This window comes from Pristis pectinata, chromosome 9 (assembly GCF_009764475.1).
Source record: "Pristis pectinata isolate sPriPec2 chromosome 9, sPriPec2.1.pri, whole genome shotgun sequence".
In the NCBI taxonomy this organism is placed as follows: domain Eukaryota; kingdom Metazoa; phylum Chordata; class Chondrichthyes; order Rhinopristiformes; family Pristidae; genus Pristis; species Pristis pectinata.
The window spans coordinates 83,613,992-83,686,080 of record NC_067413.1 but is presented as its reverse complement, the minus strand read 5'-3'; the positions used below and the strand labels follow the sequence as shown (position 1 = coordinate 83,686,080).

At 40.8% G+C, this 72,089-nt stretch overlaps 1 protein-coding gene and 1 pseudogene across 1 annotated transcript; both read right to left on the bottom strand.

Moving 5' to 3' along the window:
• Positions 1–16,584: 16,584 nt before the first annotated feature.
• LOC127574146 (cysteine-rich secretory protein LCCL domain-containing 1-like) lies at positions 16,585–60,810 on the bottom strand. The gene is made up of 15 exons (XM_052022894.1): positions 60,625–60,810; positions 59,550–59,953; positions 43,997–44,115; positions 43,757–43,889; positions 41,353–41,468; positions 39,845–39,945; positions 37,121–37,291; positions 35,922–35,982; positions 35,606–35,672; positions 31,370–31,500; positions 30,418–30,461; positions 30,263–30,335; positions 29,422–29,497; positions 19,837–19,970; positions 16,585–18,612 (listed from the first exon to the last, which is right to left on the bottom strand). The coding sequence occupies exons 2-15, from the start codon at positions 59,886–59,888 to the stop codon at positions 18,561–18,563; spliced, it is 1,617 nt and encodes a 538-aa protein (XP_051878854.1). The 5' UTR covers positions 59,889–59,953; positions 60,625–60,810; the 3' UTR covers positions 16,585–18,560.
• LOC127574414 (40S ribosomal protein S15-like) lies at positions 20,846–21,345 on the bottom strand (annotated as a pseudogene).
• Positions 60,811–72,089: the final 11,279 nt, after the last annotated feature.

Here is a 72,089-nt window from a genome sequence, read left to right as displayed (position 1 = left end):
AAGACCTGGTCTTCAATGTTAAATAAAGACAGAAAATGCTGGGGATATGCTGAGGCAGGCACGGTAGTGTAGTGGTTAGCGTAATGCTATTACAGTGCCAGTGACCCGGGTTCAATTCCGGCCACTGTCTGTGAAGAGTTTGTACGTTCTCCCCGTGTCTGCGTGGGTTTCCTCCCAGTGCTCCGGTTTCCTCCCACATTCCAAAGACATACGGGTTAGGAAGCTGTGGGCATGCTATGTTGGCGTTGGAAGTGTGGCGACACTTGTGGGCTGCCCCCAGAACACTCTACGCAAAAGATGTATTTCACTGCATGTTTCGATGTACATATGACTAATAAAGATATCTGATCTTATATTCAGCTGATCAGTCAGCATCTGCAAAGAGAGGAGGAGTTAATATTTTCATCAGACTGTTCATCAACCTAAAATGGTTCCCTCTCTACTGTTTTTCAAGCAGTTTCCAGTTTTATTTCAGCTTTCAAGCATCTGGATTTTGTTTTTGTTTTTCAATTACTGTTCTTGGTTGTTGCTGGAGAACAGGAGAAGCAGCTTTGGAGCCCATATTATGTGGAAATGAACATCCTGTTACTCACAGGCTTGTGTTGACCATTACATCAGAGAGTAACTGGTCACTGAAGTTACTCCCCCACTTAACATTGTCTATCTTTATCTTTATTGTCTTAACTTCTTCATAGATGTTCTGAAACATTTGAACACATTAGGCCATGCATCAAAATGACCATAGTTCCTGCAGGACAATATTGATAGAAAAGCAGAACGTTAGCATACACTTAAATTTCAATACACCAAATTCCATAATGAACAAACAGCAACCAATTTTTTCATCAAGAAAAAGTCTTGCCTGCCTGGCTAACTATGCTTCTCTTTCTCCTATTTTAGTACTTCCTACAGCTGCTTTTTTACATTGGTGTCACAAGAAGTATTCAACTGCATGTGTCCTGTCAAAGGTTGTGGACAGAGATGACCTTTGTGTCACTGCAACTTGCCCAGGGAAGGGGGATGCAGCTGGCTGCATCTTGAGCATTTCAGCTGAGGTCTTCTCCCTTGTGCCACTGAATTAATGCCCTGAAGGAGCAGGCACAAGGCCTGATACCCAGAGCTGTATGTCAGGCACGATCTGGCAGTGGACCATCACATCATTCTGTTTCCACATTGATCAGTAGAAGGAGTCCATTCAGCCCATCAGGTCTATGCCAGCTGCCTGCACATCAACCCCATCAATCCCACTGATGCTCTCCTTATTGTCCTGCAGCTTTGCACATATTTTCTCTCTCACATATGTCCATCGACACCCTTTTGATTATTTTGCAACTTACCTGCACTAAAAGGTAATTTACAGAAGCCATTGAACCTACCAGTACATCTTTGGAAAGTGAGAGGAAACCAGAATACGCAGTGAAAACCCACGCAGTAGCAGGAAGAGTGTGGAAGTTCCGCACAGACAGCGCAGGAGGTCGGAATCGAACCTGGGTCTCTGGAGCTGTGAGGCGGCAGCAGTAACAACTGCTCCACCATGCTAATCTAATGGTAACTATGAGCTCTTGATAGAAACTACAGCCCACAACATGTGCATGTATTCATGGGAATGCTTTCTTTTGGCAACTAGCAAGGTCAACAGCAGGCAGGACCACTGTTCAGAAGGGTGCTTCGGCTACTACCAAATAGTATAGGTATTGGTATTGGTTTATTATTGTCACTTGTACTGAGGTACAGTGAAAAGCTTGTCTTACAAACCGATCGTACAGGTGAATTCATTACACAGTGCAGTTACATTGAGTTAGTACAGACTCAAGTTAGTCTGGCCATTTGTGGAGTTGGAGCCATTGAGTGGTCACTGTCTGCTCCTTGGGTGCAAGTCTAGTCCAGGTTCCTGTGGAGCAACCACATGCTCTATTGGAACTGCACGGAAATAAAAATGGTCCTCTGTTGTCACTAGCTGGAGACTGAAGTGGTCAGATCTACCAGTGACCAGAACCTGCGGGTAGGGGTATCATTTCTCAAATATCTTTCTTTCGAGATGACTATCAATGCATTTTCCATCCTGCAATTTGAAAGTCATAGGCAGCCTTTTTTTAGACCCCATACAAAATGTGACACGTTCACACCCATTCCTCTGGTGTCACATCCAAACACCAGTACATCCCAGGTGAAAGTGCCCAGGCTGATGTATGGCACTGAATCTCCAGGTGATGCAGGCATTAATCTTGAAGACGTTTTTGCAGAGAAGCACTCAGAAGACCGGAAGACTTAGAGGGGTTTTAGCTTGACCTCTCCCCCCCTTCAATATCACATAACTCGTGTTCATCCTCTCACCGTCATTGTCTTCCTCCATTCCTGATTGTCTTGTTAGATCTGCAGGAAATGTGAGTGAGGCAAGGAAGATGGTTAAATACAACTCGCTTGGGGATTAAAGAAGTGGAAAGCAAAAGATTGTGGCATGCTGCTTCATGATTAATCATTTGGAAATGCAGTCACTAAATAATATCCTCATCCTCTGGATATCCAACAGTCAGGATAGAGCACCTCCCTGTTAGCTTCACTTATTAAAGGTTTCTTGATTCCTCCACTTAAAGAGAAAAGCAACTGATTAAATGTCATGGGCTCAAGATTGTTCGGCTTTCCCAGTTGATTCCCATCAAGACTATGGTGGGAGTAGTAATAATAGACGTCTGTGTTTTACTACCTTATTGTGATCATTATCTGGGAAGATTTCACTTAAGGTGATATTTCCTAAGAAGCAAACTTGCACTACCAGCAAACCCTGGCACTTTAACAAAATCTGTTAGACGGTTCCACAACATGCAGCACAGTTTGAAAATGGCAACAGCTTTACAGCAACACAACCACAAGTCCAAGTGCCAAGTCTGCCTGACCCTTGAAATTTCCTGATATGGTTATAATGAGGTTCAATTGTTTTTGGCCATGGTACTAGTCAAGCACCCAATGAAAATAGAGCATATTGCCTGGCTGGGAAAACAATGACAGCCTCCTGACAGTCAGACACAGACTTGAGCCAGCTGAAACCGCAGAAGGTGAAAAAAACATTTATAACCTGCTGAATTACACTGCAGTGTGTCCAAATACTGAAGCTTATAGCAGTAAGCTTGTGCTGTTGAATGAAGAGGAGTTAAGCAGGTGGGGATATGCTGAATTCTATTGAGCTTGAATTCTGCAGCTCTATTATCAGTATCAGGAAAACTAATTTACGTGAGCTGCCGGTTTTGGGCAGGGATCAACATTAGCTTAAAACAAATATTCAGATTCAAATATCCAGTTGTCTGACCCATCAGCCAATTTAAATGCTTCATTTGTGTGTAATGCAGAACCTTCAAATCAGGTTTTAACTGGTGTTCAGATACAAGGAATAGGTGTTTTGGTAAAATTATCATGATATATCAGTAACCTCTCCAATATAGAAATCAAAACAGCACCATGTACTGTGGTTTAAGATATACAGTAACATTGCCCACATATTGTCAACAATACTTCCTTAGCATGCTGTAAGTGCATGAGGTTAGATCACTGATTGTGGCCTTCCCAAATGGTGGAACCAGCTCAAGTGGCTAAATGGTCATCTCCTCCTAAGTTCTCATATCTCACATTGCTCACCTTATTGATATCGCTATGGAAGTGAAGTTCAAAGTCATCAAGATTGGTGTCACCATTTCCCAATCTATCTCATAATTTTCAACCTTCCTAGTACCCTGTAATTCAGAAGCAGACTCTTCATTTAGGGTTAACAACTCTGTTTGTATGAAATGTTGTTAATGCCATATTGCTCAAATCCTTTTTAAGTTGTTTTAAAGGAAGTATCATGGATTTCACATGAACTAGGACCTGAGCGGCATGGAATTGTGATGTTGAGTGACCAAAATTACAAATGATTGTTCAACAATATGGACAGATACATAAATGATCTAGACATCTGGCTGACATCGAATGATTATCTTAATGAGAGTGAAGAAGCAAGAAATTCTGCAGATGCTGGAATCTGGAGCAATACACAAAAAGTGCTGGAGGAACTCAGCAAGTCAGGCAGCATCTATGGAGGGAAATAAACAGTCGACATTTCGGGCTGAGACCCTTCGTCAGGAATGGAAAGGAAGAGGGCAGAAGCCAGAATAAGAAGGTGGGGGGAGGGGGAGGAGCACACGCAGGCAGGGGACAGGTGAGTTCAGGTGATAGATGAGTCCAGGTGAGAGGGAGAAGGTAGGTGGATGGGGGAGGAGGAGAAGATGTAATAAGCTGAGAGGTGAGAGGTAGAAGAGGCAAAGGGCTGAAGAAGAAGGAATCCGGTCGGAGAGGGCAGTGGACCATGGAACAAAGGATGGGGGAGGGGAGGAGAGGAGATGGACAGGTCATCAAGATGGGGGAAGAGAGCCACAGGAATAAAGGAAGACAAAGGAGTGGGAGGAAAGAAAAAGAAGGGGTGGGGTTACCAGAAGTTAGAGAAATCGATGCTGAGGCCATCAGGTTGGAGACTCCCAAGGCGGAATATGAGGTGCTGTTCTTCCTTCATGAGAGTGAAGTTATTTTTTATCCCTAGTTAGATAAAAATCAGATGCAATTTTTCTCTCCACCCAAACTCCTAAAATGTCTTTCACTGTCGTCAAATATTCATAGTAATAATGATCCAAGAGAAAAGATTCTGCACACCATGGATGAAAATGTTCCCTGCAGCAGATTCCAAACCCCATTTCTTAAAAACAAATTTATTACTTTACATCATAAAAATCACAAAGGAAGCCTTCCACCATGAGTCGTATTTTCCTACAACATTTACACTGCTCAGTATAAGTTGTTAAATATCATGATGTTAATATAAATCACAGCAAGTTATACTGTACAAATAAATACTTAACAGGTCTACGGAAATGACTGCTGTTCTGTTGGTTCAGAGTCATCTGTGGATTCATTTGCCTAGAAATGCTATTACGTACCACTTATTTTTAAGTGCTCTAGTACTGTGAGCCTCACTATATGCCAATGCATTGTGCAACACTGGCAAAATAGTTCTCTCCTTGGACCACACAAAATAGTTATCAGCATTTTCATGCATGTCATGCGCCAACACACAAGGATTGTTAGAAATGCATTGTGACAACAAATGCCCAACAACACTCATTTCTAAGCTTGCCCAAAAACCATGGAGGGAACATTCAAGTTGTTTTTTCTTTCTCTAACTTTACTCAGTTTTGATGGTGTCACATTTACCAGGCAGTGCATCTTCACACTTGTTTCATGCTTCTCCTGTGATGACAGATAAAAGAGGGCATCTGCTGGTAACATGTTTTTTCCTGGTTCATGTTTTGGAATGAACTCAGAACTCTGAAGCCTCAGAAGGAATCATTGCTGCTGCTCTACATTTGTTTTTCTTGAATATTTCCTCTCAGGCTCAGTGCTCCATTTCTACTACAAATTTCCAGCCATACAGATAGAAGTGGAACTTGTCACATCCATATGCTACTGCTAAAAGCTGTCTTTCCATGTTGGTGTACCCTGTTTAAGTTTATTGTACTTCAGATACAAACTTGCCACGTTGTTCCTCACAACTTCTCAGATCCAGCATGGTGGCTCTTCCTATTTCTGTAACATAAAACGTAGTTAACTTCTTTCTTTGTTTTTTCTCCCCCTCTGATTTGTCTTTACAAGTTGTGGAATTTTACCTCCTCATTTGCAGTCAGCTTGTCATTGCTTTGTTTCCAGACCTGTTCCTTTGGATCCCATCCCCTTTCAGGTTTTTAGGGATGATTCTTTGGGAGAAGCCGAGTGGTATAATGTTACTTTGTGATTCCATATCCAATTTCAGCTTGAGGTTGATGGATATGACTTAATTTCTCAGCCTTTTTCTGATCTGGAGGGTTGTGTGGATTGCATTGTTTTGGAAACTGCTACATTCAGTCACTCCAAGCAGGTATATGGCTCCATTAACTTGAGTGCTCTCCTAACTCTTTGTCATGTTCCACTTGTAGGGATTTGGGCATTACTAACAAGGTCAGCACTTATTGATTTTGTTTCTTTAATATAGCTCCCTTCATTCTTCCTTTGAAATCCTCTCTACATGTTTCCACTTTCAATTTGCACATCTTCTCCCACTGATTGAGCTTGCCACGTGATCTGCAATTTGATCAAGATACAAAGTATTCTCCTATCCATGAGCTCATGTGGTCATTTGCAACTCATGCAAAGCCTTCCTTCAATTGTTTTTCATTATTTCATTTCTGTTGTCTAATTGCATCAACCCTGCTTCCTTTCCCAGGATCAAGCTAGAGGTTGGCAGTTTGAATGGAATCTTCAACTGTCTCCTCTTGTGGCTTCCTGTGCTCCAGCTGTATCTATAGCCTTTCCAATCAAAGCTTTCTGCATGTCTGGGTTTGCTGAGCTCCAAATGAGTTGGTCCACTATTCTTGCATCCATTTCTTTGAACTTGGATTTACTTATTGTGATTTTAAATCTTGTAAGGAAATCTTCAAAAGGCTCCCTTGGTTCTTGCCTCAGGCTTTGGAAGAAATATCTGTGAATCTAGTTGGCTTGAGGCATGTGCTGAATTTTTTTAAAGACCTTGTCAGGTGCTTTATTGTTCGACTTATTTCCCAGCTGTTGTAAAGATCCATTCCGCACGCTCCCTCCCACAATAGAATGTAGTTGACCATTTTTTTCACCACTCGTGCCTTTCAGAAAACTATTTAATGCCAGTTTAATTTTACTTAAATTTCCATGTGCTCCCACAAAGTTACTGACATCCCAATTCCTCAATGGCTGTCATTGCAACCATTCTTCATACACACTATATGCAAACACCTCAGGTTAGTGTTGATTTCCTTTTCACATCAAATTTAACATTCACATTGTGCATGTGTTAGGGAATTCTATTCACAGAATTGCTGTTGCATGTTAAGTCTTGATCCCAGAGTAAGTCTTGTTGTTAAGCTCTGTTTCTTAATTATACTTTATGACTCAGATCTGTGGCTTACATTATTTTCACATTACAGGTCAGGTGCCACCAGGAGGTTGTGTGTATTCAACATAGAATATGGTGCACTAATGAGTGATGCAGTAAAGTAAGTACAAATAGCATATTAGCACCTGAAAAAATATGGACCCCAATTCATTCTTACAATAACATAATACGCTTAGTTTTCAAAACCTATCACCATCATCCTTAAATATACCCAACAACCGATCGTCCACATCCATAGGAAGTAGAGGACTCAAAAGATCCATCATCCTCTGTGTAAAGAAATTTCTCATCTCCATCCAAAACGTTTGAACCCTTATCCTGAGACTTTGCCCATAATTCTAGATGTTCCGCTACAGGAACTAATCTATCAATAGCTCTCAGTATTTTATATGTTCAAAGAGATCATCTATCAGTCTTTTAAACTTCAGTGAGTATTGGCCACATTTAGGACTGAAGAAAGTGGCAGACCGCCATCTGATCAAGGGCAAGTGGGGATGAGCAATAAACCTAACACTTGTAGCAATACTCACATCCTAAAAAATGAACAGGAAATAAATTTGCTCCATTTATCCTCAAAGGACATGGCCCTCACTCCAGGAATCAATCTAGTGAATCTGTACTGCACTGACTCCAAAGTAAGTCCAACCTTCTTTAGAGACAGAGATCAAAATTGCACCGTGCTCCAAATGAGGCTTCAGCACACAGCCCTGAACAACCTCATCAAGGTTTCCTTATTCTCAAAATTTCCTCCAGCCACATTTCAATAAAGGCCAACTTGCTGTTTGTTTTCATCATTGATTGCTGAGCCTGCATGATTACTGCCTGCATCTTGTGAGCCACACAAGATCCATCTGCACACTAGATTTACTGAATTCTCGCCATTTAAGAAGTTTGGTATACTCTAGCATTACGGGAGAGTTTGCATTCCTACAAAACCATCCCTATCGCAACTTTCAGTAAAATGAATCCTTTTTTTCCATTGAACCCCACCATGTCAGCAGTGGAAGTGCTTTCCAATGAAAAGTTTTCCTCCCAACAGTAATGCCCCCGCGGGTGTGTGGTCTACAGGCAAGGGAATTCTGGTAGTATTGTGGTCAGAAGAGAAAGGGTTGTTGTTTTAATTAACTAGAGATGGATGTTAAATTTTTCGATAAAGTATCATTGTACAAGTATCAACAGAAGAAGTTGCCTAGTCAGTTTCCAAAGCAAATCTCTTAAGTGGCCTCCTGCTGAGACCCAGCAGCCTGTGACCGTTGTCCTTGGTAAACTAGTTCATTTCTCTGTATAGATTTTGAGTTTATTTATTTATTTTTTCACATAAATGTTTATTCCTTATCTCAACATTTTTAGTAGTGATTTGTGAATTCTGTAAGGGTGAATTTCTCTTACCTGAACTGCCATAACGTGGGGGTGCACTGTATTCTGTTTCCCATCAAAGTGCATAGCCTCACATTTTCCAAGTACATTGAACTTCACCTACCATCTCCATGTCCACTCACTTAACATACCTTGTCCCCTATATAGAATTTACATATCCAACTCAGCTCACTTTCATTCTTAGCTTTGTGTTAGCAGCATTCTTGGATATAATACACTCTGCCCCCTCCTGCCTCACATCCCCTAAAACAACTAGTGTCTGAAAATCTGGGGGGGGGGGGGGGGGGGGGGGGGGGTCTCACCAGCAGCTCTTCTGCCTCATTTTTCAAGTATGCTATCTGCTCATTATTGCAAAGACCAAGTTTTGAAAGGATACAGATTATCTTCAATAACATCAAAGAAGCCCACTTGAACAATGGCCTAGAATTTGTATTCAGTGGTGGAGTGATGACATATCCCACTAACTGCACTAAAGATTCCCCACACACACCAAGCCATCTCTATGGCTAGAACTTACCGTTCTAGGGTGCCTGCTGCTGTCAGCCTGTGTTCAGGCCACGTTCAGCTGTGATATCATCAAGTTGGTTGAGCAACCAATCACAATAAAGAGTTCTGACTGACTTGCAATTTTTAAACCCACTTGTTAAATATTAAACAAGTGCTGATGAAATATTGGAGTGTGTATTTATGAATATATTGAAATATCATAAATATATCTTTTAAGATATTTTAATTACCCTTATATGTTTAAATATTAATTTAGGGAACGTACTTGAAATTAGATTAAAGGTCTTATATTTTGCTAATCAGTACTTTGTTTAATGCTAATAAAACTCATTTAGACGTTTTGTCACTAAGCTTAAGATTTTCTGTGTATTTGACAGTTGGACTGGTTTGTAAGAAAGTCAAAAGTTGAGTTACTTACAGTAGCATCACAGGCACATAGCATCACATAAGCAGCATTCACAAGAAAAAACATAAATTAATTATAAATTACATACAATTTTTACAACAAACTCAATTAGAACAAACAAAAACAAAGTCTTTTAGTGCAAAATGGTCATAGTGTTGCTAAACTGTAGTGATTAAGGTTTTGCTGGTTGGTTCAAAATGCTTAAATTCATGTAAGTTCAAGAGGTTTTAGTTGGGTTGTACTAATGAAGGCTGCAAACATTGCAGACTTTGAAGATGTGCTGTATCACTGACAGAAACTTCAGGATTTGCATGTTAAACTCTGTACATGCAAAAAAACCCAGTGTTGCTGTCAGTCACACTGAGCAATGACGGTGACCACTGGTAATTTTGCCATCATCACTGCTGCAAATTCCAGGCCAATAAATCACACTCATGTTAAATGTGTGGAGATCTAACAACCAGCCTTCAGTAAAAAAAGATTGCACACAACTGACTCCATAAAATGATTCAAGTTATATAAAATGTCATGTTGGTTGAGGTTTTGTAAATGATAATTCACAGATGTGAATCTGACAACCAAGCAAACATAGATAGTTCTCATGATAGCTTTTTTCTCTAATTCACAGCAATATTTCTTTCCCTCCTTTGCTCTGCATAGCATTGACTCTTTGCTTGTGTGTCCCATCGTGGCTGCAAGTAGCTGCCATGAACATTAAATGCAACTGTCAGAGCTGCTTAGCTAAGTGACAGATTACAGCCATGGACAACCTACTGACAAGGCAGCTTTGCAACTGTACGTAAAAGAAAGGCTAAAAAACTCTGGGAATGGGCCAGTCATCAACTGTTCCATTTTCTTATGGCATTAGAAGTCATAATAAGACATCAAAACTGATTTGGATTCACGGCTACTTGCCCTGGGGAGTGTGCAGTCAGCATTCTAAACAATACCTCCCCACCAATGGTCATGGTTCTAATCCTTCGCTGATATTTTACTCTATGAAAGCTTGGTTAGCTATGCCTGTGTTGTTGCCATGTCCTTGCACAGTAAAGTCAATGGGAAAATAAAAAGAGGGGGATGCGAGATCAATTGCCAATCTGCCTCCATATTTTACCTAATTAGACAGAATCAAAGGCTTTCTTCCACTACTCCAGCCTGGATTTGAATCAGAATCAGAATCAGGTTTATTGTCACTGACATATGTCATGAAATTTGTTATTTTGCAGCAGAGTACAGTGGAAAGACATAAAAATTACCATAAGTTACAAAATAAATAAACTGTGCAAAAGAAGAATAACGAGGTACTGTTCATGGGTTCCTAGACCGTTCAGAAATCTGATGGCGGAGGAAAAGAAGCTGTTCCTAAAATGTTGGGTGTGGGTCTTCAGGCTCCTGTACCTCCTCCCCGATGGTAGTAATGAGAAGAAGGCATGTCCTGGATGGTGAGGGTCCTTAATGATGGATGCCGCCTTCTTGAGGCACCGCCTCAATGCATAGGACCCAATACTCAGTACACAGAGGTGAAGGGCCACTGTTCCACTCAATCTCACAATTTTAAATTGTATCTTAATTGAAGCTGCCATTTTTTTACATATGGGTCAGATAATGCAGAATTTAGCTTAGCACCACAAATAATTCAGCCATTTCCCACTGTATTTAATGGGAGGTAATAAGGATTTTTGAGACACAGTTTGGCAAGGATATTTCTAAATGAAGAATTAATATTCTTACATCACAATTTCCTACGCTTCTCTGCCAAAAGCTGTGGCTCATTATGGAGAGCAATTCTAATGCTTCCATTGCTGCTTCTCTTCAACCATTGTTGACACACTATTCAGCTGGATGGCATCATAGATGTTGATTTCATTCATGCCCTCCCATGGTGACCACACACAGAGTTTCTAGTATACGATTGAAGCCAACCTTACTAACTTCTGCATCCTCTCTTCAAGTTGACTAATGGTTACATGAGATCAGTTTATTTAACTCAGATTTAAAATCAATGGAAGAGACGATCATACGAGCTGTAAAACAGGCAAACAATCCACTATCAGAAATTTTCACTAATAATAAAGTTAAATTGAATGCAGCAGCTATAATATTTTTAAACGATCTCAAAAGAGGTAAAATGAATGAGATTTTGAGGAGCTCAGTTTCAAAACAAAATTATCAGCAACACAGAAACATGCATACTGAAAGGCCTGGATAGAGTGGGCGTGGCGAGGATGTTTCCAGTACTGGGAGAATCTAGGACCAGAGGGCACAGTCTCAGAATAAAGGGGCGTCCCTTTAAAACTGAGATGAAGAGGAATTTCTTCAGCCAGAGAGTGGTGAATCTGTGGAATTAATTGCTACAGAGGTCAAGTCGTTAGTTAAAGGTTCTTTAATGGTAACGGTGTTAAGGGTTACGGGGCGAAGGCTGGAGAATGGGGTTGAAAAAAAACAACCATTCAACAGGCTGAATGGCCTAATTTTGCTCATATATCTAACACAGCAAATTCTTTCCTTTTCAATCTTTTTATTAAATTTCAAATTAATTTCAAATTAATATACATAACATTAGTAATTATACATATGGTGCAAGGAGATTGGGATAACAATAATAACAGTTAATATATACACTCACAAGGAGCAAAATATATAATCTGAACCTCCCAATCTCTTACTAAGTAAACATGATACAAAAGAGTTTGAAAAGAAATTTGATTATATGAAAAGAGAACCCCAAAATTAAAAAAAAAATAAACAAAAGCAAACCAAAAAGTTTAAAAAATGCTGGACTGTTATTTCTTCGGTTAAAGAAACATCATTATGCCGTTAGCTCCGCTCCTCTATATTCAAATAAAAGGTTATTAAAAGGGATTCGGAAAAGGTCTGCTTACATCATATGGAAATACTGAATAAATGGACTCCAAATTTCCTCAAATTTAAGCGAAGGATCAACAGTACCACTCCTAATTTTTTCTAAGTTTAAACATGTTATGGTTTGAGAAAACCATTGAAATGTGGTAGGAGGTATAGGATCCTTCCATTTAAATAGAATGGATCTCTTGGTCATTAATGTAACAAAAGCAATCATACGATAAGCAGAAGCGGATAAATGGCCAGAATCCATCAGTGGTAACCTAAAAATTGCAGTAATAGGATGAGGTTGTAAATCAATATTCAATACAGTTGAAATAATATTAAAAATGTCTTTCCAATATTTTTCCCAAAGAGGGCAGAACCAAAACATATGTGTCAGGGAAGACCTCCAAATTATATCTGTCACATATAGGATTTATATGGTGATAAAAACGGGCTAACTTGTCCTTAGACATATGGGTCCTGTGAACCACCTTAAACTGTATCAGAGAGTGTCTGGCACACATTGAAGATGTATTAACTAATTGGAGAATTTTCTTCCATGTCTCTACAGGTAAAAGTATCTGGAGTTCTCTTTCCCATTCATTCTTAATTTTATCAAGTGCCTCTAGATGTACTATCATAATCAGATCATAAATTATTGCTATCAGGCCCTTCTGATAAGGATTAAAACCTAAAATTTTTTCCGTAATTTCAATTTTATGTGGTATCGGAAAAGTAGGTAAAATAACTTTAAAAAAATTTCTAATCGGTAAAGATCGAAAAAAATGCGATCTAGGCAAATTGTATTTATTAGACAACTGCTCAAAAGACAAAAAACAGTTATCAATGAATAGATCATGAAAGCATGTTATTCCCTTCATTTTCCATAAAGAAAAAGCTAAATCAATTCTGGATGGTTGAAAGAAAAAATTGGATTGGATAGGACTTGATAAAAGGAATTTATTCAATCCAAAAACTTTATGAAATTGAAACCATATTCATATTGTATGTTTAATTATTGGGTTAAGCATTTGTTTACCTAATTTAGTAAGTGCAAAAGGGAGTGAGGCTCCTAAAATAGAAGCTAATGAAAATCCTTGCACAGATTTATACTCAAGAAAAGCCCATCGGGGACATTGAATTACATCTAAATCTTGTGTCCAAAAAAATTAAGTATCTAATATTAATTGCCCAGTAGTAAAATCTAAAGTTGGACAAAGTCATACCATCATCCTTTTTTAATTTTTGTAGATCTTTCTTACTTAACCTTGGGTTTTTATTCTGCCATATATATGAAAGAAATTTACAATCAATAGTATTGAAAAAGGATTTCAAGATGAAGGTTAGAACTGCCTGAAATAAATACAAAAATTTTGGTAAAATATTCATCTTAACCACATTAATTCGACCAATCAATGATAGAGACAATGGAGACCATTTAGTAGCGTAGCGGTTAGCTTGACGCTATTACAGCGCCAGTGATCGGGGTTCGATTCCCGTCGCTGTCTGTAACGAGTTTGTACATTCTCCCGTGTCTGCGTGGGTTTCCTCCGGGTGCTCCGGTTTCCTCCCACATTGCAAAGACTGTTAATTTGGGTTTAAAATGGGTGGCACGGACTCGTTGAGCTGAAAGGGCCTGTTACCATGCTGTAAGTAAAATCTTATGATCGATTAAAGGTAAAAACTTAACTTTGAATAAATCCTTGTGCTTCTTGGTAATTTTATCACCCAAATACATAAAATAATCAGTCACTAATCTAAATGGTAATTGCCTATAAATTGGGACATGCATATTTAATGAGAAAAGCTCACTCTTATTAAGATTAATCTATAACCAGAGAAAACACTAAGCTGAGCAAGCAGTGATGATGCTGCAGGGATGGATTTCTCAGGGGTAGAGATATAAAGTAACAGGTCATCTGCATATGGTGATATCTTATGGGTCCCCTTTCCATGGGTGATACCAAATATGTTAGAAGAATCCCGAAAGGCAATTGCCAAGGGTTCCAAGGCAATATCAAATAATAAAGGACTTAAAGGGCAGCCCTGTCTAGTGCCTCGAAAAAACCTGAAAAAGGTGGATCTCTGATTATTAGTAAGTATTGAAGCCAAAGGTGTATAGTATATCAATTTAATCGCAGATATAAAATTTGGGCTAAAATTAAATTTCTCAAGCGTGTTGAATAAATATTCCCATTCAACTCTTTCAAACGCCTTCTCGGCATCTAGTGAGATAACACACTCTGGAATTGTAGATGAAGGGGTATATACAATATTCATTAACCTCCTAATATTAAAATGAAAATAGCGATTCTTAACAAATCCTGTCTGGTCCTCAGAAATAATTTGTGGAAGGAGCTTTTCCAGTCTAGAAGCCAATATTTTGGAAAAAATTTTGGAGTCCACATTCAATAAAATAAGACTGTAAGATGCACATTCAGTAGGATCTTTAACCTTTTTAAGAATTAAAGCGATAGTTGCTTCATAAAAGGATTGTGGTAATTTACCTGCTGATAGGGCATCTTTAAAAATTTTACCTAACCAGGGAGAGAGAAGATCAGAAAAGGATTTTAAAAAATTCAACTGTATACCCATTGGGACCAGGTGTTTTACCCAAATTCATTGAAGAAATTGCTTTCTTTATTTCTTCTTCTGAAATGGGTGCATCTAATATTAAACATTCATTAAGTGATAATTTCAGAATCTTCAAATTCCTTAAAAATTCATGCATTGATGTAGAACCCTCAGGAAATTCTGATTGATATAAAGAAGTATAAAATTCTTGAAAAGATTTATTAATTTGATCATGGTCCACCGTGTAGTTACCATATCGTTTACGGACTTTAATAATCTTACGTTTAGTGGAAGCAGCTTTCAGTTGGTTGGCCAACAATTTACCAGATTTATCACTATGTATGTAAAACTGACTCCTAGTTTTGAGTAATTGATTTTCAATTGGAAGTGTTAAAAGTAAACTGTGTTACAGTTGAAGTTCAGTTCTCTTTTTATGGAGCTCCAAATTAGGAGCATCAGAGTATTTTTTAATCAATTTCTTTAATCTTATCAACCAATATGCGTAATTCATTATTAGTTCGTTTTTTCAATCCAGCAGAGTCCTAATACAGCAAATTCAATTGCATAATGCTGTTCTGGTGCTACACAATTGAAGGTGCACTTACCATGGAGTGAAATGCAATAATGACCAATTCCAAGTCATTTTGTGACACTTAGATATTTGACCATACACATCCTGGTATACGTTGTACCTTTGCATCCATTGTAATTTCCCTGTGAAGCATACTTCATTCCATATACAATGCTCCTTTTGGAGCAAAAGAACCAAGTTAACCTGGGCCCATCCAATTTTGGGCACACCTGTAATAACTAGCTCTTCGCAATTCAGAACAGGGAACTCACAGAGTCTCATAATTATCATTTCTCCTTCAGCTGGCCCTTAATAGTACCCTTCTCAGACTCCTGACCCACTCGAAGGAGATTCCAGTTCCACCTACACATCCCACACTCTGCCCCCTACCAATCCAACATCAACTCTAGGCTCCAAGCAGCTGACACTCAAAGTCAAAGTCGAGTTTATTGTCATATGCACAAGTACATGTATGTACAGGTGCAATGAAAAACTTACTTGCAGCAGCATCACAGGCACATAGCATCATATAAGCAACATAAACTCCATACCCAGGCTTAGCACTATGGTAGACATTTTTGTCTCCTAATAAAAAAAGTGCAACATTCAGACAATGGCAGCCAAGACCTTGGAAATTCCCAGCCATTGAAAAACCTCTTTGAAATACCACCAGGCACAATATCACTTCGATCTCAAAAGCAAAATACTACCAATGCTGGAAATCTAAAATAATAACATAGCACTGGAAATTTTAAAGAAGGTCGGGCATCATCTGTGGAAAGAGAAACAAATTCTGATGCAAGATTATTGACTGAAACATTAAAGCTATTTCACACTCCTCAGATGTTTTACTGGCCGAGTATTTGCAGCGTTCTGTTTTTACTTAAGCATTCAGATCCCTGCGATTAAGAGTCCCTTCACGTTGTGCATCCAGTCAGTCAGTCGTTGAATTCATCTTGTAGTTTTACTCAGCTGTGGGCCACTGGGAAGGGCTTTTGACCCACCAATTATATTTCTATTGGTGTCCCAATTACCGCATTGGTTTTTAAATGTTCCTGAGTCACCTGGCTGCTTTCTGTGATGCCTACCCTCCCACTGAAGCCAGCAGTTAAACGGGCAAGTAGAAGATAAATAAATTCTTCAGATTTTAAAAGTCTCCCATGCTTGTTCCTGCTGGGCAGGACCAGGTGAAAATCTATCCAATTTTCCTTATTGGCATTATGTTAGAAATTAAAACCAACTTTTGCCTCAATAATTGATGTTTATTATTAGAATAGTACAAATAGCTCAATAAATATTTCCAATAATCCCAAGCTGCTGTAAATTTCATAACTTTAATAAAGATTGTTAATAAATTGGGTACAAGATTCAGATACAACTGGTTGTCAGTTTTCAAACCAGCTACTACAAGCCATAGAAAAGCACAAATAGGCATATTGACATATAGTTTTAAAGGTTCCAACATCAGATGCATCTACACAGAAATTTGAATGTTTCATACAATCTTTCACACTCTGTATTGATGTAAAAAAGATGTCACAATTGTTCTCCAACAGTTACAGAATGACAAGGTGGTACACAGATAATCCTTTCAGTTTTGATCACGCCAAATAATTTAAAATCAGAGAAGTTTAAAAAGGTATTTTTAAGCTGCATTTTTCATAGATTTACTAAAATAGCTTGTTTAAAATAATTTAAAAACCTTAATTCATTTTATTTTTCAAAAATATATGGATATGGTAAAAGAGATCTTTCTGGAATGTAAAAAAATCCTCTCCCGTGTACAAATTATGGAAAACAGATGAAACAACAGCAGTGCAATATTTACTGTTTACAGGGTCTTTAATTCAAAATGAGAAAATAAACTTGCAGATTCTACTAAAACAAATGTGTGTAAGCACATACACTAAAAATAAGTCTAGTATCTGAGGTAGTAAAGATACATAATGGCAGACAGTTTTGTTTGAAAGGCAGATTTCATAAAATGTTTAAAAGTTACAAGTACAAAAGGCAATTTTATCATGATAACAAAATAACATAAATAACTTTCAACAGCTTGTGGTTTGTAAGCAATATAGTTTTTTTAATAAAATCAAACATCAACTTTATATTATGTTTCACATATCAAAAAATGGAATGTAAATTTGCTAGCTTATTTTCGAAAGGCGCACGTCACAATCTATGTTGTATGTCCCATCTATCCATAGAGTATGCTAATTTTACTTGGAAATTTATTCAATTACTTTAAAACATGTGTGAAATTGCGACTTACACATTCTAATTTGCCATTTTGGGCAAGTGATTGGAATTGTGCTAAAGACCGGTATGAAATGGTGTCACTAAATGAACACAACCCCTAGGACACTCAAAACTGTGCCTCTGGCCTTCTGCTGCAGATATCAATCAAGCATTCCAATGCAGCTCAAAAAATGAGTTGATTCTGACACTGAGACAAGCTGCAGGTAGGCGTCAAGGAGAGGCAGGTAAAATGCAAGGGGGGAATGAAGGGGCAGACTTGAGCTTTCAATGACCCACAATACTTTTGCAAACACAAGAAGAAAACTCCTAATCCCCTTGATTCAACAGGTATGCATGTAGTAAGGGATCTCCAATACTCTAATTAAAAAGGCTACTAGTTATGCAGCTGAAGACCCAAAGTCAACTGGACAGAGCATGCAAGGGGCAAGCTCTGTTCAGCAGATGATAAAATTATTAAGGGCCCAAAATAAATATTAGGACACCTATTCAAGGCTTGTTTTAGTTGGACACTGAAACTTAGAAGCCACTGGTTTCTACTTCTGGGAGAAATAAGCTGGGAGATATCACCCTAAAAAAATGTGCCTTTCTCTGCTCCCCCATGGATTGTACAAGCTGATCACTCTACCAAAAATACAATATTATCAGCGATTTATTTCCTGGCCTGCAGGAATAACTGCCAGATTCTCAAAGCACTAGATTAGTTCAACCTAATCATGGTTTTCAATCCGAACCTTAGTGTTCATTTATTGGTTGTGTCATTGAGTTAGCAGCATTCTGTTAGACAACAGCAATTTTAAATTGTAAATTTATTTTGCTTATGGGGCAGTTCCATTATTAATATAATTACTGTTTATGTGATTTTAACCTTCTGCGTTACTCTTTTTCAATACATGGTACAGAAAGTTTTGATTTGCAATGGATAAAACTGTTTCTGCCAATATCCTAACACAGCAAAAAAAAACACACAGGAAATAGTTGAAACACTTTCCTTTGCTTCTTCCAAGTCCTGCATTAAACGTGGTTACTTTTGACCAGAGTCAAATGATTGCAAATATTCTGAATGCTTTGGCTCCTGGTGGATTTTTCAGGCTAAAAAGGAGAGAAAAAAAATTAAATGTTAGGACATGCTCTCTTTGATAATTGATTCCAAATCAACAACATCCTATTCCTTGTCATGATTAATTTTGTTTTAGCTGCTTAAAGCACTTGACTTCTTTTTTGCAAAGAACCGAAAAAATGTTTTTAACTCATCTGTCTAAAATATTGTACATGTGATGTATTACAAACAGGCTATCCACATGGCTTGTCATTTTATGGACATGGTCCTAAATATAAGCTTTGAACGTGGCAAAACTGAAACAAGTCTTAACAGTTCACAGTAGTAACTGATAAACAATAAAACTCAGCTTCTGTGCTGTGAAGGTTTGGGCAGAGCCTGAAAATACATTCCGTCCACTGTTGTTTATACCTAAAGGAGACATTTATGTAAAAGGGAGTTATTTCAAAATGAACTATCTCAGCCAGGCATGCTGAAACAAAGATTAAACAAAAAGATCAGAATACGGGTGTTTATATTTCTGTCAGAGATCTTTCATCCTCCCCTTCCCCACCAAAGAGCTTCGACGGTTGAGATACTGGGTAGAACCTCTCTATCGGTATCTCAGACTGCTGGATGGTGATCAACAGAATTCACTGTTGTGACAGACGTCATTATTGGGGACATATACAATATTATTAGCTATTTAATCCTTTATAGAATATTCTCTGTAGATAGTAAAATTTACATTATTTCCTCCTGTTCTTAATGAATTAATTGTAATGAACACAGACTTAGAATGTTCATAGGACTTTTTAAGATTCTTGAACAATATATGGCAAAGGTTTATGTGCAGTAGGTCTTGGAATCCTTATCAGAATATAATTTCTACAGATTAGTCCAGAATTTTTTTCAATTTGACATCAATATTAAGGAACTTTATTATTAATAAATCCCAAAATTCATCTGAAGTATTTGCTGTTTGTCTATGAAATCCAGACATTTTGTAAACAACAGTTATAAAAACAATATTTGTTGTGATGTAATAGTAAGCAGCTTTTAAGGGGATATGTTTTATCAGCTTACTGGAACCAGGCAGTTCTGCATACCATACCCTCCACTGAATTCATTAATTACTTTGCTAAACATTGGGATGGGACAGACTGTTTCAGCCGGTTTGTGTTTCACATACCAAATAATGGTTCAATAAGCTTTGCTGTTCAAAATTTAACTTTGGCAATCTGAATAAGTCTGCTGCTTTAGATTACTGCTCTAACCTTTCGGAGAATATTCCATTCTGGTACGAGCCAAAATAACGTTGCTTTTTCTCAACTGGCATCATATCAATGTAACCTCCTTCATAATTACGAATGACCCCGGCATGTACTGCTGCTCGGCAAATACTGGATCTCTAGGGAGAAATTGGAGTTAATAAGTAATCAATATTAGAAATAAATACATCTCTGTGGAACTTCAGCCCTCAAATCAGAATCATCCAGAAGACTAAGTTACTTTGGATCTGAAATTATGTCAGACAACTAAAACAGATTTGAAAGTGGAACTTTGCTTGCATTTGGTATCTTAAATTTTGACTTCCACAATAGAGTTAAGAGTTTGTGCACGATGTTTTCATTCCGAAACAGTGAGGATATCAAGTGAATAAAGAATTTAAGATGGTGTATTTGTAGCTAAGAAGGAAAATGTGAGGTAAGTAAAGGAGGTCAGCAACCACACCTAACTAAGTAGAAGGAAATAAAGACTCAATCATAGTTATAATATGGAATCGGAATCACTAATGTGGTGACGATGATGAGCTCATTGTGTACTCTGTGCAGGAAAGGGAGATGTAGAAAAAGACTCCAGAAGCAGCAGTGGTCCCAGGCTGTAGATGCAAGGTAAAAGGAGAATCTGATTTGACAGAAGACAATTAAATAAGCAACCTTAGCAATTAACATATAATTAATTACATTATACAAATACAAATCATTGTTCTTCATGAATTCTGATTTTCTAAGTAAATCTGTCAGAAACACTGGTTGAAGCTCATAACACAAAGCATCCAATGGATAACACAAATGCTGCTTTGCCTCTTCAAACCATTTTATTGAGGTGGAAGATCTGGTATAGAATATTTTTGAAACATATTTAAGATTAAGATCCTTCTCATATTGCACACTCATGTGAGGTATAGTGCAGCCTTACAAAAGCTGCTTCTACTCTGATCTAATAATGTACCTCAGTCTCAGGCTTAAAGGACCATCCATCCTGGAATGAGTTTTATATACACTACATTTTCATGGCAAACACTACTTCAGCAAGGATGAATTTGGAGGAGTGAGTGGTACCAATACCAGGGCCACCCTGCTTAATGGGGTTGCAGATCATGGAGAACTGGGGAAAATAGTCAATCATTTCAGGCTAGATATTATCCTGGTTAAAGGTTTTGCCACTGTGCACACCAGCCATGCTGCTACCATCACCAGCAAGATCATTGTGTCATTAAAGGTGAGCCCTGACAACTTCTGTTTTCTCCATTGACAGAGCTTCCTTTTTGATCTTGTGCAACTATTTTCAGGCAGGACTATTGCTTGTGGGGCAATCCACCTATGTGGTTAAGCACAATACAACTGTATCAGCACTTCATAAGGCATATCAAGAAGCTGATCTGGGCTTGCACCTCTGCAGGTGAATATTCTTAAAATCCGTTTCTTCTTTTGTTTTACTGGGTTAGCCAATTTCACCCTCCTGCAATAATGCGACATTCTTTCAATCCTCATACCAGCCATGCTGTGATAATTGAAATTTCCAACTTGTCAAATTAGGGGCAGCATTATGTCTAGGATCAGGGACATTAAGAGCTGATTGAATTAATTTCACAAAAAGACCCCTACAGTGAACAGAGAGAAGAGAATGTCCAATTTGAGCTACTTTTATATGTAGCTACGAGAGACCTAACCAAGCAGAATTTTGGGGCAAACATGTTTATAATGCTTGATAGCTATTTCTTGAATGAAAATCAGATGCGATTTAATAGTTTCCTGTGCTCCTGCAAATTCATATAATCTGAAAGATCATTCTTATACAACATTTTAAGCAAGCGTTTCAACTTGCAATGTTGACAAGTAAGATCTTGTGAACCCTAATCGAGACATTTCATTTTGGTACAAATTACACAGCTTCCTGTGCTTTACTAAAGTTACAAGGGCCTGTTCTTTCAAAATGAAATACTGGTTAGTTCTAAAGGTGGTTAAAAACATAAAGACCCATTAATAATTTTGTTGATTAATTTCTCCTTTCATCAAGGCCTGTCATTTTAAGTCTCTCCTCTAACAAAGTTCTGCTCAGCTGCTTCAGACACTCGATCAATACCTGAGCATTACATTAAAACCAGATTAGATCAGCATTATTTACCGAACCACACATAAAAATCTGGGTTCACACAGCACAGAGGGATTGTAACTCGGTTGGAGATGCTGTCTCTTTCTTGACTAAGGCATTCAATTGAGCCCCAGTTGCTTTTTCATGTGAACTTAAAAGATCCCATGGCACTATAATAAAGGTGGCCAGAAAAGTTAATCTGAGTATCCCGGCCAATATTTATTCCACAATCAACATTACTAAATACAGATTATCTGGTTGTAATCATATTCTTACTTGTAGGAGCTTGCTACATGCTGAGTTTCCTGCAAAAATGAATATACTTCAAAATTACTTCATTGGCTGAAAAGCACCTTGAGATGTGTGGCATTTGTAAAGAATGGCTGAAAAACAAATGCAGATCACTTCTTTTACTGGATGCTGATTGTGGATTTGATAATAACATTAAGATAAGATATCTTTATTAGTCACATGTACATCAAAACACACAGTGAAATACATCTTTTGCGTAGAGTGTTCTGGGGGCAGCCCGCAAATGTCGCCACACTTCCGGTGCCAACAAAGCATGCCCATAACTTCCTAACCTGTACATCTTAGGAATGTGGGAGGAAACCGGAGCGCCTGGAAGAAACCCACACAGACACGGGGAGAACGTACAAACTCCTTACAGACAGCAGCCGGAATTGAACCCGGGTCGCTGGTGCTGTAATAGCGTTTCGCCAACCGCTACACTATCGTGCCAAATGTTACACTAGCCAAATGTGCGTCAGTATTTGATTGGTCTCAAACAAGTCCTCATTGTGCCATTTCCAATAAAATCACTCACTTTCAGCCCCATGGTTTCCATTAATTGCTTGGCTCCCTCCTGGGATGCAGAACTAAAAACATTTGCTTAAATTTCCTTCAACTTCTTGCCAGTGCGATACGATAGCTGTATCATCTATTCTAGCATGTTTCTTACAAAGTTAAATATGGTTTTGAATAGGAGTTATTTTGTATTCCAGGTAAGCTTTACAGTACCATTGTGTTTATGCTGCAGCTTTGCTCCTTATTTCTGTGAATTTTGATGCATTTTGCAACACAGTATAAACAGTTCACACTTCAATACATAACCCTCTTTAACGCTGTGCAGTGGGTCATTCAAACCGTTTAGTATTTCATGTGCTTCAACCGTCATATTTTCAGTTCATTATTCTCCCTTGAATTCCACTAGGTGAAATTAGGAAGACCCAAATGGTGGCCATTCAAGAAATGGTCCATGGGAGAATTTTTGTGGGGTCAGGAGGAGTAACTCATTATTCAAGAAACAACTGCTGTGTGGAGTGAAGTAATAAAATGCCCAAGTACGATTGATAAAGTCTGCAAATTTTAACACTCAAGGGGTTAATTCCACTTTTACGTTGGACAGTTTATGCACAGATTGGGTTAAACTGGATAAATGCAAGTTTAATTTTAATACGCACAGTCAAGGTCAATGAAGCCTTCAGTTTCAACAAACACAATATCAGCCACACACAGTGCTTCATATATTAAACCCCCATACTGAAAGTTTTAAAAAATCCAATCAGCACACCTACCAAACATTCAAATGACACACCACAACCTAACACATTTGCCTCTACTCTGAGCCACAAACCCACATAATATCTTCTGCACACTGCTAGTTTTTCAACTATGTCAGGCACATCACATAGACACACTACTAAACCTCCCTCAGGCACACAACTGGCACCACCAATAACACACCTGGCATGGAGGGACAAACTCTAGCATAGATGAGAATACTAGCCCTTACTAATGTGGCTGTCAGACTGTGTGGCCAGCTTTGGGGAAAAGATCACATTAGATACGTTAGATAATGGTATGCTCATACTCACATGGTACTTCAGGACCAGAGTAGAGTGTATATGCAGATACATGAGGGAGATTATTCTGCATTTGTATGCTTTTGATCTGTTTTGTATGCATAAATGTAGTTCAGAATGCTGATATGGTTTAGCCTGTATCCACTAATGCAGAGATGACCAACGACCAAGGAATGGGAACTGTGGTGGAATGAAGAATATTTGTTTATTTTTGTTTATTTTAGGATGCGAGCTATGTTGACAGTTCAGGAATAACGATAATTCTTAATTTCCTTTGAGGGAAGTGGTGGGGAGCTGCCTTCTTAACCTACTGCCTTACTTGTGGTGAAGATACTCCCTGAATATTATATGACAGGGCTATTTCAGCATTTTGGCCCAGAGACAAGCAGAGGAATATTTCCATGGCAGGAGAGTTTGTGAGTGGGAGGGAAATGCTGTGTTCCCTTGACCTTCTATGTGGTAAAGGTGGGTGTGCTCTGGAAGAAAGCTTGGCAAGTTGCTGCAGTACCTATTGTAGACAGTACACATTGCAGCCTTCCTACACTGTGGTAGAAGGAATGGTCAAGGTAATAGATCTGGTGTGAAGTAGAACTGTTTTGTCCGGGATGATATTGAGCTTTGACTTTTGATGAAGAGGCATGCATCCAGGCAAGTGAAAGAGTATTCCATCATACTGCTAACATTCCTTGCAGCTGGTAGAAAGGCTTTGGGGAGTAATGAGTTAGGTTCTGCTGGGAACAGCTAGTTTCTGATGTCTTCTTATATCCACACATCTGTCTGGTCCAAGTATGTTTCCAGTCAATTGTAGATTCTAGGATGTAGGTAATGAGAGATTCTTGCTCCTCACTGGAAGATAAAGATAACTGTCTGTCCCTCACAAGTAGCCAGAAATAGCCTCCCATCATCACCTTCTCCAAAACTGCAGTTACAGGGAAGGACAATATTGTAGTTAGTAATAAGTGAATATGCCTCTCTGAACTACTGGAATGTGCCGACAGAGCAGATTCAGCCCTGAAAGCATTATGATGTTATGGGTGGTTGCATAGCTGCATTAGAAGAACACTCTGCTCTTCTTCATGCAACCTGACTGGAGGCAACAGCCAAGTGCACAGTGGTTAAACCTCGTCACCCAGCAGCCACTCATTGGCATGGCATTGGAATACAGTGGCATGGCTAATTGCCGTAACATGAATATGTCATGTGGGACCCTATCAGGGTGTCTGCTGTCTACTGGCCGGGTGCACTGGATGTAATCACAGGCAATATTCACACTTTGACAGTGATACACTACAGAGTTCCACATTGTCCAATGGTTGTCTTAAGATGATATGGTTGTAATCAATCACCTTGCATCATTGGGAGCCCGCAATGTCTGTGAAGTTTGTGATTACATTGCCTGCTGCTCTTTATTCAAACAAAACTCGAGACCTAAACAGGAAAAACTTAAGAGCCATGGACCTTTCCAGCCACAGGCAAAGCAGTCCAGGTGTGGCCCTGTGGCTGTGACTACAGGCAGCAAGTGGCAAGTCTCCATCACGACCTCCTTGGTAAATCACAGTCTAGGATCTCGCAGCTTCTTGCACAACATGTTTTTCCCAAAATGTCTAGCAGGAGGGTTCCTCCTGACTAAAGCCCCAGAGCCCTTCCTTTTGCTGGCTCTGCTGGGAACTTGACCTGCTCTTCAGGCCCTCTAGTTCTCCCTACTATGCCGAGTCCCATCAGTGGGTCCCTAATTCCCTATTTGTGACAAAGGATAACCAGATATTTCATATCAGCCCCTGCTCAGTAATCTGTGTGGAGATTGCAGAATTTACTTCTCAGTCAAATGGCAACCTACTTCCCTCCACTGAATTTAATTTTTTGCACTAAATGTCATTTTTTTCTCCATATGGTTTACACATTGTATTGGCTGGATTGTGGTGGCCCAAGGCAGTATAGGCAATAAGTCAGAATTGCATGATGACCTACATCACAAAATGCCTTTCCTATAATCTTCTGGCATGCAGGCATAATGTATGTTCGACCATGGTACCCAATTTGCTGAATAGCACAATAATAATTCACAATTAAGAGTGCAAGCAAAGCAGCATGCAATGTGCTAGAAAAAATTTGCTCAGCAGCTCAAATTCATATACAGTATATTCCATTTACAGTCAAATGCAAACTAAGCAACAGGAATTGCTAACACCATTTTAAATGCATATCCTGCAAATGCCATTAGTGAATAAAATCAAAATCATGGTTTTCAGCAATTTAGCAAAAGCAAATTGCCACATGAATGCCAGTGTTTCAAGGAGTTTGTAATCCCAAGCTATAAAGTGTTTATGGTTTATGTCTGTAAATCTGGTGACAAAAGTTTGAACATTCTTGAGCACCCTGAATAAAATATTGGAATGCTTACTGTAATAAATATCTCTCAATAAGATCGATGAAATATTGAGTTTAAAAGCTTTAAAAGTCTAACTTTATTAGTGTGGTACTGTATTGGTGTGTAGGCATATGATGGATTCCCTCTAAGATTTAGAAGGGAAACTTTACAGAGTTATATAAACTTTTTGGAATAAGTGAGGTCTATTGCATATCAGGTGCAAAGCTTCAAATGTAGATTGAGAGTCAGTTTTAATTAGCATAAAACACTGCAAATTAGGCAATTTTTTCACAGTGCATTAAAGTTATGAAAAACGGGGAAAAATGTTATTACAGACGTAAATTTTAACTTATTTTACCCACGCTGATGTAATGTGGAGCTGCCACTTGTAACATTACATATTTTTACCACCCATGGATATATGACTTACTTTCCTTCATTAAATTCATTCCGGAAAGGATGGCATCACTGTAGGACTGTTGTTCTCTGTACCTCTACTGTAAAATTTTCCACAGAATTTTGGCAAACAAAAAGTAATAATAAATAAATATCAGTTTGGTTTTTGACTCCAATTTCTCTGGAAGGATTTGTACCTCAAACACAGAGTCATAGCTGGTCCAAGTGGCTGCATCTTTCCTAGAATATATTGTATGAATAACTTGGACCATCAAAGTATTTTTTTCCAAATTATAAGCTGGATCATTCCAAAACTCACAGCAGCATTTTGCCTAGGAACTCACTGCAGGATAGAGTTTGAAAGTTGTGACTCTTGTTCACATCAAGCCAGGTACATTGGAACAAGAGCGAGTCATTTGATCAGTACAATTTCACCTAGAAATGATCGCTAGCATTACCTACTCTAGCTGAAATCAAATTTTGCATTGTAGTACATAAAACATGGGCATTAAGCAATCCATTTTCTCGGCAAATATACCCATTTTTGTTTAACAAAGTTCAATCAATGCCAGATTTAAATTTAACACTTAATTCAATTATTATTTGTGGAAAAGTTCGTAATCTCTGACACCCTTTGTGAAGAGAGGCTTTCCTCATCTTACTTCTGAAAGACTTGCCTTGAACTTTTAGACAATGGGCTATTGTTCTAGCCACTCAAATCAATAGATAATGTATCTTTCCATCTACTTCACCAGTTCCTCTTAATGTTTACAAAATTTCAAGCAAAACACTCATAAATCCTCCGAATGCAAGGGAATACTTCCCTGGTCTATGCAACTTTGCTTTACAACCAAACTCTTGAAATACAGGTGTCATAATGGTAAATCTTCACTACACTCCATCCAAGGTCAATATATCATTAAATTATGCTGCCCAAAACTGTTCATTTTATTCTAGGTGTGATCTAACAAAAGCCTGGTATATACCTAGCATCCTCCAATCTCAAACAGTCCTCCTCATCCTTCTTAGCTCATTATCCCTTCTGATTATTTTCCATTTCTCTCCATGGTATTTTAATGATGTAACAAAAACATGTATGGCAGGCAGCTAAGAGATTTGGTTATTGATTATCTGGGTTTTTTTGCTCACTATTACTCTGGACATCAGATCAGTTTTTTCAAATAAATCACTTTATGGTTTTGTCAGCACGTTTCATAAGAAAATTGAGGCCAAACTCATCAATCACCTTCTGTTGTTAGGGAGCTGCTTTGGAAAATTTCATGTTCGGTTGCCGTTTCTGTCAGTTCTACTTTTGTCTGGTTTAGTGAAAAATCAAAAATAATCTAATTGTAGCGACTCACTGTCCGAGCAAGCGAACCAGCTTGGCGGTCGGGTCGCGTGTCGTCGGAGCGGCGAGGCCCAAGAGGGCGTTGGGCTTTCATCTTCCCTGAGCGACGGGGAGAACTCGCACGTGGGAAAAGTTTGGTGACGTAGCGCATACGTCAATTCCATTTTCGGTGGGCGGGAACTATTCCCCTTAAAAGGCCCACGTAAGGCAGGAAAATAAAAATCAGATTTTGTTCTGCAGCTCACCAACTAGTGTCTTGCTTTCACATCGCGGTAGCAGCCACTACATAATAAAATTTAATTTTCTTCAATACATTTCTTATGTGAAATTTGTAACTCAATGTATGTGATGATAAAAAAGTACAGAATATCAATGGTGAGAGATTGCAGAGCTCTGAGATGCAGAGGGATTTGAGTATCCTAGTACATGATTTGCAAAAGGCTAGAATGCCGGTACTGCAAGTAATTAAGAGAGATAATAGAATGTTATCTTTATTGCTGGGGGAGTTGTGCTTCAGTTATGAAGGTTAATGACGAGACCCCATCTACAGTACTGGTCTCCTTACTTAAGGAAGATGTTAATGTGTTGGTAACACGTCAAATAAGGTTCCTAGATTAATACCTGGAATGGACAGTTTTAGGAGGAAAGGTTGGACAGATCAGGCTTGTATCAGTTGGAGTTTAGGGGAGTTAGAATGGACTTGACAGAAAGATGTTGAGGAGTCTTCACAGGTTAGAGGTGGAAAGAATATTTCATCTTGTTGGAAATTATTGAAGTATGAGGTATTGTGAGAGAGCTGAGATTATAGTAGGATCATGACTGATCTGATTAAATGTTGGAGCAAACTTGAAGGGGTCAAGTGGCCTTTGTATATTCATATAATGATACATTTTAAAAATATGTTCCAGTCACAATATTCAATAAAAGAAATTGAGATGATAGCAAACCTATTACTTGGAAATGGTTAACATGATAATTATAACATGAGAAAGAAATTCCTGCATTTATGTTCTGTCTTTCACATCCCTTTCAGAACATCTTAGAGAGATTTACAGTTAACAGAGTACTTATGAAGTGTAGTCACCATCATAAAGTAATCAGTTTGCAGACAGCAAGCTGCCACAAATGGCAATGCAATAGTCACCAAGTAAACTGTTTTAGAATTGTTGATTGATGGATAAGTACTAGCCAGAACACTGAGAATAATATCCCTGCTCTTCTTCAAAATAGTGCCATTGAGTCTTTTATGCCCACATGAAAAAGCAGATGGGGTCTCTGTAAAAATGTTTCACTTAGAAAGACTGTTTCTCTGCTGTGCCTTCAGTACCACATTGGAGTATCAGTCTAAGTTTTTGCATGCAACTCTCTGGACTAGGTCACGAACCTGAAACTTCTGAGTCAGAAGTCAGAGCACCACCAGCTGAGCCACTGCTGACACTGATAACATTGGGAACATTATGCACTAATTAAAAGAAGTCATTCAGCAAAATCCATTCTAGGTACTTACATCAGAGTAGAACCGAGTACCAATTACCCGAGCCAGATGTGGATTTTCCTCCATACAGTTTGGTGGACAATACATCCTGAAAATTGGGAGGGAAACACACAGATTCAAGTAAAACAGATACAAGCCTCAGCAACCACATGGACCATGTAACATGATTCTCACTGTCAAAAAAGTACTTCATCAAAAGAAAAACATTGAAGAAAAGGCTTTGGACATTTGCTATCCTAATGAGTGTGCTACCATACAAGCGATATGCAAAGCAATTTACTCTTAAAGTCAGTCAGTCTTATACATGTTCTTCATATCTATGTTATGACCACCTGATGCCTGCCTTAACTTGGTATTCTGTGGAGAAGACAGAAGAACCAAGAAGGAGGGAATTTTGGAGTTTCAAGCCTCTGCAACTGAAAACAATATTGCCAATGATGGTAAATTAAAAAATACATCTGTAAACACCTTCCATCTCTACATCCAGTGGGAGCAGTGAAGTGCACAGGTGCCCCATTTTGGAAATATGTAACACGTCAAGAGCATATTTAAAGAAAGCCCGATTTAAGGTTAACTGCTTGGCCTGACTTCCCAAGGTTCAAGAAAACCAGCAGTGGTATCGAGGAAGGAGCAGATATCAGTAACAAAGATACCACTGACTTCCCCTGTGCCTATCGAGGCACTCTACTTCTCCTGCAATTGCCACCCTGCTCCCATTCCCACCCAGCCCTCTGTTCTCCAGACTGCATTCATACCCCAAAAGCCCACAGCTGAAGAATAGTCCACATTGTCAATGGAGAGGGACTACGGGCAGAACAAGTTGTTCGAGTGATAACCATTCATTCTCATTTACCTCGGACAATGTGAAACTGGCTTTTTGAATGTGCATATTTGATGTGCTCTTGTCTGGCAGGTAGCAGATCGGACTATGGAGAAAATTAAAATTAAAGTTAAAAATAAAAACATAACTGGAATAAAATGTTTAGAATTTACATTTAAGGAACTAACCTGGTACTTCAGAAACAGTAAATGAATTGGCAGGTCGATATTTACTGAAACAAAGGAAGAAATATGTTAGCTGAAGACAGTGAAGAATGCCAATCTATAAACACTTCCTTCGAACATTTCACCTGCATTCTCTCTTTCTTCTCCTCTCTTTTTCATTTCACTGCCTTTCCTTCACACCTCAGCACCACTCCTTTTCCTTTTCCTTTCCCTCTTCTTGCCTTCGCGTTTAGCATTCTGCGCAATGGGACTCCCTCACCAGTCCCAGTGTTAGACAGTAGACTAGAGCCCCTTGTGGTACGGGGTGTGAAAAGGTAGTAATGAGTCCTTTCAATAAAAGGGAGTCTGTTTATGAAATATCGTGGACCCTCAACCTTTTGAATTTTAGACTCAGATCTGTGATCAGAAAGCTGACTATATTGTTTCTTCAGGAATGTGGTGGGACTGCAAAGGGCCCTTGGCAGGAATTCAGTGGTGTTGGGAGTAGTGGGATTGAGTGCTTGGACAATTGTCCCCTTGGTACAAGGTTCTGGAGCTTCTGGCAGTATTGATCAGCAAGGTTCACTCTATGTACTCAGTGACAGGTGCATCTTCTAGCCTCAAGTAAACGTTCTACCCTCTCACAGCATCACACCAACACCCACTGCTACACCCCAGCTCACTCATCTCCTCCACGACTCAGTGATAGAGAGTGTTAATAGACTTGATTAATGAAAGACTGCTCTAATCTGAGCCCATGGATTTTCAGGGCTGCTAATTTCCTCAGGTCCTTTGAATGTACACACTATGCAGAACAAATATTCAGAAGGACATCACAGTGATTTACAGGAAAATTCAACACTCCTGGTCTCTCATTGTGAAGCTGCACATGTAATGGTGTCACAGCAGAGCCCTAATTACTGACTTCTTTGCATTGGTGTACAAATAGGCTGCAATTCAAGTGACTAATGCTCACCCAACCGATTGGATCCCATTTCTGTTGGATTTTATAAAGAATGGCTTCTTTCCTTGTCTGGTAACATCTACCCAACCACCTTCATTGTCCAGAATTCCGTAATGCATTGCAGCTCTACAAATGCTTGATTGCTGAAAAGTACACATGAAATAAAGAGTATTATCAATTTATATATGTAGGAATCTATCTTAAACAGAACACTGTTGCATTAAAGCATGCTACTACCAAATATTATATAGAAGCAAAACTAACTATAGACTAGAAAATAGGGGAGGGGGCAGGGAAACTCAACTTGCACTGAAAGTGAGCATTAAATTGGGCTAGTTGATAAATGTATCTAATGATGTGAGCAAAAGGCCTCATTTAATTTGGATATTAACAGCCAGCTTTGGTCTCATCTGAAAGGTAACATTAAAGTACTTTCCATTTTTGAATTATTCCCATGAGGCCTACTAATTTCCATTTTTAACCTTGTTCATCAGTATAAATCAACATAATATACAAACAAAACACAGCGGAAATAAGATATTGATGAAATCCTCTTCCTTGCTTGTAATATAGCCTATGAAGTGGACAACTATTTTTTCGTCTAGATTTCAGGCATAATCCCAGAGGTCCTCAGGAGGAGGTTTCCAGCCAATAAGATGAAATAGAGAAACAAAGGACTGAAGATGCTGGAATCTAGATAAAAAACACGATGATGCTGGAGGAACTCAGCAGGCCAGGCAGCATCCGTGGAGAAAAGCAGGTGGTCAATGTTTCGGGTCAGGACCCTTCTTCAGGACTGAAGGTAGGAAAAGGGGCAGCCCAATATATAGGAGGGAAAAGCAGAGCAGTGATAGGTGGACAAAAGAGGAGAGGCACAAGGTGGTGATAGGTAGATGCAGATGAGGAATAGTGATAGGCAGGGGAGGAGGGGAGAGCAGATCCACCAGGGGATGGGTCAAAGGTAAGGAGAGAAAGGAAAATAAAACGGTAGAAAAAAAGGCTAGGAAAGGGAAAAAGAGGAGAAGCATGGTGGGGGGGGGAGGTTTGTGGGGAAGGGGGATGGGGATTACTTAAAGTGGGAGAATTCAATGTTCAGGCCGTTCGGCTGCAAGGTTCCAACATGGAAAATGAGGTGCTGTTCCTCCAGTTTGCGCTTGGAATTCTCCGGGCAGTGGAGGAGGCTGAGGACTGACATATCAGTGATAGTGTGGGAGGGGGAGTTGAAGTGACTGGCAACGGGGAGATGCAGATCACGGTTATGGACAGAGCGCAGGTGCTCTGCGAAACAGTCACCTCGTCTGCTCTCCCCTCCTCCTCCTCTGCACCTGTCTCTCACTATCTCTCACCTGCATCTAACTATCACCCCCTTGTGCCCACCCCACCTCCCCTCTTTTGTCCACCTATCACTGTTCTGCTTTTCCCTCCTATATATTGGGCTTCCCCTTTTCCTATCTTCAGTCCTGAAGAAGGGTCCTGACCAGAAACGTTGACTGCCTGCTTTTCTCCATGGATGATGCCTGTCCTGCTGAGTTCCTCCAGCATCATAGTGTTTTTCAATAAGATGAAGTGATCACTGACACGATTAGTTGTTGTCAGATGCTACAGTGTAATGCAGCCATAGCCTGACTGCAATCTTCCAACAAATTCAACAACAGTTTCAGATGTGCTCAGGAAAGGCATTTCATCACATCTCTCTGATTCTTGATTTTTGTCCTGTTCCACCTTTTGCCTCAGTATTCTCAATATTTTGCTGAGCTTTCCCTTCCCTCTGCAACAGTAACAGCAACAATATCTGCCATTGCAATTTGCCTATCACCAAAACGGGTCTACAGCGGATGCCATCTCCCTGGCCCTACACTCAGCTCTGGAGCATCTGGACAGTAGAGACACCTACATTAGACTATCGTTTATTGACTACAGCTCTGCCTTCAATACAATAATCCCAAGTAAGCTTGTCACCAAACTCAACACCTCCCTCTGTAACTGGAACCTTGACTTTCTAACAAACAGACCGCAATCAGTGAGGATAGGCAGCAATACCTCCGGCACGATTATTCTCAACACTGGTGCCCCACAAGGCTGCATCCTTAGCCCTCTACTCTACTCCCTATACACTCGTGACTGTGTGGCCAGATTCTACTCTAACTCTATCTACAAGTTTGCAGATGATACCACCATTGTAGGCCGTATTTCAAACAGCGATGAGTCGGAGTACAGGAAGGAGATAGAGAGCTTCGTGGAATGGTGTCATGACAACAGCCTTGCCTTCAATGTCAACAAAACAAAAGAGCTGGTCATTGACTTCAGGAAAGGGGGCGGTGTACATGCACCTGTCTACATCAATGGTGCTGAGGTCGAGAGGGTTGACAGCTTCAAGTTCCTGGGAGTGAGCATCACCAACAGCCTGTCCTGGTCAAATCACATAGTAGCCACGGCCAAGAAAGCTCACCAGCGCCTCTACTTCCTCAGGAGGCTAAAGAAATTTGGTTAGTCCCCTTTGACTCTCACCAACTTTTACAGATGCACCACAGAATGCATCCTATCAGGATGTACCATGGCTTGGTACAGCAACTGCTCTGCCCAGGACCACAAGAAACTGCAGAGAGTTGTGGACACAGCCCAGCGCATCACAGACACCAGCCTCCCCTCCTTGGACTCTGTCTTTACCTCCCGCTGTCTTGGTGAAGCAGCTAGCACAATCAAAGACCCCACCCACCCGGGACATTCTCTCTTCTCTCCTCTTCCATCGGGTAGAAGATACAGGAGCCTGAGGGCACGTACCACCAGACTTAAGGACAGCTTCTTTCCCACTGTGATAAGACTATTGAACAGTTCCCTTATACAATGAGATGGACTATGACCTCACGATCTACCTTGTTGTGACCTTGCACCTTATTGCACTGCACTTTCTCTGTAGCTGTGACACTTTACTCTGTACTGTTATTGTTTTTACCTGTACTACATCAATGCACTCTGTACTGACTCAATGTAACTGCACTGTGTAATGAATTGACCTGTACGATCGGTTTGTACGACAAGCTTTTCACTGTACCTCGGTACAAGTGACAATAATAAACCAATACCAATTTGATGCTGCTGGCACAATCTGCAGCTGCTACTGCCCTTACAGTCACTCCCTCATTTCACCACAATCTACACCACCTCTGCACCAATCACAAATACTATGTCTTGGTGTGCACATCTTAACAATCTTTCAGCAGGGCATCCAGTTGCACTCTTCCCTTCTTCAGAAAGAACTGATTGACAAAACCAGGGAGCAAATCTGAGCAGCAAGTAGGTCACTATCCCTGCAAATTCACTGCACATTAGACAAGGCCGCACTGGAACTAACAGATAAATCAGAAATGCAACATGTGACATAGTTGGAGGAATTCGCTTCCGTTTTCCTCCCCACATGACAGGGTGGTGCTTCTTTCAGCTGCCACTCATTTATCTTTGCTAACCTTGTCACTAACGCCTTGTCCCTCCCTTCTTCTCTTTCCAGGTTGACAACATCTATTGGGCTATGAAAGGGAGTTCACCAATTGTTTATTCCATTTTTTATATAGATTGCATTAATTATACAAGTGAACATGATTAAAAATGGAAATTAATAGGTCTGCTTGTTTTCCAATATATAAAACAAAATGTTTCATCAGTTAGCTCCAGAATGACTAAAAACTATCAAATTCAATATGGCATTAGGTGCAGTTTGGGGACACTAGGCTCAGATACAAAATTTAAGTATCTAATGCTCTCCGTAAAGGCAAGGAAACTGGTAGCCACAAATCAAATTCTCATTCAATAAAGCCTGTTAAGAAACTGCAAAAAATAGAAATTTTTCAGTCAGACGTTGATCATCAATCTGATGTTATTTCTAAAATAACAAGAAAATGCTAATGTAGTATAAATGTTGTAAATATTACATTAAGAATAAATATTGCAGATTAGTTACAATTTGTCAATAAAAATCCTGGTAAACTGCTTTTGTGTTGTAGTACTATAGAAACCATAGAATAATACAGCACAAGACAGGCCCTTCAGCCCACCATGTTGTGCCGACCTTCAAACCACTCCTAAGACGATCTAACCCCTTCCTCCCACATATCCCTCTATCTTAAATTCCTCCATATTGCTTATCTATGTAAGTAGGTGAATGAGTTTTAGGTTTTCAAAACTTCACATACCAAACTACCATACAAATCTAACACACCATTGAACTAGTTCTTCATTTTTTTTTAAACTCACCATTTCATAATGCAGAGTCCCAATTACTTTTCCTTTACTATACAAGCAACCAGCCGGGCATTCATATCTACAAGAAGTGAAATAAGATTAATGTTGTGTCCTTGTCTACTTCCCTTATACAATTTTGTTACTTTGCCTAGAACAATGAATTTCTGCTCAATATATCAGAATTCCAATGAAAAGAATGCTCAAAAAACAAGGGCTTCATTATCAATCAGTATAAATTTAAACTGAATAGGATTAAATAAGCATTTTAAACACTATTTTGTTAGTTTAGTAACTGGTATAGGAAATGGGTTTTGCCTCCATTTCTCACCTATTACAAGTTGTTCCCTTGCATCGGTCACGTAGTTTGGTTTCACAGGACACCAACTGAGCTGTAGAAGAAACAATGAAATGACTGAGATTTTTCTCATCAATTTCAGAATAGCTGTGGTATCCCAAGGCATCTGGAACTCAATTACTCAGCAAATGCAGTCTTGTGCTCTTAAGAAGTTATTATTACTTTGGGATTTTATTATTTGAAGAAAATGCACATTTTACAATCAAAAGAAGTGTGAAACTAAATTTATGTTCAACTAATGTATTTGTTCCAACACCCAAGCCTTTCACAGGATAATGTCACAAAGCAGCAGTAACCTTCAAGCAATTTTAGAATAAATGGTAAACTCAGATTTATGAATTGTGCCAATTAGTTCTCAATATCATATAGAAAGATACACACCAAGATGGCACTGCAAAACATATCATTCCTTCTTCTTACACCATTCCAAAGTTACTATCCCTCCACATCAATCCAGTCAATAGTTCTTTCATTTGAAGTACCTTTCTCCCCTACTCATGACCATCCTTTCAATTTCTCTTCCCACTATTCACAGTGCCAAATACCCCTTCCAGTAGCACATATTCTACTGCTTTCAATCTGTTATACTTTCATACTAATTCACAAAGGCACCTCATCTACTTTGGGGTGCCCAAAACAACTTGGCCGATAGCCTTACTGAACAACCCTGTTTAACCCACAAGAGTGTCCCTGAACTTCCTGTTCACTTGTCTATTTTAATTCATTTTCTATGTTTTGCTCAAACCTCTCTTATCTTGACTTCTCATATTCTGAGCGAAACTCAGAACAACAAGATTTCTAGTTAAGCAATTATTAACAATTATTACTCTGTTGTAATTTTCACCTCCTCAGGATCAATTTTTGCATCTTTATTTGTTCCATCACTATTTATTTCTATTTTGCACAATCGCCCCTTGTCATTTATTTTCCCTGCCTTCCGTCCTTTCAGAGACCTACTTCACTGTTCTTTCCTCCTTTCCCCTTTCCATGATCCTGTCCCATTTTAAAACCTATAACTTCCCAAACTTCTTCATTTCTAAAGAAAGATAAATAACCTGAAACATTAACTGTTTCTCTCTCACACAAAACCTGGCTGTCCTGCAGTATTTTCTTTTTAGATTTCCTGTGCCCATTACATCTTGCCTTTGTTTTAGAGTACAAATTGTTCTTACACATTTGTTGGGTATTTATAATCTCATTTGCATCAAGGTGTTCTGTTCTCGTGGAATCTGTTCGTGTCCGGGTATTCAATTGTGTTTCCTGAGTTTTAGTTCTCTGTCTTTCAACCTCATTAGTTTCTTCCTCTGGTTCTGAAGGAGAATAGCGGTGATCTGTTCTGTCATCTTCAAGATGAAACAAAAATGAAAAAGGATGAAAAACAAACAAGGTTTTTCATAAATACATTAAACTGTACTTTGGTGCTACAGAAATATCTGCCAAAATGAGTCTTGTTAGTGAGAGGAAGCCATAAGTAACCATGAGTTTTTTGTTAACCAAGTTTAATCAGGTGAACTTTGGTACGTCTGCACATTTCACAATTGTTGTTCCAGGTCATAAATGTGGGAAATATACAATAAAAAATAATGAAGGGCGCATTAGCTTTGCTTCATTTGGTGGGGTAAAGTTAGGGACAAAGAGTTAGATTGTATCATGAGGGGTTGAGTGACAATAGAGGTGGAGGTCATCAGGTCAGGCGAGGAGTGACCTGGAGATCAGGTAGAAGGTGAGGGCTGGCCTGGATATTGCTGGGAGTGAGGATGAACTGAAGAACCAAGCTTTAGTGCTGCCATTACATCTTGGAATATGCAGGTTGGCCACATTCACTTGTGGACATCTCCTTATACTGGAAGACCAAGTTTCAGGCAGACCCTAAGTATACTGTACCTTTCACTGAGTTGATGATCTTCCAGCAGCTGTCGGTTTGTCTCAATGGGAACAAACCATGGATCACAAAGTCTTCTGTTACACAGCTGCCTGGGGCAAACCTCGACATGGACCACTGCATCTCATTCCAGACCTTTGTGGCAATAGCACAGTCACAAGGAGGTAGATGAGCACCTCATTCACACTGCAGCCTTCTCGTGAGCAGCGTGCAATGGGATTGAGGGCCCAACATGAAGGATCTCATGGGCAGGACCCCTCTCATTGCCAGCCACGTGAGGTCTTGGTCCTTGTTTGCGAGTTCTGGAGATGAGGGATTCTGCCAAATGACTCTGACAGCCTACTCAGGGAACCAACCCATTGGATCCACCATCCCCTTCTCGCATAGGGCCTCCAATACATTCCATGCTACAAAGGTCAGGTGGGGCAACAAGCTTCAACTAAATGGAACCAAGCCAGGCCCAACTTTAGCAATATCAGGGACAAGTAAAACCTCAGCACGCAGTGACACATGGGTGTTCACATACTCTAGCTCTACACACAGTTTGATGTAGCCACACACAAAGGTGGCCATCAGGATGAAGGCTATTTTGGGTATATTTTTCCCCCTTTTACTGAAGACCCATGAAACATTTTACTTGAAGATGAACCGAGATGGGTTTCCAGTACCAGATTCCACAGCCAAGGGCCTGGTCTGGCATGTCCCCTTTCAGTAACGAGGGAGCAGACTGTGCACTCTGAAAGCCTGCCTATGTGTGAGTGCCACCTGCACACATGGGTCATGCATGTGGATCAAAACCACTGAAGTAGCAGCCAGGTATGCACTGCATGGACACCAGCCACCAACACACATGTTCAGAGTCCTGTGTATGTCAGATATACAAAGGAATAAAAAGCTGCAGAACAAAGCTGGGAGAAAGTCCATAACTTTCATTTAACTAACTTTTTCTTTAAATTGAAATTGTCTCAAGTGATCCGATGTCTGGACCAATCTCACCTAAAGTGCTTTGAGATTTTTAAACATACGTACAAATTAGGAGCAAGAAAGGCCACTCAGCCCTTTAAGTTTGCTCCATCATTTAATACAACCATGGCTGATGTTATTGTAAAGAGTGTGGCGTGCATCTGAAGAAATAATGGGTTATTACAAGTGACTCGCCTCAAACCTGCATCCTTGCCTACCCCAGTAACCTTTCACTCCTTGTTTGTCAAGAATCTATCCATTGTAAAAATATGCAAAGACTCTGCTTCCTTTGAAGAAGACTCATGACCCTCTGGGAGAAAAGGTTTCACCACATCTGTTTTAAATGGGCAATCCCTTATTTTTAATGCGATTCTGAGATCTAGATTCTCCTACCAGAGGAAATATTCTCTCCATATCCACCCTGTCAAATCGCTTTGAACCTTTAAATTTAACTCAGTTTCTTTCTCCACAAGTTCTGCCTGATGCATTTTCTCCAGCTTTTGCTGTGTTCTGTGCAGATACCACATGAAAAAGCCTATAGCCAGGCTAAACATGGTAGTTCAAAGATGTACAGAAGATGTACGGAAGAATCGTTTCACCCACTATATTTGTGCCTGCCCTTCACTGAAGCAATTCAAAACTAATTCTTCTTCCCAATGCTCTCCCTAAGCCTCTAGATCAGTTTCAAACATCTATTCAATTCTCTTTCAAAACTGTATAAATATCTGATCCTCCAATTAATTGTGACAAAGTATTCCATATTCAGTAACATACTGTTCCTGCCACATTAGTTTAAACACAGAAGACTAAAAAACTTTCCCAAACATCTGAGGTATTTTAATCTACATTCCACTTACATGGCAAACAATACAAATCACAAATGCAAATAGAAGAATTTCATACGCATTTACTTAAGTCATAGGGAATTTACAGTAAGATCAATATTTAGAATATTCACACATAGGTGTGGTATGTGCAAAGGATCATTAATATCATGGCTTATAAACAATATTCAAAGATTTATAAAGCAAAGAAAGCCAATAGCACATACCTTTGTAACATAGATTATCCCTACAGCCTCCTCCATAGCTTGGAGGACAGGCAGAACAGGGAGGCCCATGTTTATAAGGAGCATGGCCCCACCAGTTTCCCCTGAAAATAATAAGCATATATGTATATTTTTTAAAAATCACGTTTTATAGAGAAATGTTTATTACATTACACAATGATTTTTCCAGCACAACCGGAAATTTATTTTTTCCTCACACATTTTTCATTGAATGTTTTGCTTTTTAAATCATCTTTATCTTTGACTGGACATATGAAAAAATGGGAGTTAATATTGTTATTTTACAAAATCACCAAATAAGGTCACAGATTCACATTCTAAGGATATCAGCCAGAATTGCATTGCTGTAAGTAGATACAATGATAATGATAAATATGAAGGAATAAATACTGGAAAAATAATGCAACTGAAAGGTTCAGATGATCATCAGAACCTGGAGAATACTATTTGATTATCAATAACTAAAATTCAAGATTACAAAATCACCATGGACCTCATTCATGAACACCAAATACTTGTAATGCTCACTGGCCTAGAAAATCTATGTCTTGTGCAGAATTTTTGCACAATAGGCAATGGTGTTTTATTAAACAATCCGATCACTAAATGCAGTCTAGTCCTGGGTGTGCTGTGATTTGTTCCAGATCCTGCAAGGTACGTGGCCACTGGACAAATGTAGTGGCATCAAACAGCTTGCAACGCACATGGTTATGTCACTTGCACAAAAGCTTTCTATGTTTATAAGGCCCAAGCATGTCAGAGGCCTTAACTAAAAGGTTGTAGCCTGCTTTGGCATTAGGTGAAGGAATCCCAACCTGGTATATGCTACAACCAGGGAGTCCACAATATCCATCTTCTTCCATGCACCATTGTCATGCTGCCGATGCCCCTTTCCCCCTTTCCCCCCAATAAACCCAATCTCAACGCAAACAATCAATACCCTCTGAGTCAATCCACCTTCCTCCCTCAACAACTATCTCCCAAACCACCTACAGTACCATTCATCTTTAAACACACCCAATCCCATTTCACTGCCTAACTATTTAGCTCTGAGAGGTGTCCAATAGTGAAAGCTTGTAGATGGAAAGCCTTTGTGGACAATCAAACCTACAAACATACCCTATTGATGCATGTCAGTTTAGGCCTCTCACAAAGGTGAAGTGGCCTCATGCAGTGCTGCTATTCAAACTTGGTACAATTTCTAGCCCACAGATTAATTCTAATTCTGGAATTGATGCCTCCTCTTAAATGTGCAATTATATTGATACTTCAGAAATGTTAACTATAATGTCATTTATACAAAACCTTATGAAAATAAATTACATGTGGTTTTCAGGTTAATTCTGTAACCATAATATAATAAGCACCATTAATATTTGGCGGATCACAGGCAATTTACATTCCCCAGAAAATGGTGTGAAATTTTATGTAAGTTCTCAGAAAAATATCATCACAGTTTTACTTTTATCAGTTTTTCTAGTTTTACTCACTTAGGGGAGTAATTGCAAACTAGGTAGATGGCTTGTTCCCACAGCTGACCCCAGATGTTCATGTTTATACATAAATTAATGGCACAGCCAACTTTGTTACTTGTTGCCCATACTACCTAAAAGAAAGAAAATATAAAATAAACTTACATTGCACCTGACAGCATGCTCACATTACAAAAAGGCACAATCATATCAGACTCATATCAGCCAAACTATAATGACAGTTATTTTTCATCCTAGGCAGTCCCTTAAGATTCGGGATAACTTGTTACTCCCCTTTTTATATCTAAATGGGTTTTGAGGTGACTGTTGAGGTCAATGTGGGAACTCCAGCCTCACCAGATGTCGCAGGAAATGCCGAATGTGCAATTTGTGAGGTGGTGCACTCTTTTTGCCATTTATGTAGGGTTTCTGTGTGCTCCTGATGCATGGATAGGAGGTTCTTAATCCCATCCCAAATACTCTTTCCCCATTTTGAGTGGTCATGTGCCAAGGTTTCCCATGAGTCATTGAGGATGCTGCATTCTTCCACAGAGGTTTTGAGTACATCCTTGAACCTTTTCCTCTGTTTTCCCGTGACAGAGCAAGGAATAAAGTGTCTGTTTGGGAGTTTGGTGTCAGGCAAGCTAACGACTTGGCCAGCCCATAGAGTCAACTAAGTGTAACTCGGGCTTCAATGCTAGGGAGAGGACACTGGCATTGGTTTACTTATCCTTCCAATGAACTTGAAGGATTTTGTGAAGACAGCTTTGCTGATATCTTTCCAGTGCCACGAGGTGCCCGCCGTAGATAGTCCAGGTATTCCAAGATCAGCATACACGTTCTCAAGTACTCTCCAAAGGAAGCCCCCCTCATTCAGTACCTCATAATCAATCTGTGAACTTCAAGCAAACAGGAATTGCAGTGTGTTCACAGCATATTGGCTGCCCTGAAGTCTACCATGATTGATACCTACAAAGAGACTCTAGGTTGCTCTATTAAGAGGAACAGGGATTGTTTCTTGTGAATGACCAGGAGATCAAGGAGCTAATTAACTGCAGGCATGTGTTCCTGAATTGTTAGTTCTACCATTCCTCAAGGGAAAAGTAACAGCTTTACAGGAACTTGGAGGCAGAAGACTAGCAAAATACCTGAGACCTAAAGAACAGATGGTGGATAGAAACAGGGCATGTGGCTCAGCAAGTCACTAACAGAAATGATATGCATAGACTTTCAGCCCTGTCTAAGCCACTGGCAATTATTCAGCATAATCAACATTGTTGCCGTTCAAGTGAAAAGATGACCTCCAGGAGCCCTTAGGGAAAACACTTCCCCTTTGTTTTAAGTTATATGCTGATTTTGACTATTTATTTTGCAAGTGTCTGAGTACAGGACCAAAACTCCCTTCTAGGTCGCTTTTAAAATGGGTTTTGGGTGAGGGAAGTGAGGCAAAAACATGGACAACACACCCTCCTGTTTCCTGTGATTTGCTAGCCCTTCTGGAATTAATCTGTTTATATCAGGAGGTTCCCCAGAAACCGTCGAGCAATATTAAATGGGTGGCTATATGTCTGGAAAAGATCTGTTCCTCAGACACATGTGGTGAGGAAACTTATCTCTAAATTTAATATTAAATACGAAAAGTTCTTTGTAAAAGTGCAAAGACCGAAGTAAGCATTAATGAAGCAGAGATTATAGAAAAAAGCAGTTTAATACAAAAATTAATCTTTCTTTTAAACATGGTCAGCTGGATAATGGACCCAAGTTCCCTGTGATGGAACATTTTCTTTCTTTCAGGAACTTTGTATCACAGAATACAGATCAGATTTAGCAATCAGAGGCAAGATGGCACACCTTCTCTCAAGTTTATCTCAAATGGTAACACCCTTACTTCTCAAAAGATCCACTCCAATGACTCAGGACATAATCTATGCAGTACTAAGGGAATTCTCTACTTTCACATTAGGAATTAAACAGAGCTTCCATTTGACCTCTCAGGGTAACATGAAAGATTCCACAATGGTATTCAAAGAAGGGAAGAGGAGTTTGCCTTTGAATATGGCCAATGTTTAGCCAAAAAACACAAAAAACATTCGTCATTATCACATGTTGGAGCTTGCTGTAAACAAATTGGTTACTGTGTTTCTCAGATTATGAGGACAGAAGTTTGGTTGTGGGTGTAAAGCACTTTAGGATGCCCTGACATTCTGGAAATCATAATAAGAGAAAAACTGTATTTCATTTTATTCCCAGCCTCTTTAGAACATTTGGTATTCCAATTTCCCATACACTTTCTACCACAGTAAAAATCCCAACTAAGTGTCAGTCTTACTTTAGGAAGCCAAATTAGGACCATTCAAACCAATTTCATGCAGTTTTACTTAAAACAGCGGCCACATAAAGCTCTTATTTAAGTTAACCATACCTGAGTATAATGGGTACACACAGGACCAACACATCTAAAAGGACACCAAGGGTTACATTCTTGAGGATAAGGATATATATAATCTCTAACTTCATCATACCAAGCTTGAACATGAAATGTAGGAGGCCGGTATCTGTGGATTTAACATGAAAAACAAATACATAATTTTTGAAGACAAAAACTTACATACAACAGCTGAAACAATTTAAATTTATTTTGGTCTTCTCTCGCATACAATACCTGCCCCAGTGTGCACCCAGGTTCTGCCCTATAGAAGGTAGGAGATAACCAGGTCCATGCTCCCAGAGACACTGTGAAGCCCAAGCTTCTGAAGACCTTTCCAGTTCAATGTCCCATGTCTGCATAACAAATAATTAAAACAAAAATGACAGCTCAGAAACTTTGAAGGCTCACTTTCCAAGAAAGATCTCTTAAAATAAAGATGTAAAATTTGTAACCAATGATGACACAAAATAATCAGTTGTTTTCTGCTCAAACCAGCAGAGCATAAGAGAGCTCTGTGCATACCTGCCTATATATGTGCATAGAACTTAGCTTTCATATTATAAATTTTCAATGCTTCAATAGCATGGATAGAGTTACAATGGGACCAGAGTAGCGATACTTTTACTTTACTGTTGGAAATTGCTTCCAGGTTTAGAAAACTGGCAGCTTAGATTCACCATAGAGATCAAATATTGACTAGCTATCTTTGAAAGTTTTGTAGCCAGAATCTTTACTTCCTTATTTCAGTAAATACATGGACAACTAAAACAAACAATAAACAATGGTTTATATATCAAGCAGTATAAACTCATGGTGTTTCTATAAGCAGCCATTGAGGTGATGGCATGGACAGAATGTTCAGGGAGGCAGAAGGAAAGGTTACATCCAAAAGTAACGTGAAGTAAGCTATTGAGAATAGGAACATTATTACAGAAAAATTGGCATGAGAAATAAAAACGGAGCCTAAAAAATGAAAAAAAGAGTTTTTAGGGAGAAGTAACAAAGAAATTGAGGGTTTCAGGGAAACATTATTTGAATTTTAGAATATGACTGCAGGAGATTGTGAACTAGTTACATGAAGATCAAGAGCTGAGAGAAAACCATCAATTGGCAACAATGGACACATTAAAAGGAGCAAGGGCAACTAATGGGAAGGCTTTGGGATTGAGACAAAGCATATGGGGCCCTAGTCTGTACCTTGAAAGTAGCTGATAGATGTAATAGAGAGAGGATGAGCACACTAAAGTATCAGTTGAGAACTTGAAACTAAACACAGAAAATGCTGGAACCACTCATCAGGTCGGGCAGCATCTTTGGAAAGAGAAACAGAGTTAACATGTCCAGTCTGAGACCCTTTGTCAGATCTGACCTGCTGAATATTTCCAGAATTTTCTGTTTATATTCTAGATTTCTAGCATCTGACCTTTTTTCGATTTTCATTTACGACTGAGAAGTTGAATTGGACGAGGGCACAAGATGAAGGGAATAAAAACACTGAGCTATAATCTCAAATAGGAATTAGTTCAACAGCCCCCTTACACTGCTCAACATTCTTTACTGTGAAATAAGTGGAAAGGAAAAATTGAGCAGGTTGTATAAACAGCTTCCACCATCCAAGATGAATTTCAACTCTAAAGCAAACTGAAGAGAGCAAGAAAGGAAGATACAGACCAGAGTATGGGAGAGCTCCCAGTTCCCAGCTCCTGATCCAGTTAATCCAAAGATGCAAAAAAAAGTGCACTTTTCCAAGCATTCTGGACTAACAAAGGAAATAAAATACCTGCCGTGAGGCCAGAGAGCCTGTTGAAGGTTGGAGATCAGACAGCCGTTCAAAGAAAGAAACAGAAATCATCAGCCACAACAAAACCCAGGAGGTCACACTGAAAATCTCTTTTATATTTGTCTGAGTCCAAGGAAAGCACTGATAATCAGAAGAGGAAGTCCATATCATTAAGACCTGAAATGTACATTAGTAATTCTCAACAATAATCAAAATACTCTGTCCAGTTTAGTGAAGGACAATATTCTTCAATTTTCTAGGACATAAGCAAGGGTTTCATATTTCAAACTTCAATTTGTAAACTGGGAATGTGTTCCAAATTAATCCCATTTTTGGGTCATCTGCTAAAAACATTATTTTTCTTTGGAATTTCCTTTACATAGTTTTAGGTGCACAATCTTGAAACCAGCATCAGAGGAAGAACAACGAGGAGAGCTGGAGTCCGAGCATCATCAGGACACAGTCTGAAAAGCAGCAGGAGGTAGGCAGTGGCTAACAGGGGAATGTCCTTGCTTAGAATCTACACCCTTAACCCCCAGTTCACCAGAGGAGGCCAATGCCGTCGACACAAGCTGTAAGAGACACAGAGAGAGACAGACAGACAGAGACACAGACAGAGACAGAGACAGAATTTTCCTAAGGAGCTGCAAAACCATTGTTCCAAGTACAAGCAAAATGACCCTCTCCATGCTCAAGACATTACTGCCAACATTGTACCTCAATGACCAGGCAATGAGGTCCAGATGACATATAAAAACTCATCACACTGTGATCTTCATGTACACCTGCACTGAATATAATGCATTAATGAATTAATCTCTGTTCTCGTTACTTAAGTGGCTTAATACAACATCAACATATTTCCTAGCGAGTGGTACCTCACTTAAAGAAATTAAACCACCACATAAAGTAGTGGTATTCATACATTCTGGTTTGAATCTTCACTCTGTGTGAATTATAGTATGCAGCTCACATGGATATATCTCACAAAAATATGGAATTTCTTTCTGCATTGCTCCACTTTGCAGGGATTCTCAATCCTGGAGGTGGCTATCGTAGCCCCCTCCTGCCAGGCTCTTCTTGAGATAAACCTGAGAGGTTTTCAGGCCCCTGGTACACAGGATCACTCTCCCTTATATATTTTGTTTAATAGGACTTGCACATCCTTTGAGTGAATGTGGGAGCAATCTCATTCTCACCTCAGCCTCCATCTCTTCCATGGCAGCTGAAGTGTTCCTCCTGTGGCTGCCGTGGAGGTGGTGAGCGGAAGATCTTTAAGGACTGATGTCCTTGTCTGATTGCAATGCAACAGAATGTTGTGATATTGGCCAGATTGAGTGATTCCTAACAAGACCTCACCCAAGTCTTTCACTTGTTTATGGATGTACTTTATCCAAATTCACAATTTGTTTGGGCAGGAGGCACCCAATTTTGCATGAGCAGTAAACCCAATGTTTCAGTGGACAAAATGTCAGTGCATTTCAATTTCTAGGCACAAATACTTCTCAAGACCTGGATGGTTTTTGCTCCTGTGCAACACTGCCCACCTTGCATAAATCCCACTACTCTCTACATGCACCTGCAATTGAAACTTGCAACCTCTTTTAGCTTTCGTCAGTTTACCATTCCAACTCCATCTTTTCTGGCATCAAGAAACATGAAAGTTTGTCTAAGATGTAATCTCTAGCCTGCTTTCCCACACAAAGTCACTTCTGCCATCATCCACATCGTGTTGGAATCCTGCGCTGGACATGTTAAATATAAAGCCCATCTTCAAGTCTAAAGCTCTCCCCAACATACTCCAGCCTTATGTCACTACCTTCACATCCTGAAATCTTATGGACATCCAGGTTCAGCTTCTATGCATCCATTTTCTTTCACTCCACCATGGCGTGTTGTGTTCAGCCAATCTAGCCCCACTCTCTAAATTTCCTCCCGAAACTTCTTTTTCCATTGGTATTCATTGTTTGAAAAGACATCCTTTTGACCAATCTTTCAATGTCACCACAATGCTGTTTGTCCTTATTTGTCCACGTTCCTTGCTGTTTGTGAGACATGTCTGTGCTCTCATATTTCCTACTTTGTAACAGTGAATACATTTCAAAAGTACTTCATTAACTGTAAAGTGTTTGCGACCTCCTGGAAGGTATTATAGAAAGACAAGATTTTCTGCTCCCTGCACCCCCAGAAGACAATGAGGGAGATAGCAATGGCAAACAAGCAAGGATTTGAGCCCCAAGGAACAAGCAGCAATGTGGTGAGGTGTGAAAAATCACATATCCTGTGATGGTCAGGGATTCACACTCCTTCCCTCTACCCTTCCCATCCCCTTCCCTTTATTTCATGCTCCACCTTCCTGTCCTATCAGATTCCACCATCATCAGCTCTTTGTCACTTCCACCTCTCACCTCCCAGTTTCCGACCACTATTCCCACTCTCCCCACCCCCATCTGCCTATGACCCCACCTCTCCTGGATCCACCTATCGCCTACCAGCTCTTGCTCCACCCCTTCCCTCCACCATTTTATACCAGCCATCGCCCCTCTATCTTTCAGTCCAGATGAAGGGTCTTGACCTGAAACGTTGACTGTCCATTTCCCTACATAGATGCTGCCTGACCCGCTGAGTTCCTCCAGCATTTTGTGCATTGCATTATATTTTTAAAGAACTGTAATCCATCATCTTTACTACTTGACTCAAACACTGATTAAAGCATCACACCCTCATAATCTACTTACAAAAATATTCTATCAGGACTTGTACCTAATTGATAATTTACCTAATTAATAGTTGAGTGATGTCGCAACAATAACCTCACACTCAACATCAACAAGACCAAGGAATTGGTTGTGGACTTCAGAAAGTGGAAGTCGGGGGAACACACACCAGTCCTCATTGAGGGGTCAGCAGTGGAAAGGGTGAACAGCTTCAAGTTCCTGGGCATCAACATCTCGCAGGATCTATCCTGGGCCCAACAGATTGATGTACTCACGAAGAAGGCATGCCAGCGGGTCTACTTCATAAGGAGTTTGAGGAGATTTGGTACGTCACCAAGACTCTTGCAAGTTTCTACAGATGTACAGTGCAGAGCATTCTGACTGGTTGCATCGCCGCCTGGTATAGAGGTTCCAATGTGCAGGATCCAAAGAGACTGAAGAGGTAGTAGACTCAGTCAGCTCCATCACATACCACCATCGAGGACATCTTCAGGAGGCGGTGCCTCAAGAAGGCGGCATCCATCATTAAGATATGCCCTCTTCTCATTATTACCATTGGGGAGGAGGTACAGGAGCCTGAAAACCCACACTCAATGTTTTAGGAACAGCTTCTTTCCCTCTGCCATCAGATTTCTGAATGGTCCATGAACCCATAAACACAATTTCGTTATTCCTCTTTTGCACTATTTATTTATTTATTGTAACTTAGTCATTCTTATGTCTTGCACTGTACTGCTGCTACAAGACAACAAATTTCACAACATATGTCAGTGATCATAAACCCTATTCTGATAATAGTCACATGTTCCCATTCCTTCACTCAGAACATTGTTGTAAACCTCATAAACATCTCTCACAACCTGCACAGGCTGTCAATTATTCAGTCACAATACCAAACAGACAGCACAACATGTAGTGATGTACCTTCTACTCCTGTAAGCAAGATAGTGTGCAACTTGGAGAATGGAGGACATGGGTGCTGCTGCACAATCTCACCCAGAGCTGGAAACTGCACTGCCCACCTTGGGAGTGGCTGTTATGAAGTCTGTGACCAGCAGGTGCAGTAGAACCTGTAGTACAGGTCCTCCAGAGCTTAGAATGCCTGACTTATGTAAAATAAGATATCTTTATTAATCACATACATCAAAACACTCAGTGAAATGCATCTTTTGCATAGTGTTCTGGGGGCAGCCCACAAGTGTTGCCACGCTTCCGGCGCCAACATAGCATGCCCACAACATCCTAATCCATACATCTTTGGAATGTGGGAGGAAACTGGAGCACCCGGAGGAAACCCACGCAGACACAGGGAGAACGTACAAACTCCTTAAAGAGAGCAGCCAGAATTGAACCCGGGTCACTGGCGCTGTAAAGCATTACGCTGACCACTACAGTACCATTTGGGAGACTGGAGGTATGGTTTGGCCAGCGGCTGCGTGGCTGCAGACATTTTCTGCCATGAGGGAACTTAGTTCTTGGTTGCAGTTTCAAGATATGAACAGTTCACAGGAATGGAACCTTACTGTAACCTGGGGAGGACGTCTAATGTAGTAATATCCAGATAGTTAATTCTCCCTCTCACTATGAAGCTCTCAGTTATCATACAGTCTTTTCTAGTTTACAGGTGAGATTGTTCCTTGTGCCTTTTGTCTTTCAGTTAGCCAAGATCAACAAACCAGCTGGGCCATGCCGAAGACCGAGAGGAGAATGGGGATGAAGATGCCCTGTGAGTCTTGACTCTTCCAACTACCAGCTCAAATTGCTGCTGTCATGTCTGTGGCTGCCAGCATGCAGTCCAGAATCCCCCACTGATCATAAAGATTACTGAGACATCACATTGGGGAGTGGCACGTGCCACATAAAGCACAAATTCACAGTCCTTCCTCAGTTTGGCTGTAATTATAATTCCATTACCAGCACTCAGGCAGTGCCCTTGCACTTGCCTTTCAACTAGTCAGCCCAGAATACTGCCACCTTGCCACGTTGATGAAGTACAAAGCTAGATCTTCGAGGTCCAGAGTTTAAGGTCTTCATCAAAGTCCATCTGCAATCTGCTGCACTGAAACTCAGCACATTTCCATCAAGGTTGCTTTAGTATCTGAGGAAGCAGTGTGTAAAAGGACTAGGGTTGCAAGAGTATACGGAAGACAGGTACCAAAGGAATGCAAAAAGGTGATGAGTTGATGTTTGTAGGTATTTTGGCATATTCCAATTAACAAATTTGGTTCGGAACATGGATCTTTTGTTGGATTTCATGTCAGTAATGTAGCCAAGTGGACAGGATGATGGTCAATTACAAAGGCAATGCAGATTTGGAACAAAAGGTGAATGATGAATTCCAGCTGTATTTATTGACAGTGCCGTGAGACAAATTTGTTATATGCAGCCTAGACAGAAAATGTTTGGCACCATCAGCCTATCTTGCATACTGCCAACAAATGCTGGTGTAGCACATAACAACAACTTTATCAAAGGGCATTAAGCATTATATGAGCTACAAATGGTGCACACCAATCACCTTATTTGAAATAATTCAGCATCTCTCACTCCTTAACAACAGGAGCTATGGAGTTGAAATACATACTTTTTCAATTCCAATCTTCTAACCCTGGATTTTTAATCCTACACTATAAATTCCCATATTTCCCTTTGTTCCAGGCTTCTATCTCTAGTGAGCAATTCTGGACAAAGTGAACAGATTTTTTCCTTTGAATTAAATCCACCCAGTATAAACAGATTTCTTTAATGGCTGCTTCCGGCTTCTGAAAACTTTAATGCTCTCATGAGGAATTAAATAAAAATGAACATGACTTATTCTTCCTTTCTCCATGCCCCTTTTATCTGTGAAGTACATGCTATAATGCTTTCTACCTATGCACCTAATGCTGGCCATCTATTTTAACAGCTGTGACAACAACAAAGCCCCAACTACATTACTTCCCTTTCTATATGGTTGAGTTCAGGGGGACAGCAATTAGAACAATTTTGTTAATATCCATGACTTTCACAAATTGTATATAAAGGTAAACAAAATGCAGTATTGTTAAAACCAAAGGCTGTGCAGTCACATCATAATTACAGTAACGCCCTCATAAAATTGAAGGTAGACGAACTGGTATCTGTTACCAGTCTCAACAAAACTGCTATAGTCCAAATTACAGAATGAAGAAACCACCTTTTGTTATTCAAGCCTGTTCTCTACCCAAATCTGTTCATTCATGCTCACACATCATTTGCATTTCGATCATTCAACAGTCTTCTGCCTCAAGGGATTTAGCTGTTTATTTTCAATCTGTGGAGGCACTCGGCTCTACTTACTTTTCCCAGACCAAGCCACCAGTGCGGTCAATCTACTGTTTGTACCACACTTTCAGCTCCTGGAAACATTATCTGTGTGTTCTTATGGTGAGGAAGCTTTCGTAGACTTAGACTAGTATGTGCACACATGAGCAAACATTTCTAGAAACAGAAGTTTCAACCAGATATTAATGATCATGGGTATTGTAGATATTAATGGGAATATTTGCATGTATACCAATTTTATTTTAAATTCATTTAAATAATTGTTTTACATAGAATAAGCTATGAATTTATAGTATTTGCTCTTATTTGCTGTTTCTAGTATTCAGTGGGCCAAATCATACTGTGCTTCAAATATGATCACATGTTAATACAGTAGACACAATTAGCTTTTACATACATGCACCTCACAACCTCCGAGTTTCTCGTCATGGTCTTCTACAAAGCAGAGTGGTCCACAAACAGCAACTAAGCCTCAGATGGTGGAATGTGCATTCAGACCACCCTGATGGTCTTTTGACAACCAGGGCTTCAAGTTCTTTTTCAACTATTTCTAACTCCCTCAAATGATCAAATCTAAAAGTAGTTGAATATATTAATTTAAAATATTTTAAATCTACATTAAACTACTCTAACTTATGTCACATAAATATAAAGTGAAATCAAAGGAATAAAAATGTTTCACTTACCTTCTTAATGATGAAGGTCAGCAACCACATTCAGATGAATGGGACCGTGTTAGATACACCAGCCATGGCAGACATAAAGCTAAGCAGGACAGATATGAAGCGTATCTAAACCCTCAGCTCAGGATGATCCAAAACTGCCCTGGACTTAGTGGGAAGTCCAGTTGGATCCCAACCAAAGGCAAGCACAATCAGGCCCATGGTGTATCTTTGATAGTTAAGGAACAAATTATTTCAATTACTATCCTTGACCAGGAGGAATACTTTAGCATTACATCCAGCTCCATACTGTAACTCCAGTCACGAAGCACATTTTCTATTTATGGATTAACAAAATGTATTTTATGCCTCATACAAAAGAATATATAATTTTCTAATCTTGCAAATGGTTTAATTGACACATATTACTATATGTAGTAAGATACAAGGACTGAGAAGCTTTCTGAAAAAGGAAATGCAGAAGGGTATGGTGGCAGTAAGTGGAGGGGACAAGTAACAGGTACAGCCTTATAAAATCAGCAGCTGTAATCTAAAGGAATCAGAAGATCTTGGGCAAGGGGTGTAGAATGTATTAGGCCCATACCATCATACTCATGGGTGTTTATGCCACTTCTGAGCATTGACTAGAGGCCCCCATGATGATTATTACCCAGGCCAGTGAACTGATGGATAAGTGCCTGCCAAAGCCTGTCTATGGTCACTGGCAGTGTTTGTTTAGCATCTTCTCCTTCAAGAGATAGTGAAATATGTTGGTAACCATTTTGCAATGACTAAGGGATATGGTAACTGCGAGAAGTGGGCGTGGAAGAATAGAGTGTGTGAAGGAATATTACATAGGAGCCCTATTTGATGGAGGCTAGTGTTATGCAAGTGAATAGGGTATGAAGTATGAAGAACTGAGTGAGGTAAATGACACAGTTTTTGAGAGACGGATTTGATGATGCCATTAACTGAACTTTGATCATGCACACAAAGTCATTATGCTTCTTGTGCACTGCATCCACTTCTCTGGGACTTCATTCCTGGAATTGATCTCAAGTGCAACCTCCTCCCACTGACACTTGACTGTGAATCTGCAAGGCACACTGGGCCCTGCAGGAAGAGTTCTTTCCCCTCATCCACCAAGGCAGTCAGAAGCCCATCTCTCAATCAGGATGCCTACCTTCTCCAACATCACCAAACTTGCAGAATGACTTCCATTACCAGCTACACAGAATAAGCACCTCCCCAAACAGCTTCAGTCAACTTCAACTGGTGCAAGTCAATCACAAAATTCGACCTTGTAAATACTCTCAGTACACAGCACAGTACCACTGCCCGAATGCTAAAATCACAATAATGAGATGGGAGCACGAATCTTGTGTGCATCCTACACCGGGTCAAATTTCCCACTTTGTTCCCAGCATGCTTTCCAGTCTAATCCTTGGCACAGTTATTTATATGAATCCCACTTTCAATAAATATTCTCACTTTCATGACAGAATGGTTACAAATAAACCTTTTTCAAACCAGAACTTAATTCATTAAATCACCAGTGACTTTCTGTCCTAAGAATTAAAACATGTGTCACTTGATATGAGACGTCCTGAAAATTTGGACTGGGCAGCAGTAATGTAAACACCAACAAGAACCTGCATTCACATCAAATCTACTTGATTCAAATTAATTTTGCTTTTACTGTGTAAATTGGCTTTCAACTCAAAGAAGGCAGGCCAACAAGGTGTAAATGGTTCACTGTTTCATCAGCTTAGAGCAAATGTTACAACATCGTACAATTTTAGCTTCAGCAATATCAACTTACTGTGCTTAAGAGGGCACAAAATTCAAATTAGAGAAGGCTGCTTTCTGTTAGTTAGTATGATCAAATTTGCCTTTAGTTTGTTACCAAAGAAATTAAAATCAACAAAATAAAACTGCTTACATTGTTCTATATTTTGTATTGTTCACCTTTTTAAGCAGTCCAATTCTTGAAAAATATATATTCTTAGAGCAGCAATCAACATAATATATAACTAAAATATAATGCATGGAACAGATAATTTTGTAGATAGGATTAAATTAATATTATGGTAGAAAAATACTTGATGCATAACTATTGAATAATAAAGTAAAATACCAATTATTACCATAGTTCTAGAAATAGTGAAACCTTAGTGATCAATTTTGGATCTCCAGGAAAATAAAATTTTAAAAATGTCAGGCTTTATTTTAAAGATAAATGACAGATTGGTTAATTAAGACAGAGGGTTGCTTAAATGGTGGAAGAAAATCTTCAACTAAACCTGAGATTCGGGACAACCATATTGGTTTCTGTAGAAGTCTGATATAACAGACATCTTTGTTCTGTTCATTCCTGGCAATGGTGTGGCTACAAAGTATTCCAGATAACAAAATATTTCCTTTCATCAGTAGAAAGAATTATAAATTTAAAGAGAAGCCTATTTTAAAGCCTTTACACATAATACAATTTTCTCAACTAATGCATGCTGCAAACCACTTTGTCATCTTGGGGTGAAATAGGTCATTTGTGAATGTGATAAATATTCTGTTAATGATGCCCAGGAAAGGGATCACTCCATGTCATATATTTGAGCAGGATGTGTTTCATATTTAATGAAAACATTCAATAGCAAAAAGAGAAATAAAAATATTTAAGGTTTACTGCAAGGTGCATGGTGTGGCATTTTCTTTTTGCATTATGCATGCTTCTGATGCACACCCTGGATTCCACTTACAAGGTTTGTGTCCACCAACATAATAGGCCAACCATGCTGAACCAGGCCTTCACAGCACTTCTGACTCAAACTCCCGATCCCTGGATTTACAGGATTTTGTTCAGGTACTCACAATGATGAAGGAAATGAAGGAAAAGTCTTTCCCCACACAGGACTGTTCTGGAGCTCACAGGTCTTAGGTCTCATGCTCTACTGAGTTTTGCAACAGCAGTTCATCAAACAAGACAATTGTTGGTCTGCTCACACTGCCCCACTAATGCACCTTTGTCGGCAACATTCAGCTTCTGAACCCAAAGCTGCTTAAGGATCTTCCTCTGAAATCGAGTGGTGCATGTGCCAGGGCATTCTTTCTCGGACATCCGGTTTCTTCTAAAGGGACTCCTGAGCCCACCAAGGACATTCTTTTCTTGATGGAAGTGCTTCTTCTGTTCTACTGCACTAATGTGGTATCCTTCCCATCACTGTTTGCCTGCGCTTCCATGCTATCCACAGAGTTCTGTGGATGGCTGCCAGAATCAAATTTCTCTGGGCCATGGGCTAGTGCCAAAATCGATGGACTGCTCATGTTGTACCATTGTTTTAAAGGAGGAGTAAGGGAATCACTGAATAATTACAAGACAGTTAATTTAACTTCAAAAATGGGCATATTATTGAATTCAAATTTGAGGGATAGTATAAACCCTCATTTAGAATGACTATAACCAAGTATAGTCAGCACCGATTTGTTAAGGAATGGTCTGACATTTGAATGAGTTTACTTTGAGAAGGTAAAAAGTAAGTGTGATAAGAGCAGTGCATTTGATCTACTTTATATGGACTTAAGCAAAGTTTGTGACAAGGTTCCATAGGAATAGCAAGCTTTTCGAAAAGGTAACAGCAGATGGGATCAAAGGGAATTGGCAAATTACTTCCAAGACTGACTCATGACAGAAAAAAAAGGATGATAATGATCAACTCTGTTTCTGTGACTGGAAGGCCATCACCGGACAGTTTCCGCAGGACTCTGTACTCCCTTTGTTTTTGGTGTGTATAGTAATGATTTAATTTAAATATAGAGCTAATGATAAAGATGTTTGCAAATGATAAAGAAATTCTGTTGTGTTTTGCACAGCTTCATTGGGAGTATTTATGCTAAAATATCTCTAAATTATGGTGAGGTGTAAATAAGTCACATTACAAGGCTGATACAGTGTACCACCAACTCAAAGCTGCAATTATGAAATTCCAACGGCACATCTCCAAGAAATGACTGGTTACTAAGAAGAAGTCTCAACACTAACTTCAAAGGAGGAAAGCTTCTGACCATATATTCCTAGCATCAACTGCTTAGAAGCAGGGTGGAAATGGCATTTGATTGCCCACTTAAATATAATTGACTGGAATATTATGAATAGCGTGCAACTGAATTTCTAATATAAACTCTTCCAAATTGATTTGTGACCACAAAAATCAGAGATTCAAAGGGCAACCACAATACTTTTGAAATAACGAAGTCCAAAATAATTAAAACATCTTTTACGTGGGGTTCTCATAATAGAAATTTTTTTGCACTTCAGCACAAAAAAACTTACCTCTTATTGATGTAACAAAACATCAAGTATACTTCAACACTGATCACACTCTACTCCGTACAGTAGATCTTACACAACTTTTTGCCCTTGTTTGATAATCAGCATGATTGTACCTTTAATCATTTACCATCCATTTTAAAGTAAAGGAAAAAAGGAGCCTTAGGTACATACAATCGGACCAGGAATTGCTACAAGTGGTGATTGCAGGCATCTGGCCATAGACTACATAACAGATAAAAAAAATACTTTTTTGTAAACCCATCATTCTGAACATCCTCATCACAGTTGGTTCTTAGTGGCAAGGTCCTGCTTGGCAGAGGGGCCTTTCAGAAATAAACTGAAGAAAAAACTCTATTTGGTATTGGTATTGGTTTATTATTGTCACTTGTACTGAGGTACAGTGAAAAACTTGTCTTACAAACCGATCTTGCAGGTCAATTCATTACACAGTGCAGTTACATCAAGTTAGTACAGAGTGCATTGATGTAGTACAGGTAAAAACAAAATAACAGTACAGAGTAAAGTGTCACAGCTACAGAGAAAGTGCAGTGCAATAAGGTGCAAGGTCACAACAAGGTAAATCATGAGGTCATGAGGTCATGAGGTCATAGGTCATAGTCCATCTCATTGTATACGGGAACTGTTCAATAGCGTTATCACAGTGGGGTAGAAGCTGTCCTTAAGTCTGGTGGTATGTGCCCTCAGGCACCTGTATCTTCTACCCGATGGAAGAGTAGAGAAGAGGGAAAGAATGTCCCGGGTGGTTGGGGTCTTTGATTATGCTGGCTGCTTCACCAAGACAACGAGAGGTAAAGACAGAGTCCAAGGAGGGGAGACTGGTGTCCGTGATGCACTGGGCTGTGTCCACAACTCTCTGCAGCTTCTTGCGGTCTTGAGCAGAGCGGTTGCCATACCAAGCCGTGATACGTCCTGATAGGATGCTTTCTATGGTGCATCGGTATTTGGCAATGTATATGATATTACAAACAAGACAGTTAACAAAATATATGGCCATATCAATTTAAATTCTTCTGGTCACCAGTGCAAACATAAGAAAGTTAATATGAGAGCATAGTAGAGAGTGACTAAATTAAGACCATCTCTCTGTCATTTACCCCTGCGCTCTTCTGCAGGGTAATGTTCTGCAAAGTTTGCTCTATCACTGAGGAAGTGTAAAAATCCGGTTTATAATTTCTGGTTTCCTTCATGCTTTTGAAAGTCAAAACAGTGCTTTTACTACATTGCCAAAAAGGGTGCCTTGGGATTTCCACTGGAATTTGGCAATAATTGTAAATGAAAACTTCCACTTTTTAAAAAAAAATACTAATGATCAATGAAATCTTACAATGAACAATCTGGAAAAAGCTTTATTGATGAAATTGTGCCATAGGTTACTTGCAATAAAGTGTCATATTTCCAGATAAGATTTCACCTGCTGATAGTCAAATAAATCTGACAACCCGTTCGTTTTAAACTGATTCACCCCTTCATTAAACCAGCAGAAAACTCTGCCTGTTTGCATCCTTGTTGCACTGACAATTTAACTCCCTCTGCTGACCAACTCTATGTTCCTATTGAAAATAAGTTGTATAATAAAGAATAATTATTACCCTGCATCCACCATCCCTCCTGCAAAGATTTTTGGATGCTATATTCTAAGGCCATTGATGAAGTGGGCTGAGGATTAAATTAAGGCAGTCATAAATTATCCTAAGGAACAAAGTATATTTAGGACATAGCAAAAGTAGCAGAAATGCAATGACTGGCTTTTCTGTAAGTATTTCTGAAATTACTGCAGTGCATATTTTTTTTTCCCCAACAGAAACAGGAACATCCTGTGAGCACGATTTTCTTCTTCTGAATAGATTCGTACTCTGAGAGAATATACAAAATTTCATGTGGCTCATTATATGGTGTATTGTCCTTCATCAATCAGGGAATTGAATTTAGGAGCCGGGAGGTACTGTTGCAGCTATATAGGTCCCTGGTCAGACCCCACTTGGAGTACTGTGCTCAATTCTGGTCACCTCACTACAGGAAAGATGTGGAAGCCATAGAGAGGGTGCAGAGGAGATTTACAAGGATGCTGCCTGCGATGCGGAGCATGCCTTATGAAAGTAGGTTGAGGGAACTCGGCCTTTCCTCCTTGGAGAGACGGAGGATGAGGGGGGACCTGATAGAGGTGTATAAGATGATGAGAGGTATTGATAGGGTAGATAGTCAGAGGCTTTTCCCCAGGGCTGAATTGGTGGCCACAAGAGGACATAGGTTTAAGGTGCTGGGGAGTAGATATAGAGGAGATGTCAGGGGTAAGTTTTTTTACTCAGAGAGTAGTGAGTGCATGGAATGGGCTGCTGGAAATGGTGGTGGAGGCTGATACAATAGGGTCTTTCAAGAGACTGTTAGATCGGTATATGGAGCTGAGTAAAATAGAGGGCTATGGGTAAGCCTAGTAATTTCTAGGGTAGGGACATGTTTGGCACAGCTTTGTGGGCCGAAGGGCCTGAATTGTGCTGTAATTGTTCTATGTTCTATGTTCTATAATATGGCAACCATTGCCTAACTCTAACTCTAAATTTATAAAAGTCATAATAGGAAACTTATCTTTCCCTCAGAAATCCAGTGCACCTCTAACCATAGGGTAGGAGGTGCTGCTTGCCTCTTCTACAAAGCAAATGTTATTTTACAATGTGCAAAGTTGAAAGTGCAAAAGATCACAAGGTCCTTCTAAAAATGACTGTAACAACTTATTTCTTAACATTGTACCTTTTCGTAGCATGATGACACATGATTCTAATTGTTCATTTCCACATCAGTGTTGCCACTCTTACCAAAGGGTGATGCTTTGCTTGTGCACATCATAATCTGATATCTCATAAAGAAAGTTGAACCAGAACAAATTAGTGTTCCTTATTTCTGGCCATGAAAGACAACATTGCTTAATGTTGATATTTTTTGTAAGAGTTAAACAATTCTAAAACAGATGGTGTGCACTTACCATATATTCCATATTAGATGCACCTGGTGACACTTGACTTCTCAGTTTATTGTGCAGATCCAAGATTATTTGTCTATCACTATCTGTGATAGATCTTTTCGCTCTTCTGGAAGTCCTCGGGGGTACATTTGGATACGTATAATTTGACATGATTGAATCTAAACTACCAGTAGTTTTAAGGTTTGTTTCAGCTGCCAAGCGTTCTTCGCGATCTTGCAGAAACGTTGCCAGCATCGCATCCAGTTCTGAAGTAATATTGGGGCGCATCATCGCAGCCGCGGTGTGTGCAACGAAGAGCAGAGCAGTCAGCCTTGTCCATTCCCATTCCGCACCCTTCATGATGGATGGCCCCGGAACGCACTGGGATTATCTCCAAGGTAGTCAGCACCCGTCCAATTGTGAGGCTGCAATGAAGAAGAGCGCGCTATTTGCAGGTTAGAGAGCCCGGTGCATCAATTTAACTCAAGCCAGCACGCCAGAGCAGGGAGGAAAGTGTGCGGCTCGCGTTGTCATGGAGACGTCCTGGAACGCTAGTAAATGCAGGCGTCCAGTCAGGCTGTGGACATTGGATATTGTTGATGTTAAAGCAGAAGAGCGGGCAAATTATGTTCACATGCACCCGGGCGATCTCCCGGCGGGAGTCGGCAGATTCACTGACCGGCCAGGGGCAGCTCAGGTCCGCGGCCAGGGGCAGCTCGGGTCCCCGGCCACGGACAGCTCGGGTCCGCGACCGGAGGCAGCCGGGGTCCCGGGCCAGGGGCAGCTCGGCTCCGCGACCGGAGGCAGCCGGGGTCCCCGGCCAGGGGCAGCTCGGGTCCGCGACCGGAGGCAGCCGGGGTCCCCGGCCAGGGGCAGCTCGGGTCCGCGACCGGAGGCAGCCGGGGTCCCCGGCCAGGGGCAGCTCGGGTCCGCGACCGGAGGCAGCCGGGGTCCCCGGCCAGGGGCAGCTCGGGTCCGCGACCGGAGGCAGCCGGGGTCCCCGGCCAGGGGCAGCTCGGGTCCGTGGCCGGGGACACCGGTTCCCGGGGACGGGCAGGCAGCCCGGCACAGAGGGAGGGTTAGCGCGGGGACTTACCTCGGCCGCCCTCACGGCTCGGGTTGATGCGGAGAAGAGCGAGCCCCCCTCGGGCTGTTGAATGGTGCTTGGACCGGGATGTTGGTGCTGCTGCAGCTCTCCCTGCGCTGCAGCTGGTGGCGGACTCGCTGCGGCGCCTTTATCCCGAGCGGAGTGACGTGTCGGGCCGGCCCGGCACCGCGCCGTCCTCGGGCAGCGCGCAGGGCGGCGGTCCAGACGCGGGGTGGGTCGGCGGGGGCTGATCGGAGGTGGGCAATCCAATAAAAAGGGACAATCCAGCCCGGGCAGAGAAAGAATTGGCCGCTGCAATGCACGAAATGAAAGGAGAACCTTTCCGGCGGTGGGGGGGGTGGGGGTAGGGGACAATTCGAGGAAAGGGAAACTCTGGAAAGAAGTAGCAATCTACTGAAAGGGACAGCCCAGGAGAAAGGACATGCTTGAAGGGGAGCAGTCTGGAGGGAGGGCAAGCGGGCAAACTCACTTGGAGGGCAGCAGTTCTGAATAAAGGGTATACCGTGGGCAAACTCCCCGAAAAGGCCATAGACCCTGAGGGAAAAGGGGGCGGGTGGGGGACATCCAGAGAGGGAGATGCAGAAGAAGTTCAGGAGTCCCGTGGGGAACGGAACGACAAAGGGCGAAGCTGACCAGAAAGGCAAAAGGAGAGAACATAAAAAGACAGGAACTTGGGTATTCCAGGATCAAAGAAAACACGGAGAAGTACGACCAGAAAGAGGAACTAGCCAGAACTAACAATGAGAAAGGGGCAATACAGAAAGGGGAGCAGGATGTGTTACTCTCGAAAAGGGGGGTCAATCCAGAAAGGTGGAAGGGGCGATTTAAGAGAAACAATGAGGCAAACAGGACAAAAAAATAGTGAATCATTGCCTGGGTAGATGACTGGCCTAGAAACTAATTCAAAAAGATAAGAAAAGTCGATAAGGAGGCAAACCAAAGTTAAATGGTAATTTAAGTAAATTGACAATCCAGGAAATTCAAATTAGAACAGAGGTACAGTTCGGAGAAACTATAAGAGACAGAACAAAGGGATGCAATCAGTCTGGACAAAGCAGCAAAGCAGAGGGTTTTCTGAATAAAGGGAAATTCCTTAAAAAGGTTCTGCAGAGGGAACAGTCTGGAGAAGGAAGGTGGAGTCATGCAAAGAAAGGTGGAGGTGACTGAGCAATCTAGAGAATGGAAGCGGCAGAAAAAATACAGAGAACACTTTGGAAGATGGAACATTCCAGAGAAAGATGGAGAAGTGAGACAATACAGAAAATGTGGAGTTGGTGGGATTCGGATCTTGACATATTACCTCAGAAACAGATTGCCAGTTTCTTCCATAACCAGGTCACATTTCCATTGCAACCAGTTTACCTGTCTAATATCTGATTAGCATTTTCAGACACACCTAAGATGTTATTCTGTCAAACACACTAGTGTTATTTTTTTATTTATTCAATTTTCAGGATTGAGTCATCATTGGAAAAGCCAACATATATTGCTTATTCCTAATTACCTTTGAAGTGAGTGGTTTGCTGATCATTTGAGGGAGCACATAGAAGTCAACCACATTAGTGGGTCTGGACCAGGTAAGGACGGCAAAGTTCGTCCCCTGGAATACATTAGTAAACCAAATGGGTTTTTGTAACAATCCAGTATTTGCAGACTTCATTATTTAACACAAGGGATTTTCTTTAATGCCAGTGTATAAACTGAACTTAAATTTCACACCAGTCATTGTGAGATTTGAACTCATCTTTGGATTGTCTTGTCCAGGTCTCTGGATTATTTGTACAATAAATTAACCATTACCTCACCACTGTTTTATTCATTATTTTTGGTATCTGCACCAGCATTTATTGTCCATCCCTGATTGTGAAGATGTTGGCAAGTTGCCTTCTGGAACCAGGGCAGTCCTTCTGGTGAAGGTGCTTCCACAGGTGCTGTTAGGTAGGGGGAGCCAGCAATGATGACGGACCTGTAATATATCTCTGTGTTCAGATGCTGTGTCACCTGATGGGAACCAGCATCCCATCAATGGTATTCCCATTTGCCTGCTGACCATGGGAGGTGGTATCGAAGTATCCTGGGCAAGTAACTGCAGTGCATTTTGCTAATAGCACTCTCTCCAGCCAGTGTTGGAATGGAATAAAGTTTTGGGTGGTTGATGGAGTGCAAATCAAACAGGCTGCTTTTTCCTGATTGGTGGCAAGCTGCTTGAGAGTTATTGGCACCTCCCACATTCAAGCAAATTGAGGGAATTCCATTGGACTCTGATTCATGCCTTGTAGATTGTGGGAAGGCCTTGGGGTGTCAGAGGTGAGTTACTCATCACACAGTACCCAGATGCTGACCTGCTGTTGTAACCGTGTGGCTAGTCCAGTTGAGTCTCTGGGCAATGGTGACCCCCAGGATGTTGATGATGGGGGACGTAAGGATAATAATGTCTTTGAATGAACATCCCCACTTCTGACCTTATAATCGAAAAAGGTCATTGATGAAGCAAGAAAGATAGTTGGGCCTAGGACACTGACCTGAGAAACTCCTGTAGTAATAACTTGGAACAAGGATGATTAACGTCCAACATCAATGAAGAGGTTATTGGTGACTAGTTGCTGTCTGATAACACTATTAACAACGGCTTCCAACACATTGCTGATGATTGAGAGTTGACTAATAGGGCAGTAATTAGCCAAATTGGATTTCTCTGCTTTTTGTAGACAGGACATGCCTGGTCAATATTCCATATTGCTGGGTAGAGTTCTGGTGTGTAGGTCTGGGAGGTGTATGGTCCCATTGTCTTTGCTCCATCCAGTGCTCACATCCATTTCTTGATATCACATGGGGTAAATCAAATTTGCTGGTAAATGGCTTCTGTGATGGTGGGGATCTCATGACTGTTATGTGTATTAGCTCTGGCCTATGTATGGCTCCAATTAACTGTTTTCTGAAGTGGTTCAACAAACAATAAAAATGGTTCAAGAAGGTGCCCCCCACAACCCCCCATGCCCCAAGCCATGTTTTTGTAATGAGGGCAGAAATTAGACACATTGGCTCTGCACTGAAAAGCTGTTGCAGGCGTTCACACACACAGAACTGATCAGCGACAAAATGAGAAAGCAAAGCAAGGAGACTTGAATTCACTTTTGGCTGTTGACCAAATGTAGTGTTAGCTCCTTCTTTAACTCTGAGTTAAAAATGCAGGTTACAGGTTACATATTTTCCACCAGTTTAAATCATTAATAAATAAATGAACATCAAGCATATTGATGACACCGTTACATGCTTGAATGATGATGGGGATTGACTTGCCAAATAGTGCCTGGTCCAATTTCCTGATTATTGGATCTTCAAGCGGAAAGATGCAACTGTGCTAAATCATGCACAAAATGACTTCATGTGCATTTTACACATAAACATGGGCAAAATGGGACAATATATTAATCTTTATAATTTTTACACTGCCTCTAAATCATGTTAAAGTCACAATTACAGTGCAAAAAGGAATGTTAGATGAGGTCAAAGATGATAGGATAAAAATAGGAGATGATAAATACGGTGGAAACACACAGCAGATCAGGCAGTATCGGTGGAAGGAGAAACAGAGTTAACATTTTGTGTTGAAGACCCTTTGTCAGGACTGGGAAGGTAAGAAAACAAATTACTTTTAAGTTGCAAAGAAGATGGGGGAGAAATGGATAGGACAAAGGGAGTATCTCTGATTGGGTGACACCAGGGTTGTCCAGGTGATTCCAATCCTAATGGAATCACCAGGTTAATATACTAATGACGGAAGTTGGAGAGAAAACATTACACAGTGCAGTTACATTGAGTTAGTACAGAGTGCATTGATGTAGTACAGGTAAAAACAGAGTAAACTGTCACAGCTACAGGGAAAGTGCAGTGCAATAAGGTGCAAGGTCACAACAAGGTAAATCGTGAGGTCATAGTCCATCTCATTGTATAATGGAACCGTTCAATAGTCTTATCACAGTGGGGTAGAAGCTATCCTTAAGTCTAGTGGTACGTGCCCTCAGGCTCCTGCGTCTTCTACCTGATGGAAGAGGAGAGAAGAGAGAATGTCCGGGGTGGGTGGAGTCTTTGATTATGCTGGCTGCTACACCAAGACAACGAGTGGTAAAGACAGAGTCCAAGGAGGGGAGGCTGGTGTCTGTGATGCGCTGGGCTGTGTCCACAACTCTCTGCAGTTTCTTGCGGTCCTGGGCAGAGCAGTTGCTGTACAAAGCCATGATACATCCAGATAGGATGCTTTCTATGGTGCATCGGTAAAAGTTGGTGAGAGTCAAAGGGGACAAACCAAATTTCTTTAGCCTCCTGAGGAAGTAGAGGCGCTGGTGAGCTTTCTTGGCCGTGGCATCTATGTGATTTGACCAGGACAGGCTGTTGGTGATGTTCACTCCCAGGAACTTGAAGCTCTCAACCCTCTTGACCTCAGCACCATTGATGTAGGCAGGTGCATGTACACCGCCCCCTTTCCTGAAGTCAATGACCAGCTCTTTTGTTTAGTTGACATTGAGGGAAAGGTTGTTGTCATGACACCATTCCACTAAGCTCTCTATCTCCTTCCTGTACTCCGACTCATCGCTGTTTGAGATACGGCCTACAACAGTGGTATCATCTGCAAACTTGTAGATGGAGTTAGAGCAGAATCTGGCCACACAGTCATGAGTGTATAGGGAGTAGAGTAGAGGGCTGAGGATGCAGCCTTGTGGGGCACCAGTGTTGAGAATAATCGTGCCAGAGGTATTGCTGCCTATCCTCACTGATTGTGGTCTGTTTGTTAGAAAGTGAAGGATCCAGTTACAGAGGGAGGTGTTGAGTCCCAGGTCTTGGAGTTTGGTGACAAGCTTGCTTGGGATCATTGTATTGAAGGCAGAGCTGTAGTCAATAAACAATAGTCTAATGTATGTGTCTTTACTGTCCAGATGCTCCAGAGTTGAGTGCAGGGCCAGGGAGATGGCATCTGCTGTAGACCTGTTTCACCAATAGGCGAATTGCAATGGGTCCAGGTTGTCTGGTAGGCTGGAGTTGATGCATGCCATGACCAACCTCTCAAAGCACTTCATGATGGTGGATGTCAGAGCCACTGGTCAGTAGTCATTGAGGCATGTTACCTTGCTTTTCTTTGGTACCTGGATGATAGTGGTCTTCTTAAGACAGGAGGGAACCTGAGATTGAAGCAGGGAGAGGTTGAATATGTCTGCAAATACTTCTGCCAGCTGATCAGCACAAGATCTGAGCATGTGGCCCGGGACACCATCTGGGCCAGGTGCTTTCCTCATGTTCACTCTCCGGAAGACTGATCTTACGTCCTCCACTGTGATCACAGGTTCAGCTGCATTGGTGGCTGTCAGGATGGATGGTGACAATCCACTTCCCTTTTGTTCAAAACGCACATAGAATGCGTTAAGTTCATCAGGAAGGGATGCGCTGTTGTTAGCTATGCAGCCCGACTTCGTCTTGTAGCCTGTTATGGCACGTAAGCCCTGCCATAACTGGCAGCTGGTCAGGGACTCTATTTTGAGTTGGTATTGCCTCTTGGCATCCCTGATAGCTTTTCGAAGTTCATACCTGAATTTCTTGTACAGATCGGGATCACCAGATTTGTGTGCAGCAGTCCTCTCCTTCAGTAGGGAGTGGATCTCCCGGTTCATCCATGGTTTCCTGTTTGGGAACAGTCCTCCACACACTTGCTGATAAAGTCCGTGATGGTGGTGACATACTCATCAAGGCTGGCAGCTGAGTCTTTGAACATGGACTGGTCCACTGTCTCAAAGCAGTCACGTAGGAGCTCATCTGATTCCTCAGACCAGCACCGCACGACTCTCCGTACCGAATCTTCCCGTTTCAGTTTCTGTTTGTATGCAGGGAGAAGGAGCACAGCCTGGTGGTCTGATTTCCCAAAGTGAGGACGAGGGGTGGCTCGGAAGGCATCTTTGATGGTTGTATAGCAGTGGTCAAGGGTGTTGGCGCCCCTGGTGGAGCAAGAGATGTGCTGATAGTATTTTGGTAACGCACTCTTGAGGTTGGCCTGATTGAAGTCCCCTACGATGATGAAGAGGGCCTCAGGGTGTCCTGTCTCAAGGTTGTTGACCACTGAGTATAGCTCATTGAGTGCAGGCTTCATGTCCATCTGTGGTGGGATGTAGACTGCCATCAGGATAGCTGGAGTGAACTCCCTTGGCAGATAGAATGGTCGACACTTCACCGTTAGATATTCCAGGCTGGGTGAGCAGGAGCTCACCAGGACCGTCATGTCTGAGCACCACAAGTTATTGATTAAGAAGCAGACCCCTCCGCCTTTAACTTTGCCTGAGGACTCTGTATGGTCCGTTCGATGAATTGAGAAGCCGTCAGATTGAATAGCAGAGTCAGGTGAGGCAGGTGTGAGCCACATTTCAGTAAGACATAGTACACAACAGTCCCTCAGTTCTCTTTGGTAGGTCAGTCTTGCCCTTAGTTCATCAACTTTGTTCTCAATGGACTGGATGTTAGCTAGTAGTATGCTGGGGAGGGGGGGGGTCTTGTAACCACGCTGTTTCAGCCTCGTCTGCAGCTCAGCCCTCTTGCCACGTTTCTGAGATACACGGCGGCGACTCTTCGTTCTTGAAGTGGAGCCACCAGGTAAGTTATTGTTTGGGGTCAGACCTGTATGGTAGGAGGTTAAGAGTTTGGCAAAGCGTTTGTGAATATAGAACGAATGTAGCTGAAAGCTGTCTCCAAAGGTGGAGCAGAGAGTGGGGTGACCAGAAACAAAAGATAGTGCATTATAAACACAGGGTTGAAGAAAAATGCTGAGGAAGTCACAGCAATCCTGATACAGGGTCTCAACCTGAAGAGTCGGCATATACCTCACGTATCCACAGATGCTGCTTGACCTGTTGAGTTCTTCCAGCATTCTGGTTTTTCTTCCAGATTTCAGCATCTGCAATCTTTTTTGTCTTCAAGCCACACCACTGTTGGGGAAACTCTCAAACTACTGCAGGGATGTGAAATTGGTCTCATTTTACCAGTTTTACATGCAAATGTTCTATCCAATGAAATCAACATTGTTGAATTCATTTACTTAATTCTATATGAAATCACTTTTATAATTTGCCCAGTTGTAGGATGATCTGTAACTTAATGGTTGATACTTGGAATCAGGTGAAACACCAGCTTTGGAAATGTCGGACTGCAGGCAGATTTAGAGAACTCTGGCATACTTTTTAAAATTTCTTTTCTCGCAGGCAGATACCAGAATTTGTTGTCCTTCTGTAGATGCTCCTGAACCGAGGAGACAGTTAAGGGTCAACCACAGTGGTGGGTCTGGAGTCGCATAAAGGCCCAGCCAAATAAGGATAGCAAATTTCCTTCTCTGAAGGGAATTGGTGAACCAGATGGGTTTTTGCAACAATCTGATGGTTTCATGATTACAGGTTTCTGGGATCAGGTTTTTTTTAAGTCCAGGTTTATTTATTTACCAGAACTCAAACTCCCCAACTGCCACTCATTTTTCAGGATCAATTATTCAGAACTCTGGCTTTTAGTCCAGTAACTTAACCATTGTGCTACCATACACCTATGAATAGCAACAATATAGCTGTTTTATCCTGTGAATTTTGAGCAGCTTCACTGTTTCCAGCCTTGTCAGTAAAATTGCATCTGGCTGAGATTATCATAAACCTGTAAAAGTCGATGTAGTAAGACTACAATTGCTTGAATATTTTGTCCTTCTTCATGAAGCCAATAAATGAAAGCAAGTTTTTTTTTGAAAGCTTACTTTGCTGCCATCATGGCTCTGGATATCAGTGTTCACAGGAGGTTAAACATTGTCAGAGCAGTCCCTTAATCTGGCATCCATTAGATTTCAAGGTGACTGATGCACCACCCCAACAGAATGATCAGGGTACAAGAGACTACTGATGCTGGAATCTGGAGCAAACAAACTGCTGAAGGAAATTAGCTGGTCAGGCAGCACCTGTGGAAGCAAAGAAATGGTCGATGCTTTGGGTCAAGACCCCTGCGTCAGGACTGAGGGTGTAGAGGGAAGATAGCCTGGAGACTGTTGCTGGATGGGGAATCGGGGTTGCATTCATTGGTAGCACAATGAATGAATTAGCTATCTTCCCTCTACACTCTCAGTTCTGATGCAGGGTTCTGACCCAAAGAGTCAACAATTTCTTTGCATCCACAGATGCTGCTTGGCATGCTGAGTTTCTCCAGCAGTTTGTTATTTTGCGGTAATTTCATGGGGTCTGAGCTTAGGTGTCATTGGTGATTCCACTATAATCTCTACATTAGTGTGCATCTCTCGTCTGCCAACCAAACTGTTGCTCCTGCTTCTAAGAAGATGCAACCTAAAGCCAGATCTTCCAGCCCCCAGAGCTTCTTGAAGTTGTCCTGTGAAGTCATCTGAAGTCTCCTTCATTAAAACTCAACAGCCTTCTGCCAATGTTGCTGCAGCAAAATGCTAGTACTCTGGAAGCTTTAAGAAGGGCAAACGCACACAGAAGGCAGGCTCTAAGGGAAAACACAAGGGTGATAAGTTGATATTTGTACAGGTCACCCCCGTGTTGTGTTCCTAGAAAACAACCTTTTCTGTTTTGGGGGGGGGGGGAGGTTTGTGTTCCTAGAAAACAGCCTGGATTGCAATTTTCCGTAACACAAAGCTGCAACATCTATGCATGCATCAAGAAATGCAAGTTGAAAGATAATAAAGACACAAGAGGCCACAGGTGCTGGAAATCTGGAGCAACACACAAAGGAGGTGGAGGAACTCAGCGGGTCACGCAGCATCTGTGGAGGGAAATGAATATTCGATGTTTTGGGTTGAGGCAAATTTGTGCTTATTTACTAAGTATTTATTCACATAAACTCTGTGTGAGCAAATTTTATTCTGTTTCCCAAATTTGTGAATTCTGTAATGGCCAATTTCCATTACCCAAATGGCCCTAACATGGGGGTTGCCTGTATGGTTTTAGACAAGGTTTGATCTATAATTTTCATCTGGAATATTGATTTTGCCAGGCATTTATTTTGGTAATCTGGTCAATTGGACATTGTGCTGGTCTGCATCAGAGGGAAGGCAAGATGGGGACTGTTGCTGAATGGGGAATCGGGGTTGTATTCATTGGCAGCGCAGCCAAATGAGTTGGCCACAGACAGCAGGACAAGGATGGAACTGTCTCAGTTCTTTCATTCATTTTCAGGATCACGGCTACGATGGCAAGGCCAGCATTTATTCCCCATCCCTAATTGCCCTTGAGAAATCAGTGGTGAGCTGCCTGTTGAATTTCTGCAATCCTCCTGGTGAAGGTACACCCACGTTGCAGCTCTGGAGAGAGTTTTCCTCCAAGTCAGGATGATATGCAACTAGAAGGGCAACCTGGGGTTCCTCTGCACTGACTCCCTTGTCCGTGAGGGTTTGGGAAGCACTGTCAGAGTAGCCTGGGTGAGTAACTCCAATGTATTTTGAGAGCCTCCTCCAAGATTGCCTCCTTGCTTTCTCTTCCTCTTCCACTTCCTCCACCTGATGCTTCTGTTTCTGCTGCACAGCTGTTCACTGCACAGCTGTTCACTGCACAGCTGGTGGCACAGTCTGAACATCCATCATGTTGAGGACGTTCAGCATACAGCAGGCCACCACAAATCATTGATCTGGTCTGCTGAGTACTCCAGCCTCCTCCAGACCAGGCCAAGTAGCAGAATCTTGCTTGAGGGGCAGCACGGTGGCACAGTTAGAAGAGCTGGTGCCGCACGGCTGTAGTGATCCAGGTTCAATCCTCACCTCTGGTGCTGACTGTATGGAATTCCGAGTTCTCCCTGTAACCCCATGGGTTTCCCTTGGGTACTCCAGTTTCTTCCCACATCCCAAAGACATGTGAGTTGGTAGATTAATTGGCCGTTTTATTTTTTCACCATGTGTAGGTGAGTGGTAGAATCTGGGGGAGTTGAGGGAAATGTGGAGAGAATAAAATGGGATCATTGTAGGATTAATGTGAATGGGTACATGATACTTGGTGCAGACATGGTGGGCCAAAGGGCCTGTTTCTGTGCTGTATCTCTCCATGACTCTATAGCATACAGTTGGTGAATAATTCTTGTATCTCAGAACCATATCTTTGCCATGGAGCCTTAGTAATCCACCACAACATCACAACGGCTGCTCAAAATAGGACATTGACCTACATGTTGTGCTGTGAATGATCACACAGCAATAACTGGATTTTCTTCCAGTTGCAGTACATTTATGACGTCTGGAACTCAACATTGTGCAGTCAATGACACTCTGTGGCATGGGACTGCTGAGATAAAGATAAAGCTTTGTGCTCACTACAGTCGCTGCCCTCTGACAAAGTAAATGACAAGCATTCAGTTCTTCTGAAACAAAGAGTGTCTGTGACCTCCTTAATTCAATGGTAGATGATAGACTGGGATATGCTGCAGTTCCATCTACGACTAGTCTGAAAGAAGCCAGATGCATACTGTATCCTTAATTAATATTTGGCAATGTTTATAGCTCTGCAGTTGGAGATTTTGCTGCAAAATGTGGCATATGTCAGTGAAGAGTTTTTAACCGAAGCACAGGGACCTCATTCACTTATTCAAGAGGAGAATTGGTCCCTGAAAGTACTGGATAGTTGTGGACCTATGCTCAAGGTTTCCTCCTCCTCCTCTTCCTACCATCGCCTACTTTGCATGCCTTCCCCCACCTCCCAGTCACTCTCCACTGAGGAGAATCCCTTGTCTAGGACCTGCTGATTATTAACACAATTTCCTTTAGTTCCTGCCACAAGATAATATAAACCTTACCATCCTCAACAAGATCTAGAACCACCAAAGAGTAAATGAATTGAAGTAACACTCAGTAGAAATCAATCAGCAACCAAACTATAAATAATGATCTCATTTTTGGTGCAAGTGTGAGGTACTTCCTGCTAATGAATCTTCCAGGTATGTTGAACACATAGCATTTGCTGCATTGTTATGTTGGAATTTGGCAGAATTGCTATTAAGTCGGTGTCTCAATCTGACTGATGCCAGGATCTGCCCACTCTCCATGCCCCAAACAAGCTTTGGAGTTGGACATGCTAATGTCCTGCACAATATGACAGCCAGTGTGACTATAAGTACTGTATGCACATGCATCAGATACTATCTTGAAATCAAATTGACAGAAATAGCAATAAAACAGCTGCTGCTGGGCAGCCTTATTTTTCAGCTACGGAATCTAGTGGAGATAAATGGCTTCAGAGCAGAACGACACAGGTTCAGTTCTGAAAGCCTATAACATGTCCTAAAATTCACTATTTCAGATGTACTGAGCCACAAAGTTGACCATTTAAAAATGTCTTTTTAACTTGCTTTTATATAATACAGGAGCCTTTGGACCCACACCCAGCGATTCAGGAATAGCTTCTTCCCGTCCGCCATCAGATTTCTGAACGGTCTATGAACACTAC

What these genes read in the sequence shown, in the direction of transcription:
- LOC127574146 (XM_052022894.1), bottom strand. Translation starts at nt 59,888, where the DNA reads ATGAAGGGTGCGGAATGGGAATGGACAAGGCTGACTGCTCTGCTCTTC. An exon ending in AATGGGATCCAATCGGTTGG is followed by an intron (nt 30,462 to 31,369) that starts GTGAGCATTAGT and finishes CCTTTGTTTCAG; the next exon opens with TAAATATCGACCTGCCAATT. An exon ending in TACTGTTTCTGAAGTACCAG is followed by an intron (nt 30,336 to 30,417) that starts GTTAGTTCCTTA and finishes TTTTCTCCATAG; the next exon opens with TCCGATCTGCTACCTGCCAG.